The 72089-nt window shown below is 34.0% G+C and overlaps 6 protein-coding genes across 9 annotated transcripts; 3 read left to right on the top strand and 3 right to left on the bottom strand.

Annotated features, from left to right (window-relative positions):
* Positions 1–3227: 3227 nt before the first annotated feature.
* Positions 3228–4905, bottom strand: LOC110689835 (small nuclear ribonucleoprotein Sm D2-like). Its single transcript, XM_021866669.1, has 3 exons — positions 4791–4905; positions 3714–3788; positions 3228–3392 (listed from the first exon to the last, which is right to left on the bottom strand). The coding sequence occupies exons 1-3, from the start codon at positions 4806–4808 to the stop codon at positions 3243–3245; spliced, it is 243 nt and encodes an 80-aa protein (XP_021722361.1). The 5' UTR covers positions 4809–4905; the 3' UTR covers positions 3228–3242.
* Positions 4906–15774: 10869 nt separating this feature from the next.
* On the top strand, positions 15775–25107 carry LOC110689834. Of its 2 annotated transcripts, XM_021866667.1 has the most exons (12): positions 15780–16014; positions 16359–16629; positions 17877–17963; positions 18977–19066; positions 19211–19297; positions 20222–20577; positions 22165–22376; positions 22467–22723; positions 22990–23168; positions 24034–24136; positions 24627–24686; positions 24778–25107. In XM_021866667.1, exons 2-10 carry the CDS (start codon positions 16422–16424, stop codon positions 24103–24105), a joined length of 1548 nt encoding a protein of 515 aa, XP_021722359.1. In that variant the 5' UTR covers positions 15780–16014; positions 16359–16421; the 3' UTR covers positions 24106–24136; positions 24627–24686; positions 24778–25107. The 2 variants fall into 2 exon arrangements, with proteins under 2 accessions (XP_021722360.1, XP_021722359.1); XM_021866668.1 differs by lacking the exons at positions 24034–24136; positions 24627–24686; positions 24778–25107 and having other exon boundaries at positions 15775–16014; positions 22467–22553; positions 22990–23082.
* Positions 25108–30510: 5403 nt separating this feature from the next.
* On the top strand, positions 30511–32485 carry LOC110689911. The gene is made up of 4 exons (XM_021866738.1): positions 30511–31104; positions 31286–31351; positions 31457–31637; positions 31719–32485. Exons 1-4 carry the CDS (start codon positions 30511–30513, stop codon positions 32483–32485), a joined length of 1608 nt encoding a protein of 535 aa, XP_021722430.1.
* A 1456-nt stretch (positions 32486–33941) lies between these two features.
* LOC110689833 lies at positions 33942–35202 on the top strand. Its single transcript, XM_021866666.1, has one exon. The coding sequence runs from the start codon at positions 34347–34349 to the stop codon at positions 34947–34949; it is 603 nt and encodes a 200-aa protein (XP_021722358.1). The 5' UTR covers positions 33942–34346; the 3' UTR covers positions 34950–35202.
* Positions 35203–36845: 1643 nt separating this feature from the next.
* Positions 36846–44115, bottom strand: LOC110689832 (protein OBERON 1-like). Of its 3 annotated transcripts, none has more exons than XM_021866664.1 (5): positions 43963–44115; positions 42682–43137; positions 38026–38582; positions 37756–37873; positions 36846–37674 (listed from the first exon to the last, which is right to left on the bottom strand). In XM_021866664.1, exons 2-5 carry the CDS (start codon positions 43094–43096, stop codon positions 37262–37264), a joined length of 1503 nt encoding a protein of 500 aa, XP_021722356.1. In that variant the 5' UTR covers positions 43097–43137; positions 43963–44115; the 3' UTR covers positions 36846–37261. The 3 variants fall into 3 exon arrangements, with proteins under 3 accessions (XP_021722356.1, XP_021722355.1, XP_021722357.1); XM_021866663.1 differs by having other exon boundaries at positions 42682–43127; XM_021866665.1 differs by having other exon boundaries at positions 37807–37873; positions 42682–43127.
* Positions 44116–60020: 15905 nt separating this feature from the next.
* Positions 60021–68404, bottom strand: LOC110689831 (poly [ADP-ribose] polymerase 2-like). Its single transcript, XM_021866662.1, is given in 19 exon segments — positions 60021–60655; positions 60760–60865; positions 61335–61408; positions 61716–61858; positions 61962–62037; positions 62156–62266; positions 62601–62681; positions 62867–62929; positions 63120–63169; positions 63347–63393; positions 63541–63614; positions 64242–64297; positions 64616–64742; positions 65008–65234; positions 65588–65669; positions 65764–65819; positions 65822–65917; positions 67228–67504; positions 67622–68404. Coding segments are annotated over 19 exon segments (1923 nt in total). The 5' UTR covers positions 67706–68404; the 3' UTR covers positions 60021–60562.
* Positions 68405–72089: the final 3685 nt, after the last annotated feature.

Genomic DNA, 72089 nt, shown 5'->3' with positions numbered 1-72089 from the left:
AATGTTTGCTCCGCTGCCACCGTCAACAAGGACCTTACTGACGTCGTGGTTGGCCACCGTGGCGATGATAACCAACGGATCCTCGTGAGGGAACCTTATCCCCCGGCAGTCGGCGGCTGTGAACGTCATGTTCGGCACCGGCGATTGGGGAGACTGAATGTCAGCGTTGTTCACCTGGTGAGTCAAAGCCCTAAGGTGTCGCTTGTGCTCCCTCCGAGAGCATATTCCTCCCGAGATAACATTGATCGGAGAGAATTTCCCCTCCGGCTTTTTACTGTTCTTCCGGGGGAAGTCGAGGTCTTGCCGAGAGTCCTTTGCTGACTTCTCGGACTCTTTTTTCTCGCGGTGATCCGCGATGTATTTTTTCAAGTATCCCTTCCGGACCATGTCCTCTATCTGGTCCTTCAGTTGGATACACTCCTCAGTGTTGTGTCCCGGAGACTCGTGGAACTCGCACCACTGATTTTTATTTTTTCGCTGATACCACTCTGGGAGTGGTCTCGGCTTTCGGTAACTCTGCTCCTCCTTCGTCACGCTGTAAATTTTGGCGCGTGGAAGAGAGAGCGGAGTGTAGGACTCGTATCTGCCTGTGTATGAGGCAGATTTTCCCTTCTTTGGGTCGCTGGCCGAAGATTGCTCCGAGGCCTTTGACTTTCCCTTTGCCTTATGGCCTTGGCCTTCAGACAAGGGTATTTGTCTTTGTTTCCCTCCCCCGAATTGAGGTTGGGTTTTCGCTTTGTTCCATTCTTTGGCTCGGATGAACTTATCCGAGGCATTCAGAGCTTCCTCCAAGGTCTGCGGGGTATGCATGACCATGAAGTCTAGGAACTTCCCGGGCTTAAGGCCATTCTGCATTGCAAAAACGGCTAGCCCCTGGTCCAGCTGACAGATGCTGGATGACTCGTTACTGAAACGGGTCAGATAGTCTCGGAGGCTTTCGGTTTCCCCCTGTTGCAGACTCATGAGTTCTGCAGTAGTCTTCTCTCGGCGGTTTGCCGTGGAAAACTTGCTCCTAAACTTGGAGGACACATCATCCCACCCTGCTATGGAGCCTTGCTTTACTCCCTTGGAGATCCACGCTTGCGCGACCCCCTTGAGAGTGGTTGGGAAATATTTGCACCAAGTCGCTTCGGATCTGGGGCAAAGATGCATATGAGTCTCATACGAGGCCACGTGGTCCTTCGGATCCGAGGTCCCGTCATATGTGATGTGCGACGGTATTTTAACCGTGGGCACGTGCTCTTCCAGTATCCATTGCTCGAATGGCGAACTGGCGGGTAGCATAACGGCCTTGCCCTTGTTCCTGGCCGAAGGGACCGCGCTCCGCCCTCTTAGAGAGGTAGGAGTGGTTTTCGTCCCTGGCTGGGAAGTCTGGGCCTCGGCCGCAGGGAACGAGAGGCGACTGTGCACGCTCGGTTCCTTGCCGCCGAGTCGGTCGAGGACGCTTCGGCGAACAGTCTCAGGTTGTTCTCGGTGAGTAGATTCTGGCCGAGAAGCTGAGCTGCTGCTCTTATGCATTTCTGGTCGGGAGGATGAGGATCCTTTGAAAAATTGAGGGTTCTTTTTCCTCTCTTTTTCATTTTTCCAGGTATCCTCTTCCCATTCTTCCAGTTCCCGGAAGGAAGGAAGCTTCCCACCATCATGGTCTAGCTTCCTCCGCTGATGCCGGGTATGCGGAGGAGTTCGATCACGAGGTGGTGGCATATTTTTTGCCCTCATTGCCTCCATGAGCACTGCCAGCGCTCTTGCCACCTCCTCCGAGCTGGGCCCCGTCAAAGGGGTCCTCGGCCGAGTATGGGAATGAGGGCGCACAGTCGATGGTTGGCTTTGGGGCACTGAATGTGTCCTATGATCGGACTCACCCCTGCTAGACCGAGAGTGACTCGGCCTATGATGAGAGTTATGAATTACGGTAGAAAGAGAATCCTCCCTGTATGATCCTCCCCCCGAGCTGGCACCCTTGGGAGAGTTCCGGTCCGGCGAGGGTGATGGTGTAGGGGTTTTAGGCTTTTCGCCTGCTCCTTGACGGAGGCCTTTGCTCTTGTGGTTCTTAGCCATTGCTACTAAGATAATTGCAAGATGATCTTGGTTAGAAATTTGGCTTAAAGATTTTTGAAAGTAATCCCCGCAGACGGCGCCAAATTGTTTCGGGTGAAAACAACGAGACCTTGTCGAAGGTCCGATGAAGTGGAGAAGACTAGATTCGATCCAAGTAATGTTGGGCCGAAGGTTTCCTGCACAGTAAACACACGTAAACTAGCCTCGGGGGTGTTGTCGAGGAAGGCCCCTCCGATGCTAAAGTCAGTACAGTGCGTAGAAAGAGAACACTATGCAAGAGAATTAATTGCTTGAGGCTTTGCTTGAATGAATGTACAAATGTAATATTGATGGCTTTTATACCTCTGCATACATGGAGAAGTTGGGCCTTAGCCCAATTGGCTTGCCTTGAGGACTGATCTTTGACTTTAGCACAATTGGAGAGATGAACCTTGACCTTGGGCTTTTAATTGGATCATTTAATGCCTAAGCCCAATTGGACTAAATTGGACCCAAACAGAATTATTTAGATAATTGACATAAGTTCCACATTTCAAATTATTAACAGTTAACTATGAATCTGATACTGCAAATCACGATAAAGAGACAATATGTATGTGACCAAAGCAAAGATAATTCGGGAGACAATCAGATTGCTATCCTTGAGTCTAACTAAAGCAACTCAGACAAACTACTTGGCCATACTTCAATGTAATCCTGGCACAGTTGACACCATTATCCAGCGACCAAGCTCACAAGAATAAAGGCTACAGCTATTCAGAACATATTTCTGTCCAACATATTTTCCACACTTCCACTAAGCTAATACTACTCTCGGATTACATTGGCATAAAAGGGGCCATCCGCAGAATCAGGCCATCAGCAGCTCACGCGAGTCAGGTGACTGCAAAATTACTTTGGATTCCTTAAGACAATGATAACTGAGTCTCCTCGAAGGAACATCTTGCTAATGAACCTGTCCTTGTTCACTGGCTGTGCCTTTTTCTTCCCTTTCCCAGTCTTTGGAGTCTGCGACATGCCAACAAGAAATTACATTAATATCACAGCATGTGAAAAGCCATGAAATAGATAACTTTGCTCCCTCCAACTTCAAAAAATGACAGTTCTGTTTTTCCTTTCAAGTGTTAAACTGCATAAACAATTATATGTTCCATTCTCAGGACCTGATACTAAGTAATATTTAATCATGGGGCAAAGAGGGAAGGGGATTGTAGATAGTTAAGACAAACCTCAGTCCACATCTCCCTGACATTTTCAAGAACCATATTGCAGTGACGATCAAAAGCTCTCACACGTCCAAACAATTTTCTGTTGTTTCGGCAATTGATAAGGACCTGAAGAGGTAAATCAGAAGATTTAAATACCAACAGAGCAAATTGCGATATAAAGGGATGTGTAAACATGCTCCTCTTGCTAGGTAATATTTTGGAATATGAAAGCAAATACAGAAGGGAGTGTATATCAATATATTGTGGAAATACCAACAGAGCAAATTGCGATATAAAGGGATGTGTAAACATGCTCCTCTTGCTAGGTAATATTTTGGAATATGAAAGCAAATCAAAAGGGAGTGTATATCAATATATTGTGGAAATCGTAAATAATGATAAATTCAACTTAAATGAGAAAATGTGAATAAAGTAGTTATCTGGTACCTGCGTGTTATTCTTGACACTCATCATAAGTACAGATAGTGGGCCAGTATTAAACTCCTCTTCCTCATTCTTTCCCTTCAAAAGTTATCAAACAGTACAGTTGTTCATCAGCTTGAGTGTAGAAGCAACATAATCAGTTAACACGCTTAACAGAAGACGAATTAGATAGGCCATCTAAAGCATAGTTCATGCAGAAGCCATTTTAATATAGTCCAAAATATTCCAGGTGCACCTTATTATAACACCTTAGCACAGAAGAGTGAGCACATTACCTTACAAAACTAATATGCAAAGCACCTTCTAAGTCACAACAATATTGATACTGATTTAACAAATTTACAGTGATATAGATTTCATTTCCAACTTGAACCAACATTTATCTACTCCGCAAATTCCTCTTGCAGTCCAACTAATATACAGTTTATGTCCCCTATTACTATTTTAGAAATGCTAGATTGCAAGAAGCTTTCAAGAGTTTATACAACAAAATGCCACTGTGGTGATTAATCAATCAATCAAAGCCTTAATCCCATAAGTGGAGTTGCTACATAAACCAAAAGTGATTATTCCGTAGTCATCCTGAAAAATCTTCCTCTTCCATCCCTTACGATCAAATACCTCATTCTCATGCAAATCCATATATTTCATATCCTTCCTAACCCCTTCCAACCAAGTCATTTTCGGTCTCCCTCTACCTTGTTTAACCTCTCCATGATCCACTCTTCATATTGACAAAAAAAAACAATGAGCTATTAGGTAACACTCTCTTTACCGGAACGGAATTAATCTTACGGACTTATAAGCCCTAAAAGCGCTAATTCGACCTTAAAAGCCTTAAGCTTATCATTATCTGGAGTTATCGGACCTAAATCTATCTTTTCATTTTCATATTCAACATCAAATTATATTATCTTATCAGCCTGGAACTTAATAGACCTTAATTAACTTATTTCAAAACTAACTTAACCCAAAACGACCAAAACCACTTCTACAATTTGGAAAGAATAACACGGAACAATTAATTACTAGTCACAGAGCACTTAGGAATTAATATATGCAGAAGTATTTAGAACTTACTGGAACATCTTCCTCCATTGTTAGGCTGAAAATGAAACCCAAAAAAAAAAAAAAAAAGTATTAGTAAAACAGGATACATTATTAGTTGAATCCAAACATTAAAGGGTTGTGCGCAATCAAATTTGATTCAATTATCAGATCATCAAATAAAGCTGATAATTTTAGGGATATGTGATTCAATTATCAAATTTCTAGCAACACAATCGCTGGTTATAATCTTAGTATGTAGTTCAGATTTTCGAACCCTACACTTGACAATTAAATTAAATTAAATTAAACCCTAGATTATGAAATTCATATGATAATTACTAAAAGAAACCAACAACTTACCTCGAACAAATAATTTGTAATGTAGAACGTCAAGTGCGATGTCGAAGTGCGATGTCGAGTGCGCTTCAATGGAGAATTGAGAGAGAGAGTGGAGCAATTCAAAATAAAACCCTAACCTGCCCAGTAATATATGACATATGGGTCAGTTTCGTCCAATAAACAAATGGGCCGGGTTTCGATACGATTACAAAGTGTTGTCAAGTGTCTACACCCCGGAGTAGGCAGATTTGCCTGCACCCCCACTGGCCACATGTTCATTTTTTTGGAATAAATTATTAAATACTTAATTTAATTATGCTAGTAAGACGTGAAATGTTTAAAATATTACTATTATATTTTTGTATTTGTGTTTCTTGATGACTAATTTGTTATTAATAAGTATAGTTATTTAATGAATTTACAAAAGATTTTGTTTAAAAAATACCTTTCGATATTATACAAAATTAATTCAATCAACTATAATATCATTGGTGCTTTATCATTCGAAATTGGCAAAAGCTAACAAACGTTCCAGGGGCGTTAGATAAGATAGCTAAAAGTCGAAAAATTAGATCAAAATGAACATTAATAACACCGATCAACGTGTGATTTTGACATGCATTCCCAAATTAATACCACTTTAGGAAATATTTTCAATGCTTAACAACGCCCCGGGGGTGCTCGTTAGCAAAATCTTTTGAAATTATTACACACCCATTGTTTCTTAGGCGTAAAGGGGAACATCTTTAACTTCTCAAATGTACATTTACTATTTAAAAAGTACACGTCTAGTAATGTAGAGTTATCATCCGTGTTTACCCAAAATCCAATGTTGTTGCGTGTTTACCTTACAATCAAAATCTCGACACCATTATATATAACACCTTCAACTTCCTTAGTTGATATTTTGTAAAATAAGATATCAAAATTGGAAAAAAAAAAATGTAATAATTGTGAACACACTAAAAACAAAAATAAACATTTAAGAATATAGTAATGAACATTCATGCAAATAAAAAATGACAGACTATAAAAGAATGATCATCTTCCAATATAAGAATGTACAAGTTTTAAAATTCATATGAACATAATTTTCAATGAGAGAACGAATGTGAGTTAAATACTCCGTATAAACCAACAACTTGTCAAAAAAATAAAAAATAAATATAAACCAACATCTATCTATGTGAAAATGAACATTAATCAAATTATAAACGAACATCTATTAATATATGAATGATCATATATTAATATTTCAACAAAAATCCATCAAAGTGATGTTGAACATTGTAAAACAATATTTGAAACTAGAAAACTCTTATTTTAGAATTATGCTAGATAAACAATACAAGTTTATTATTACAACAAAAATGATAATGAACAAGATATGATATATTAATCTTGTAGTTCTTTAACATAATGGAATGAATTTACTTTATCGAATAAATATATATATAATTAACAAAACAATGAGGACACACTTAAGATGATAATTTATTTATTTATTTATTTAATGGGGAAAAAAATCATCTTAAGTGTAAAAAGCGGGAAGAGAGAATGAGGTGAGGGGAGGATGGGAGAGAGTAACCTTTCATTTTTCTTTAAAATCTCTTCAACTTATTTAAGGGGAAGGAAAATAGATCATTTCATTTCCTTTTTCACACCTTGTCCTATGTCTTATCCAAATAAGGAATAATATATCCCTCACTTTCCCTCCAAATATTCCTTTGCAAACATAGTGTAACACAAATCGTTAACAATTTTGTTAAGTAATTAAATCGTGAATAAATGAGCTAACAATTTTTCTTTCATAACACGATTACACTTTTAAACTGTTAAATTCTATATATCTACTAATCATAAGTAGTATTTTATAACTTTATAAATATAATCGATATAAGCCAATCACGGTCTTAACTATGTAGGCCATAGGTAAAGTCGTAAAGAATACAAAATAAGTTATAGACTTATAGATGATTGACATGAGGGCATGGACTGACCAATAAAAGGAGAGGATTTCTGAGGGTATAGTACCTTTAGTCCTTATGGACTCAAGGGAAGGACTGGGCCCCACTTGTACAACAGTCAACAATTAAATAGCATTTAAAAAAGCAAATGTTAAAAAAAAAAAAAAAAAAAAAAAAAAAGCAAGATAGTATTGTGGGTCCTTTTTGTCATAATTTGTCCCAAATTAATTGTTATTTCTGCCAAACTTCATTCATTCTTTATTTCTTTATTTCCCCCATTCACAAAATTCTTTATTCTCAAACTTATCTCCAATCTTTATTTTTTATTGTATTTTTTGCAACAATAAATTACAAGAATCAATTTAATCATTTCCCATTCAATTTCTTGTAATTCATGTTTTTGAGTTTTGTAAAATAATCTTGCGATATTCGTTGGGCCTTTGATTTGTTGTGTAGTTGGGTAATTATTGTTTCAGCCTTTTGTCGTTAATGACATAATACACATGGGCATGCATAACAGCGGCTAACGTAGACAGTTCCATAACATGGATAGTATCAGTGAATGAACCGACAAAGATAGGGCTTATCTTTGTTGGTATAGCATATACAAGAATCTGCTCTAGTTGGTATGCTAGCTTGGGGTCGAATATGGGTAATAGATTTTCTGGAATAACTCTAACAATGTCGATATTCTCATTATAGTGTGGTAGTTAGATTTAGAAGTGGGACAATTATATTTGAGTTAGTATGGATACACTAGTTATTTAATAATGAATGTCATTTCATATTTCTCCTCTTCAACGACATATTATTAACTCATGTTGCAGGGGTCATGTTACATTAGAGTTAATATGATATATATATATATATATATATAGTTGAATGATAATATGATATATACCATCAACCAAGTTAATGGTATGTAAATATATACCAACAAAGGTCATTCTTGTTTCCTACTCTTTAGAAAACTCTAATGTAACATGACCCCTGCAACATGAGTTACAATAAATATATATATATATATATATATATATATATATATATATATATATATATATATATATATATACCAGCAACTCATTCAAGCATATATACCAGCAAAGTTTTCCATGGTAAAAAATGATCTTTGTAGTACTACCAACACATTAAAAAAATCATACCAGGGTGAACTAACATAAGCACAATTGAACACAGCTGTCAAACGCTGCTAATGGTTTTGGATTGTGGCTAAATAGAATAAAGGGGATTGTATCAACTTATGACATTGCTTTTGTAGTTGTCAATGAGGTGTGTGATGAAATAGAAATAGTTCGTTGTCAATGAGGTGTCACTACTAGAAATAGGCCAAATTCCGACGGACATGTTTTTTCGTCAGAAATCCAGTAAATTCCGACGGAATAAAATTCCGTCGGACATTTACGACGGATTTCCTACGGAATAAAAATCCGCCGGAATTTATGGGCTTCCCGACGGAATATTCCGTCGGAAATATAATGTTTCGACGGAAATAAAATCCGTGGGAAATTTCCTACGGATAATTCCGTCGAAACAATAAATTCCCTGCGGAAATTTAATTTCCGACGAAATATTCCATTGGAAAATAATAAAATAAAATAAAAAAACTAACCCTAAAAACCCTAAAAAAAACCGGTTCCCCACCCCCTTTTATTTCTCTTTTCTCTCTCCCCTCCTCTTCTCTCCGCCTCCAGCTCTTCTCCTCTCTTTCTCTCTCCTCATTTCTCTTCTCCTTTCTCTTCTCCTCTCGCCTCTTCTCCTTTCACGTTCTCCTTCTCCCTCATCTTCTCCTCTTTGGTTCTTCCTCTCTTCTCCCCTTTCACTTTCATAGCCACCAACACCGCCGAACACCCTCAACGCAACACCAAGTACGAACACCGCCGTCAACGAACACCTTCAACGACGCCGCCAACACCAAGTTCACCAACAACGACCTTTTTTTATTGATGTCAACACCAAGTTCGCCAACACCAAGTTCACCAACACCAAGTAGATCTAGCCTTTTTTTCATTTTAAATTTCGATTTTAGTTAATTATTGATGTCATTGTAATGTTAATGTATAATTTTTGTTAAATTTATGTATATTTATATATTTCTGTGAATTGATTTGGGTAATTTTTGTTGATTTTTTATGATAATTTTCGGTTATTTTTTTTGGAATTGATTTGTGGTGTTTTGGTTTGGTATGGGTGGGGTTTTAGGTTTGGTGTGGGTGGGGTATGTGTTGGGGTGGTTTCGGTTTTGTTGGGTGGGATGTTGGTGGTGTTTTGGTTGTGTACGGTAGTGGGTTTGGGTGTGTGTTGATGGTGGTGTGTGAAGGTGGGATAGGTGGTGGTGTACGGTGGTGGGCTAGTGGGTTTGGGTGTGGGTTGGTGGTGGTGTGTGGGTGGTTTCGATGGTGTTGCGTGGTTGGAGCTGGTAGGGGTGGTGCGTGAGGGTGGTTGGGGCTGGTAGGGGTGGTGCGTGAGGGTGGTTAGGGCTGGTAAGGGGCAGGGGGTGGGCTGGTGGTGTTTGTGGGGTGGGCTGGTGGTGGTGTGGGTGGGTAGGGGGGTAGGGGCAGGGGGTGGGCTGGTGGTGTGTGGGGATGTAGGCTGGTGGCGCTGGGTGTGGGTGGGGTGAGGCTGGTCTTTTTTTTTTTATTATTATTATTGACCTTTCCAAAGGAATTTTCCGTCGGAATGTACCTCTTTCGACGGAAAATTCCGTCGGAAACCTACCCACCTCCGACGGAAATTTCCATCAGAAATTTGCGACGGAATTTCAAATAAAGTCAAAAACAGCGCCGACAGAATTAGATCCGTCGGAAAACCCGTCGGAATAACGATATCCGACGGAATTTCCGCCGGAAAAGGTCGAATTTCCGACAAAGGCTGTTACGACAGACTAACTCCGACGGAATTCCGTCGGAAAGCCTGATTCCGACGGAATTTCCTATGTTTCCGACGGAATTTTTCCGTCGGAATCCAACTGTTTTCTTGTAGTGTGTAATTAGTAATAAGTATGATAGGTTTTGGGGAAATACTACTTGCCACGATAGATGTCAACCTAGTAGGACGTCAATGTATGTTTCATATAAAAGCCAAATGCCTTGTCGATCCTACAGATGGAGCCTCAACATCCTTATGACAAATAGTTTGCATCCTAATATAATGATGCAATTGTTGTAATGTATGAACATGCATATAATAATAATTCCTTAATAGGAGACTTAATACCCCGTATTTTTATACGTATTTTAATTTAAATAAGTATTTCTTAAAGTTTTTAAATAATTCGAAATGAATTATTTATGGTTTTTATTAATTTAAAAAGAATTATTTTAATTAAAAAGTTTATTTTTAATTATTTAATAATCTTGAAAATATTTGATGTCATGATTTGGAAAATATTGGGGCATATTATTTTATAAAAAAAGATAATTTTTAAAGTATGGTATTTAAGGAAAGTCAAAATAATAGTTTGACTAGGAAAGGGATCATTAAAGGTAGTAAAGGAATTTTAAGTAGGAGGGATATTTAGAGGGGGTATAAATACCCATCATATGCCTTAGGTGGAATGTACCTAAAAGTAAACTCTCTCTCTCCTCTTATTTTCTTTTTCCCTTAATTTTTCCCCTTCCCTTTCCCCTTTATTTTATTTTATTTTATTTTATTTTCAATCACCACCACACGGCCGGCGCCACCACCACACGCCACCACCGGCCGGCAGCAACCACCATCGACGCACGCTAGTAGCGGCGGCCACCAGGCGGTCGCGCGACAGCCGCCCAGCCATGGTGGTTCGTGCGCCCTTTTCAAAAAAAAAAAAAAATTTATTTATTCTTTTTGTTTATAATTCAATCTACCCTAAATCTAATTATTGTTTTTGGGTTTTGGGATGATTTTATGATGTTTGATAATAAGTATTTTGTATATAAATTTTCAGATTTGGTTTTGAAATAAAAAGCCCCAAATTAAAAACCCTAGGTTTCTAAATTAATGTTTATTGATGGAATTTGATTGTGGTTGATTAAAACTATGGAAATAAGTGTTTTTAAACTAAATTACAGCAAGTTTATACGTTTTAATAATGCTGGAATTTTATATATAAGTTATAATTATGTTTCTTGAAAGGATTTTTAATTACCCATTAATTGGGAATAAAAGTAAGGGTTTTAAATTAAATTTCAGCTTATTTTGGAGGGTTTATGAGTGATCTAAAGAGTGTATATATTGCTGGAAATTTGTGTGGAAGAAGTATTAATACTTCTTTGTATTTTGGTTTGTAGGAGACTTCCAAGTGAGTGAATTTATTTAGTTGTGGCGAATTTGAGATCATATTCAAGGTACGTTCGCGTACTTAGTAATTATTTGAATATGTAGAAGCATGCTAGGCTTTGCTTAATTAATTCCAAGTAGTGTCATGATAGGTGATGGTTGGAATTTGTTGATTAGATCGATGTTGGTGAATGATTTGTGATGTATGAATTATTATGGTGAATTGGTGATTGGAATTAATTATGTTGGCATGTTGGTTATGAACCACACTTTTATTATTGGCATGTTAGAGAGCATGTTTAATTAAACTAATGCTTAATTTGGTTTGGAATATGAAAAAAGGGAATTTTATTATGGTTCATAAATTTTTAGTGATGCTTTAAGCATGGGAATTGAGCTATTTAAGTATTTTAGTACATAGGAATAAATTATACTGCGGTGCTTATATGTACTTAAGGTGTTTCTAACACCAAGGGATAGGATTTGCGATGCATTATGCGTTTAAGGTGTCTTTGACACTGAGGTAGATTAAAGAGGGTTCAACTATTAAATTTATGTGGTCACTAATTATTCAAGAATTAAATTGGTATGTTTGATTGCTTGAATGGTTTATAATGTTTGATTGTGCTATGGTTTGAGAGTCATCACCAAGTATAATAATATGTAAACAACGTAAAGTGAAAGAGATTACACACCAAAACTCTTGGAACGTATATACCTTGAGTATGAACATATGGGGGGAGTTATGGGGTTTTATATTTAACCATGACTTCTACTGGGAGTACAGGACGCTGTATTTTCCTTTTTATTTATCTTATGCGTAGGACGTCCAGTCCCTTCATGTGACATTTGCCTACCCGGTTATCTCCCGGTGTAGTTTACCTCAATTTATTTGAGGCAGGGATTTGGTTGGAAACCCGTTCGATGTGTAATCAAAATTAAATGAACATTGGTATTGGTCTAGTTAGGTGTTGAATGTTTTGTATGCTTGTAAACGGGTACAGCACGGTAAGTTATCTTGATGGTAGGATGAAAGCATGTTAGTGTGTTCTATTACGCTTATGTACTCAGCATTGCTGATTGTGTGTTTGTATGTTTGTTTGGCCTTGTCTTTACCTTGGCCCTACGACGATTCATTTATAATGGCGAGTAGTGGGGACAAGTAGAGAGAAGCTTTTCAGGTGATGAAGCATTTTCATGAAGGGCATGAGTGAAGAGCGAATCATGTTTAGTTCTCATAGGAATATGATGTGTTTTATTTGCTTTGAATATTATTTATTTTATTCTGCTCATGAGACTAACGCAAAGGGTTTTAATATCGTTTGTTTTTAAGGGCCTACAATGCTTCTGAGTTGTAGGTTGACTTTGTTTGACTTAGTTTGACTTTTACTTTCGTTTGGTTTGACTTTTAAAGTAGACTTGTTTTAAATGGTTTTAAAGGTAGTCTTCCGCTGTGTGAGTCTTTGATATTTGCCTTAGCCGTTTTCACTGTGGCGGTAATGTCTTAGATTTTCCTATTTCGTATTTTAAAAAGGGCAAAATAGGTATTTTACAGGAAATGAATTTCTAGGGTGTTACAGAAAATATAGTTTACTTTGTACGATAATATAGTTTACAAAAGGGTGGTATACCTATAGTCAAAGTGCAAACCAATAGCCACTCTATTGGTATGTACCCTTGACATACATACTAACAAAATCATCAAACCATATTATGGTATACCAACATGATCTGAATTTGTACCACCAAAATAGCAAAAGGTAGTGCCTAAACGTAAAGTACTAGCATCACGTACTAGCAGCATTTAACTACTACCATCATCACCTACACATATTTTTTCAACCACAAAAAATATTTACAAATTGCATTGTATTGAGGTAAATCATTTCCCTTGCCCTTTATCCCATGCCTCCACTAACTTGTGAACGTCCCCCCAGCGTCAGTTGGACGAGCATAGTAGGTCACCCAAAACAGCGGGACTACTCTTCGAAATCGCCGGAGCTCAAATCGCAAACTGGTGGTGTAACCTTCAAATCACCACCTTCGAATCGCCACCTTCAAATTCGCAATTTTCGTCGACATTTTACTCTACAAAACCCTTATGTTTTCTCTCTCCTCTAGAAATCCTATTTTTTTTTTTTTACTTTTCAATTGCTTTTTCTTTTACCCTTTTCTTTTATTTATTAAAATTCATTTTTAACACTACCTGACAATGTGCAGGAAGGGGGGGGGGCACTGCTTTTCTCTTTCTCTTCAATCAACAAGAAAGTTACCAAAAAAACCCTTCTCTTGAGTCCATAAGGACTAAAGGTACTAGACCCTGAGAATTGCTCATAAAAGGGTTGGTTAAGCATGACATAAAGGCATAATGTGACACAACCCACCTTGCTTGGTATGGAACGAGAGACATGTCAGTGGGTCAAGAATCATACATGTACATCGTTTTCAAATTTTTGGCTCAAGTTATATAGGAGCACGATGGGCTGACTTGCTTAGTTTTGACCACTTTACTTAAAATTGAAGTAAATTATTTGGAGGGGGGGGTTTGGTACGATGGTCGATGGTATGTAGGCTGATCATGAACTTTGTTTACGTAAAATCAGGACAACCAACATGACTTTTTAGTCCGCTCTAAACTTGACTCGCTTAATCACAAGAAATGGGGGTATGACATGCCCGACCGTGCTTAGCTTTAGTTATAAGTTTCATGTCCGGAACATTGATTTGTTTTAGCAATACAACAAGCTTAGGTTTATTTTCTTTGATGAACATTTAACATTTATCTAATGACAAAGTCGATGATTGTTGTTACAAGTACTCCCTCCGTCCCAAAATATCTGGGATGTTAGACTTTATTCACTATTCATATATTAGCTTTGACCATGATTTTTTACTAAAAAACATATTTTATCACAAAATATGTTGTTAGATAGGTATTAATATAAAGTTTCATAATATAATTTTTAAAATAATTTTCATTTATATTTAATTATATAAAAATAAAGTCAGACTAGTGTATTGACATATATGCAAAGTTGACTGTGTAAAATATTCTAGAACAGAGGAAGTATCATTTACCCAAATTCCCATTAAAATACCCTTTCAACCCTTGATATAAGCGTGAAGTAGGGGGTTCAAAAATTGGTCCGGATCGACCCGGACCGGTCTCCGGGTCGAGAAATTTATTTTTCCGATCTTCGGTCCGGTCCAAAATCCTATAAAAACCGGTCTTGGACCAGACCAGTTTTTTGCTTAAAATTATACGTAAAACCTTTAATAATGATTAAGATTATCCTTAACAAGCTTGAAAAACTTTAGTCGTATGAGTTTTTTTGTACTAAACATACAAAAAAAGAAGTTAAAATATTGTTTTTCCTTAATTTTTTTTTCGAGTTTTTCTATAAATTATTTAAAATTTAGAATTTTTTTTTTTATTAAAATTCTAAAATCGGTAACCGATTCGGTCCGGGTTTGGTCCTAGCTTAATCGGTGCGGTCTTTCGGTGTTTGGTCCGGTCCGGGTTGATACGGTCCGATCTTGGATCAATGAACAGCCCTAGCGTGAAGTTTATCCAGTCTAGGAGACAAAACTTGGAATTTGTCTCTTTTTATTTATCATAAATTTTTAGTCAGGCTACGAGGCAGCGACACTTGACGTTTCAACTTTTTGCCAAGTGTCGTGCCACGTAGGCAACAATTAAATATTAGTATGACACATAGGGTTTATGTGGATATATTTTTTATGACTAAAAAAGTTGTATTTTTTAATAGGATAAACTTGGATAGATTTTGTAAGATAAAAAAGTTAGTTTAGAGTTTTATTTTCAACAATATTTGGATAGATTTATAGGATAAAATTGTTGGTTTAGAGTTTTATTTCCAATAAAATACCAATATTTCACCGGTACAAAATAAATTATAAGTTTAGCCATAGCACGAGACAGTTGATGTTTCGGCAAATGTCACGCAGATTAAATAATTTATCATATAATTTTTTTTTACATCATAAAATTTTTTTGGAGCGAAGGAATTAGTTCAAAACGTACAACGTTCATTTATAATATATTCTAATCGATTGAAATAAAATACTTCAATTCACAATCTAATATGATTTTATTACTGTATGTAAACCTGTCAATCGAGTCGGGTCATGGGTCATTTTGGGTCGGGTCACTTCAGGTCACGGGTCAAAAAAATTCAACGCTAGCCCAAAGTTTCGGGTTCGGGTCAACCCAACGGGTTAGAATAATATTTTTTAATTTTTAGAAATTTCTAATATTTCAAGTTTACTTTGTTATATTTACTATGTATAATTTTTTAAATTGAATATTTTCACCAATATTATTATTAGTCACTACTACATAATTTAAATAGTCACAGACATGAGCACATCAATTCCTAACTAATTTTGTATCAATGACATATTTTAAACTTGATACGTTATAAAAAGTTTATCTTAAAATTCAATAAAAAAAAAATCGGACATAGCACGGGTTACCAAACTAGTTTATTATAAAGCAAACTCTCTAAGCAGTAGAAAATCGTTCAAGTTTTTTGGTATCTACACTCGATTTCCAAGTTCCAACATCATCGACTCGTCTGTTCCCTCGAACTTGAAAAAGTGCCCGCTTTCATCCTCCTTTTACCCCCACTTTCTCAGATCTTCTACTACAGGTATATTTTCTTCTTGATTGATTTCCTACTTCCATCAGAATTTACAGATTAATGCAATTTGATTAATGGGTTCTTAAAAATTCAATCTTTTATTTTCCCCTTTTCTCTAATTTGAATTGGGTAGTACTATTTGATGATTTTGTTCAATTTTTAATCCAATTACGCTCATTTATAGATTTAATAATCCTCAAATATTGTTTATGAGTAGTGATTGTCACCTGCATTAATGAAGGTGGTAATTTCATTGAGCTAAAAATGATAGCATAAATTATAGGTTAGTCAGTTAGCGTAATGGGGATTTCTTGGTTTTTGATTTTACCCACATTTGCAATGATATATTGCAGATATGAGGGTGGTTTTATGTCAAGATGAATGTGCCCTGTGAGAATGCATCCTTATAGGGTAAAATGGCAAGTATACACCAAAGAGGAGATGTTATTGTTAGTGTGGGTTCCAAGGCTAATGAAAAAGGTGATGGTGTCCCTGTTCGAGTTGCTCGTAGGCCTAGGAGGTTCGGTTCGATTAGTCGACAAAGACTCTCGGTTTGGTTGTTGTTTATTGGAGCTGTGTTCTTCATGTACATGACATTTTTCAGTGTTAAAGTGCACTTTCATGGTGAGAATTTGTGTTCCTGATACATATCATGCATTTTTTTTTTTAATAAATAAAGTCATTTAAGTATAAGAATTTATTAGCATCCAGCATGACATCGTAGATATGTATATATATGTTAATAGTTCAATTCCTTTGATTTGGTTGTTTGTTCTTTTGAATTTGGCTTGATTTATGTATTTCTAAGCATATATGGAAGAATAGTGGAAAGTGTTGGGGGTTGGGGGGAGGGGGGAATTAAAGAGTTAAGTGTTTGTGAACTTTGGCTCGGAATGGAAAATAGATCATAAATGAACTAGGTAGATACCAGTCCTGTCATCTTCTTCAGAAAAATGGATTCCAGTTTCTTATTTCGCTGTACACAAACACATCGAATTCTTTATTTTGAAATTTAAGGCATAAATGTTCTTCCTTACCCACCTACCCACCCAATTGTCCTAGCTCTTACCTTCTATTGGGTTTATCTGTCTATCTTCCTTTGGAGTTTATAAGAATGTAAGAAATGGTGGAATCATAAATGGCATAAATGGTCCAATCTGGTTTGTAGTGAACCAACCTTTCCCCTCTTGTTGGTCTGAAAGAGTTCTTTCTTCTTTCTTTGATTCCTGAATTGGTTCTGGTCCAAATGAGTTCCACTTTTTGTCCGAACCGATTTTGATTTGCCCCTTTCAAATTCGTTTTATATGGATCAATGAGGTTCTGGTTGTGAGTATTCAGCAGGCATTTAGTAGACAAGCTAAAGGAATGCTCTCCTTGGAGGTTGTCAATAGTACCATATTAGGAGATGAATAGGGGAATGAATTGGATAAGAGCATTGTAATTGTCTATCTGTTAGTGAGATGCCAATTTCTATATTATTTTCGAAAACCAATGTACCATAAATGGAGGCATTCATGGTAGGAAGTAAACATCTCTTTTTTTAATGGTCTTAAAATTACTAAAAATGATTTGTAGTCATTTAATGCTTTGATCTCCTTCGCATATCCATCTTTCTAATCTAATGGAGTTGAAGTCTTTTAATGCTAGCCATTAGTATGTGTGTGATCAATTAATATCCTTGCCGCTTGTCTCTTAATTGCATTTTGCTCAATCTATATCCTTGCTTCAAGCTTGATGGCTTATGGGCAGGATAAGAAGTTCTTATGCATAGGTAGTTAGGATATCCATTGTATTCTTGAGCACTTTGTAAGTCATCTTAAAAGTTATGTAGGTAACATTAAGATATCTTAATGATGGTTTATAATTTGTAGGTGAGAAGGAAAATGACATGTCGTCTTTATTCAGTGTGCCAAAAAGAGGCCTCGAGGGTTATATTGCCCAAATAAGTTCTGCAACGCGTAAGTATTTTTTGCTTTTGGTTTGTTGTTAGAGGATGGAATAAGAATTCTTATGCACAGATGGTTAATATATTTATTATATTCTAGGAAGCAATTTGTATGTCCGTTGTATGGTTTTGTAGTTAAACTTAAAGTGCACTTTCATGGTGGGAATTTGTGTTTCTGATCCATATAATGCATCATTTTTAAGAATGAAGTCATTTAAGTATAAGAATTCATTTGTTTCCGGCATGACATAGTAGATATGTATATACAAGTATATGTTTTTTAGACAGTTAAATCCTATATATATGTTCTTAAGACACAGTTCAATTCCTTTGATTTGGTTGTTTGTTCTTTTGAAGTTGGCTTGATTAATGTATTTCTAAGCTTAGTATGAACAAGGTCCACTTTTTTTGCCTGAATCGGTTTGATTTACTCCTAATTTTGTATTCTATGGATCAATGAGGTTCTGGTTGTGAGTATTCAGCAGGCATTATGTAGATGAGTCAAAGAAATTCTCTTCTTGGAGGATGTCAATAGTAGTATATAAGGAGATGACTAGGGGAAGGAATCGGATAAGAGCATTGTAATTGTCTATCTGTTAATTAGATGCCAATTTCTATTTTATTTTTCGTTGACAAACATATCATAAATGTAGGCATCCATGGTAGGAAGTATACATTTTTTTTAGTGATCTTAAAGTTAATAAAATGGTGTAGTCATTAAATGCTCTGATTGCCTTTGCATATTCATCTCTCTAATCTAACGGTGTTGAAGTATTGAATCTTTAAATGCTAGCCATCAGTATGTCTGGGATCAACCAATATCCTTGCCACTTGTTTCTTTATTGCCCTTTGCTCAATCTATATCCTTGCTTTAATTTTGATGGCTTATGGGCAGAATAAGAAATTCTTATGCATAGGTAGTTAGGAATCTTAGGATTTCCGTTGTATTCTTGAGCACCTTGTAAGTCATCTTTAAAGTTTTGTGGGTAAAACTAAAAGATCTTAATGATGGTATATAATTTGTAGGTGAGAAGGAAAATGGCATGTCGTCTTTAGTCAGTGTGCCAAAAAGAGGCCTTGAGGGTTATATTAACCAAAGAACAAGTTCTCCAACAAGTAAGTGATTTTCTCTATTGATTTATTGTTTGAGGATGGAATAAGAATCCTTATGTATAGATGGTTAATATGTTTACTGTATTCTAGGAAGCACTTTGTATGTCCTCTGGAAGGTTTAATCTTCATGAGGTATTTCATTTGTAGGTGGGAAGAAAGATGTCATATCTGTCTTCAGTGTGCCAAAAAGAGGCATTGAGAGCAATATAACTCCTAGAAGAAGGTCTCCTAAGCGTAAGTATAATTTTGTGTTTCTATATTGATTTGTTATGTAAAGGTTCAAGACAGGTTCATTTATAAATATTCAAGTGAACAACTGAACATAAATTGAGGTAGATTTTGAGACTGATTAGTATGTCAGCCTAGCTTAAGCAAAGGGTGTACTTAACTAATATATCTTCACGGGCTCATTAATTGTCTTGTTTATTTATGTTCATTAAAATGTTTCCGCTCATACTTTTCAGTATCCCACCTTGTCACCATTAATTATATTGGTTTTCAAGTTAGCAGTTAGCCAATGTATTTGTTAGTCATTTGCTGGTCTTCCCTTTCTATTATTCCTTTAAATTTTGCTTAGATATTGAAATAGATTGACAGAGATGGCACTAAAACTGGATGGAAGTAGTACATTATATAAATTTGTATGATGTGATAGTTCATCCAGGGATAAGCATATATGTCAGCCAAGATTTATGTGTGCTGTTGTCTTTTATTCAACTGTTGTTGGGACTTGGGAGATATAGTAATGTCCTTTAGGATGACTAACCTGGTTGTGCTGTACGTTAAGCATTTCTTTTTTATGTAACTCTATCTTTCTCTGGCTTAAGATTTTTGAAAAATGTGTGGAGTATGTTGTCCCTCTAGGATGAGCAATCAATAAGCTAACGATTTGGTGTTTAAGAAGTCATTCTTTTAGGAGACAATTTAGTCTTAACTTGTCACAATTTAATTCAAATTTTCAATATATGATTGACATATCTGTGTATATTAATCCCAAATAAACGGTAAGCCTATGTTCTACGATGGGTCAAAAAACAGGGGTGTCCCAAGGTCTGTCAAGAACTTTGGACATCATATTTAATGGATCAGATATTAGGTCACCATAATGAGAACCTTTTTTTTTTCTTTGCCTTTTCTCAATTTGCCAAAAACTTTCAGATTATCCTTGTGACATTGAATTGGCAAAGTCTGTTGAGTATATTCTGGAGCCCAAGGACTATCTAAACCTCACACATTTTGAACTGGACTATGTTGAAAAAGAAGAGGAATCTTTGATGGTGAGCCCGTACAAACTCAGATTTGCTGGTCATCAGACTCTGGAAGCACGGGAAAGGTCGTTTCATGCGATAAATCAATCTCTGCACTGTGGTTTTGTAAAGGGGCCTAATGGGATGGGAAGTACTGGATTTGATTTGGATGAGAAGGACCAGAAGTTTATGAAGTCATGTGTTGTTGTTGTGTCATCTTGCATTTTTGGGAGTTCTGATTTTCTAAGACGACCAACAAGTAAATTGGTGAGTTATTTTTTTCAGAATTTCTTGTGCTATCATATGTTATTTCCCTCTTAATTTTATGCTGGCTCTATTTTATTACTAGTGAGGCTCTTTCAAAGAGTAAGGGGAGTCATAAATCTCATAATGTCCTTTTATGAAACCCTGGAAGTGAGTCATATCCCTTGAATTTCTATAGAAGTCAAGCATTTGGTTTGGAATTTCAGAACCACATAGTGATAAGGTTCCTACTATTGGAGAAGAAGCTGGATTAAGACGGACAAGTTTCGAATACTAAATTAGTCATTAATTGCAGTTAATTAGCTGTACCCTGTAGGCTAATTTGGAATTCTGGATTGCTTAGCCTGCATTTATCTTGTAAACAGACTTCATAGGAGATTATAGGCACACTTATTATGTAGCAGTGTAGCACTAGTGTTAGATTCCAACCTTCCTTTCCATGTTAGATGCTTTCTAGGCTCTTTCTTGTACTATTGGCTATTTTTTTTCTTTTCTAGTAATGCTGTTTCCCCCCTACCTACCCCTAAGGTTATGTATTTCCCCATTCATATGTTATCAAAAATGGGGATAGTCAAGCCTTTGGGGATGGTAGGGGGAAGAAATGGAGAGGAATTGGGAAAGCCCACTTTGAGGAAAAATTCATTAAGGGAAAGGTTGGAAAGGAAACTAAAAATTAAATGGAACAAGCAGTCAATCACTTTCAAAGAGTAAGGGGAGTCATAAATCTCATAATGTCCTTTTATGAAACCCTGGAAGTGAGTCATATCCCTTGAATTTCTATAGAAGTCAAGCATTTGGTTTGGAATTTCAGAACCACATAGTGATAAGGTTCCTACTATTGGAGAAGAAGCTGGATTAAGACGGACAAGTTTCGAATACTAAATTAGTCATTAATTGCAGTTAATTAGCTGTACCCTGTAGGCTAATTTGGAATTCTGGATTGCTTAGCCTGCATTTATCTTGTAAACAGACTTCATAGGAGATTATAGGCACACTTATTATGTAGCAGTGTAGCACTAGTGTTAGATTCCAACCTTCCTTTCCATGTTAGATGCTTTCTAGGACTTTTCTTTAAGAATTTTATGTTTTAGAGGAAATTATTATGTTCAATCCATGGAAAATATTGTAATTCCAAAATAATGCTCATTAGGAAGTGATGATTAATGAATGAGAAATTGAGAATCATAACTTCTTTTCCCGTGTTTTTATATTTTAATACTTGTATTGCGTTGTTAGGCCATTATAATTATTGTGCTGCCACTCATTTTAAAGCATTCCAACTCAATAAAGTACTGCAACTCAATGTTCTCGACATCTGCTTGTGTTGTTATGTGCTCACTTTTCTGCATAGAGTTTGTAGTCTTGCACCCTTGCTGACAGCTAGGCAAGAGTGTGCCACACGATCTGATGTCAAAACACTTGCACCATGACAACCATGTTGATGTGTCGAGCTTCTTAGCTATGCATGCGTATTGGAGTAATAGAGGATATCCCCCATGTACTGTGGTTTTTTGTTAGGCTCTCTTAAAGATACTATGATTTCTTAAATTGATGCTGTAGATGTAACGTGTGGAAATATGCTTGTTACAGATCAGTGAATATTCAAAGACACATGTCTGTTTTGTTATGTTCTTGGATGAGGAAACACTACAGAAACTGTTATCAGAAGGAAATGTTCCTGACGACAGAGGACTCATAGGCTTATGGAGAATAGTAGTAGTTAGAAATTTGCCATATGAAGACATGCGGAGAACTGGTAAGGTGCCAAAGCTCCTAGCACATCGTCTATTCCCATCTTCTAGGTAGGTTACCTCATGTCAGTTGTTAAATTGACTAGTTTATGTCGTTTCATCATTGGAGTCTGGTAACAAATTTTTTTTGCTGCTGTGTAGATATTCTATTTGGCTTGATAGCAAGATGCGCCTTAATGCTGATCCTTTGTTGATTCTGGAGTACTTCCTATGGCGAACAAAATCAGAGTATGCCATCTCGAAACATTATGATCGCCAATGTGTTTGGGAGGAGGTGCTCCAAAATAAGCGTCTTAATAAGTATAATCACACTGCCATTGATGAGCAGTTTCAGTTTTACCAGTCTGATGGGCTAACCAAGTTTAATTCATCTGATCCACATATTCCTCTTCCAAGTTGTGGGTGCTAATATCTTTATTTAGTACATTAATGCTTTACTCCCTTTGTCCCTTAATATTTTCACATTTTCCTTTTATCGGATGTACCAAAATAGACTTCATACTCCTATTTCAAGTAACTTTTTCCTATACATCACATCAATCCTTTTTTTCTGTCTCTGTTGCAACATTTCTTTCAACCCTTTTTTTTTCTTTTCATATTTCTTCTCTTTATCCACTACTTAATTCTTCATTAAATTTAACAACTATCCTTACTGTCTGTGCAGATGTGCCTGAAGGTTCCTTAATTATCAGAGCCCACACACCTATGTCAAATCTCTTCTCGTGCCTCTGGTTTAATGAAGTTGATCGTTTCACTTCCCGTGATCAACTGAGTTTTGCATATACCTTTTTGAAATTGAAGCAATCGAGTCCTGATAAACCATTTTTTCTTAATATGTTCAAGGTCAGTAGTTATTATTAAATCAGATTGAAGTCTTTCAGCATGCTTGCATAATACTTTGTCACTCTACTGTGATGAAAAATTATATGTAGATATTTTTAGGCTGTAACTGAATGGAACAGAATATGAAAGTTCAAAATAAATCTTCTTTGATGCTAGTCCGTCTATTTCTGTCTATCCACCCCTCTGGTCTTTAAGTTAGGTTCTCATATACTCCGTCTGCAGCTGGAAGCTGTTAGGCTAACAGTGTTACCCTGTATTTCATCGCTGTAAGGGTGGTTATGCCAAACTGCCAATTTTACTTTTGGTGGTATTAACGATGAACTTTCTCCTTGACATGATCTGCATCCCCAAAATATCCTTGCTGGAGTTGCTACTGCCTTAGTCCTTTTGCTTGCCAGTGACTGTATTGTTACCTTTCTCACCTAATCAGGAAACCTCATGATCAATGAACTTTTAGATCAAAGCAATTATCCACTCTTGTGATGGTTTGGCTCCAACAAATCTCTTAGTAATGAACTTTTCGGCAGTCCTTCCTTCTCTCTCTCTTCTTTCTCTTTGGTGTTAGCTTGTTTTGTTTCCCCTAAATCGACTTATTAGTTATGGGATTGTGTTTGCCAGCTTCATTTGGTTGTTTCTCACAACATCATATGAATACATGACAGATTTTCTTAGTATTTTGTTGTAGTATTATTTTGTATCTTTATTTTGGTGGCGATGCATTTTGATCCTGTTAAAACAACTTTTATTGCAAGATTCTTTTTGACTTGTGCTATTTAGTCTTACCAATCATGCGGATTTATCGCTTATGAGATGCAGAAGATTTCTAACCTAGCTTTTGTTTTTGGATTTTTTTTTTTTTTTTTAGGATTGTGAGCGTAGAGCATTGGTAAAATTATTTCGCCATAGGGAAGTTCCATCTCCTCCAACTCTGCCTTGATTGATGCTTGGTTCGTGCATTTTTTGTCATGGTATGTATATTTCAGAATATCATTCTTGTTTTTGATGTAGTAAAAAGAAAAAGAAGAGGGGGGGGGGGGGGATGGGGGAGTCTGTTATGCCTTTCTTTGTATGACAAGATTAGCAAGTTGTATGTCCAGGTCTTTGAAATTGAATATGAAATTAACTTGTAACTTGGGGCACTGAGAATCAAAACCGGTGTTTGACTTTCCTCCAGAAACAAGAAATATATCCCATTAGGTCCCTCTAGAAATGATTTTTTTTTTCTTCATAATTTTAGGCTGGCCAAGTGGCCAGCAATGTTACTGAACTTCTAATGTTTACCAACTTGATTTTTTCTGGATTTTGCTCTTATTCATTGGATATTGAGATACTTGTTGCCTTTTCTCGTTTATGTTGCACTTCGTTCATTGACCTATGTGCAACACTAATTTCTGGAGAAAAAATATATATGTTTAGATTACTTCATGATTATTTGTGATTCTGTTTTGGTTAATGCAGAAAATCATATACGATAGATCTGAACCTTGTGGAGAATTATGCACATGTTGATCCTCCCAGGTTCGTTATACATGTGCTTTGTACTGTGTATTTTCATACTGATATTTCTCCAGTATATTTCATGATCTTCAATGGATGTTTTTTTTTTCAGAAGCTATATCCTACAACACCTATTTTATGGATCTCTACTCGAGGAAGTTGAAATTATCGAATTTTGGGTGAGATTAATATGATGTTGGAGCTATTTGTTAATAGGTAATTAGTGATTTTAGAGATTTTTTTTTTATTCATTTTTACCCTTGTATCTATGTTAAATTAATAAATATGATACTCGATATAGATGGATCCGTAGTTTTAGTTATTCATTGTAATGGCCTATATACTGAAACCTAATTATATTTGAAAAGAATGAATAAAGTTTATAGTAATTGCACAAAAAAATGAATCGTGCTTGAGTTTGGAGAGACATTGTTGTATTACTAGGTTAGCCTCGTGCGATGCACGGTTTAAAATATGAAATGAATTATAGACTCTTTAGCATATATTGAGAGAAGACGACTACTTCCTCCGTTTTCCTGATTACTTTCTAATTAAATAAGAAAATAAAATTCTTAAAAATCCATTATTTTCATATTTAAATAGGAAAAATCAATTAAATTATATTATTAACTATTTTTAACTACTCGTAAATAACTAAGTAGCATAATATGCGTAGAATACCCAAAATTTAAAATTCAAATTGAATATAATTTTCAAAACAATGTTAAATAGGGTAGCTCAAAAAGAAAAAAAAAAATGACATTATCTTTGTATTTTCGCAGGTTTTAAAGTAAATCAACTTTATTTTTTTTTAGGAAAAAAGCAGATATAGAGATAAGTAACTTACAACTAGCAAACTACAAAGGTTCATGTTACAGAAATTAAGTCTAGAACATACGAAGTACAGGAGTAGTTAAAAATCACTGGAAATGGATGGACATGTGACATTTTTGAGGATAACTTAGGTTTTTGTCTATAATAAGAGACCAAGAGTCCATAGGCGTGAGTTTTACTATGGTCATCCGATCCTAAAAGATAACCGCCAAAGTTGATAGTGTCATAATTATTTATTAATTTAAACTAAATATTTTTGAAGAAAAGTAAAAATTTAAAACATATTTAATTTGGTTCATATTAAAAAAAAGTGTTAAATTCATCAAGAAACAATGAGGTTTAGGTACGTCTTCTCTCAAGACTGTGAAGTTTAAAATGTTATTGTAACCGAGATAATATGAACCTTTTCCAGCCTAAAAAAGGCCAATTTGGAAACTTAATTGTGTCTTTACAATGCGTGTATTAGTTGCGAAACATCATAGCACCTTCGTTAGTGCCCAAACTCTTGCGTTATTGTGTTTCTTTGTGTGCAATAAGTTTGCAATAATTAACAAACGTAGACTCCTTTGCTTCAACTTACCACAGCACAAAAGCGACGGAAAGTTATATTAAATAGAAAGGTCCAAACAATTTCGTCCCTTTCATTCGCATAATGTTATTTTTGGAAAATTCCTAGGAAGCCAACATTTTAATTAGAGGAAGTCTCAGTTTATCTCCTTGATAAACAAAATTTATTTATCAAATGACAAAAATGTAAATAAATCAACAATTTTGCCTAGTGATCATGACATATTTGTAAATAAATCAACAATTTTGCCTAGTGATCATGACATATTTGTAAATAAATCAACTATTGTGGGTCCATTTTTATTAAAAAGTTGTTGATTTAATTACAATTTTGCCATAAGGAGATAAACTTGTATTTTCTCTTTTAATTTTTTTTAATGTAGTAAAAGCAATGGAGCCATGGAGAAGGATTCAAGTAATAACTTTTTATTTTTTATTTTTTTTATTATCATGTGTTTGTAATTTTGGACATATACCTTTAAATGTGTAAATTAGATCATGGACATGAGTGCATGATGCTACTCGTAAATATAAAAATATTTAATGACATGTGTAAAGGAGCACTTGCATATACGGAGTAAAAGGATTAAAATTTATAGCAAATCTTATGTGATTGAAACTTTGAAATTCGTGATTACTAGTGGCCAAAAATTATTCCCAATTTTACTCCAACATGTTCAATCGGAGATTATATTTGAACGTGAAAAATTAAAAATGAAGAGAACTTATGGTGATTATATTGTTACAAAATTTGTATGATAATGATAAGTTTTTCAAGTATTGTAAGCGATTAAAATCTATAGAGTTTAATTAGAGAAAGAGAGTGGAGACAAGCAGTAATGGTAATATTTTGATGATCGTTCTAAAACTTTAAGTTTGAAAATCTGTAGCGAATTAATTTTACGTTACTTTTACATAAACCTTACTGTATGTTCTTTCAAGCTTATCTTTAAATGTTGATGAAAGTCTTATTTGGCAATTAGTCATCTTAATACTAATAAAATACTAAGTGATAATCGGGACATAACGTACAACATGCCCCTTATATAGTTGTGTGTATAATGTATCAGATTGATTACAAAATGTTTAATAAGGAATCACAAGTTGGTCAATCGATAGAATAACCCAAAACGATACTTCTAACAACTTGTTTAGCAAACGATTGCAATTATTATATGATAAATTATAGTTGTGTGCACTTTTTTTTATTATTAAAAAAAAAAAAAAAAAGAATAAAGTAATTCAATTTCAACATTGATTTCTTTCACAAGTTTGATATATGTATCTATTTACATTTTATCAAGTCCAGTGAGAAAGTTTGCATCTTATAACCAAGAAGTTGTGTTCAATTTCACTAAAGGTACTTTGGGGTGGGAATTTCCTTATCCATTCCCCTCACTTCTATAGTCTAACCTGCTAAGCCCGGTAGAGAGGACCTGTGAGAGGTTCCAGCTCGGTAGGACCCAGACACTTGGGAGTAGAAGGGAGGGTAAGTGAATCCCTCCTACCCCCAAGTAGGCAAGCACCCTTACTTGGTAGGATTTGAACCCCAAACCTCTAGGATTTGAGGTAAGAACCGTACCAAGAGAGCCAACACTTTGTTGGTAAATATAATACTTCTTCCATTTTTTTAAATGCACCATTTGTCATTTCACGCTTACCGATGTAGTACTTTGGCTATTAAAATCTTTAATTATAATTAGGTAAAAATTATAAAAAGTTGATTTTTGAAAAGCAGACGTCGAGACGAATTAATGAGATACCACTTGACTATGTTTTTCCTTACGGATAAATAACAAAAGGTGGTCAAAGATGGTTGTGTGAATAATGTAAAATCCCAAATGGTGCAATTAAAAAAAAAAGGAAGAAGCATGTGTTTATGATATGTATTCTCTGTAATGCGTGAAGTGTATCATCTTTCACAATGTATCTATTATACTACTTTTGTTAAGTATTAGTTGCAACTTTAAAATATTTTAATCTCACAAATAATATCCCAAATTTGCAACTAATACTTAACAGAGTTAGTATATCCAATCATTTCACTTGATTTTGTGGATTATTTACATGGTTTTAATTGTCTTCCCCCACCCTCTGCCTAAATTCTCAATTCTTATAGGGAAATTCTCATTGGTAACCCCCTATTATTGCTATACCCCAATGGTGACCCAACTTTTTTTGAATTATACAAAATGACACCAATTTACTGATTTATCCTAATTATAACATTAATGATGATTTTTTAACTTTAAGTTAAACCAGGGTTAAGCAAAATAGGGAAATGACAAAAATGCCCTCTTTTATTTCACACAAGCGTCTGATTTGTATTCCCTCCATTTAATGTTCTCTCTCCTGCTTTCTCCCTCGTCATAACTCATCATCTTCTTCCTCTGAAATCTTTCCCATCAAAGGTTCATCGAGACACAAAAAAACACAGAGTCTTGAATGCCAGTGTAAAAAGGCGGTGTTATTCATTTTTCTTCTGGGTTAAAGTGAAGGGGGATTACAATATTTTTGATTTCAACAATTGCAAGTAGGGTATTCAAATTTGTGCTAAGAATCGGGGGTACCTGGTGAAAGATCGAATCTTTGTGCATCTCCTTTTCAAATAGAAGTTCAGGTATGCATGAAAAACCCTATTTTTTATATAATGTTTGCGTTGTGCATTTTATGTACTCTGTTTTGGCATGATCGTTTTGTTGCGTGTGTACTGTGGTTGTATGCAAGTATTATGCCCTAAATTTAAATAATTTTTTTGTTGTCTTGTTTACTGATTTTGTGTTATGGACCTGCTTGTCTGTGTTTGTGCTTGGAATATGGTATGGCGTTGGAATGAGTGATGTTGTGGTGTTGAGGTTGATGTGGTAGTTGAAGATATTGATACAGTCAACCTAGTTGACCTAGTGATTGAGTATTGGGATAAGGCTGTTGAGAGTAAAAAACCTATGGACTTGATAACTGATAAAGACCTGATGAAAATGTTTACTAACTTAAATGGAAGAGACCTTATACATATATGGATGGGTGAGGCTAATTCACCAAATGATTTACTGAAAGCTGCTAGGAGTTTGAGGGCAAGTAGAATAGCAGCTGATTTGAAAGAAAGTGTGGGACAATTGGGTCAGACAGAATGTGATCCTTCCAAGGGAATCCCTAGGAGAAGTCTAAGGCACCTAGAGGGTAGTTCAAGTCAACCTGTGATAGAGGATAAGAGACCTAAGAAACTAACCCCTAGGAGAAACACTTCATCTAATGTGACAGAACCTGTAGACCCTGTTCCTGAACATGTTAATGAAGGAGATGAGAAAGATGATGATGAAAGTGATGGTGAACCTGTTGAAAACCCTATAGTTGAAATATATAATGCAATGCCTAGTGATGATACATGGGCTGATTTGATGAGGGAAATGGAAGAAGAAAAAGAATACATGAGTAGGGGGAGAGGAAGAGGGAGGGGGAGACCTAGAGGGAGAGGTAGGGGGAGAGGTAGAGGGAGAGGTAGGGTTGGAACTGAGGGGGAAGAAGCACCTGTCAGGCTTGTAGGAGGTAGGATATGGCATAGTGGACCTGGAAGGGACTTGAAGGCATGGTATAGGAAGCAAATAGAGGATGCAGTAGAGACTGAGGTTGAGAGGTTGGCTAGGGAAAAGTATGAGAAGAGAGAAGAGGAGTTGAGGAATGAAGAGCTGAGGAAAGAATTAGATTTACCACATATAGAACAAGCCAAACCAGTGCAGGTACTCAGAAGAAGTCCTAGAAAAAGGTTCCAAAGTCAGACAGGAACTAGGATGGATGTGATTGCACCACCTCTGTCTGAGATGAATGTTATCACAAAGCAAGCTTCAGGGCCTTCTGGGGAGATAGTGACATCTTCTAAATCTTCAACAACATTTGGTAAGAGAATTCTAAGGACTACAGCAAGGAGGAAGGGATTGATTATTAGAACAAGTTCTGATGAAGCAACTGAACCCTCAAACCAACTTACTGTGAGTTTGGGTGGAGATGGAGCTATGCTGAGTGATGAAGGGGATGTAGGGGATGGAGCTATGCTGAGTGATGAAGGGGATGAAGGGGATGTGGGGCATGGAGGTGATGGTGAATTTGGTTCTGAAGAAGGAGATGATCAGGAAGATCTGAATGTAGATCAGGAAAATGAAGATGAAGATGATATGGATACTTTTGATGATATAGGGGCAATTGTTGACAACTTTGATCCTTGGGAAGGCCCTATGTGGGATAATGACAATGACTATGAAGATTACTTTGCAAATTTGTATAAAAATGGAGAGTTGTACAATGAGGAGGAGTTTGGCAAAATTGTCATCAAACCATGGCAATTATTTACAGATAAACAACACTTGAGGGATGTTGTGAGGGATTATTTCATACAAAGTGGGTTTTCAATAGTTATGATAAAGGCATCAAATATGAGGTGGACAGTTACATGATATGTTCTGATATTAACTGTGAGTGGAGGCTGCATGCATCTAGGCTTCCTGATGGTGTCACATGGGCAATCAAGTCCATTAAGAACATGGAGCACACTTGTTCTGGTTTGGAGGTGAAGAATCCAATGGTGTCTACCAATTGGGCTGCCAGAGTGTTGCTTGAGGATATAAGAGCCAATAATGATATATCTTCCAAGACATTGAACCAATTACTTTGGCAAAGATATGGAGTACAAATGTCTGCAAGTACTCTGTACAGAATGAGGTCAAAGGCTCTGAGAGACATTAATAGTGGCCATGACATCTCATATGCCCAGCTTCCTGACTACTGTGAAATGGTCAGATCAACAAACCCAGGTTCTGCTGCATTCTGTGCTTGGACACCCCAAGATTATATTGACAGGCCTTTACAGTTCCTAAATATCTTCATATCATTCAAAGGCTGCATAGATGGGTTACTAAGTGGGTGTAGGAGCTTCATAAGTGTTGATGGGGCTCACTTAAAGGGGAATTATGGTGGTGTCCTGTTATCTGCAGTGGCACTAGATGCAAACAATGAGCTATTCCCCTTTGCTTGGGCAATTGTCTCGGTTGAGGATACATAGAATTGGAAGTTCTTTGTGTGGCATTTGAAGAACTTGCTGAAAGATAGTGGGAGAGGGGATGAGTGGTGCATTATCTCTGACAGACAGAAGGTATAAAAGTTAACCTTTGTAGTTATTATCTTCCTTCACCGTGTCTTTGTCTTACATAAAACTTGTGTTTTTTTAGGGTATTGATGCTGCATTGACTGAGTTGTGGCCAAAGGCTGGAAGGAGATATTGCTGTAAGCACTTGGTAAAGAATTGGAAGAAACCATTCCCTGGCCCTTTGATGTTTAGCCTTTTCTAGATGGCTTGAAGGGCCTATTCTGAGTTCACATTCAGAAAGTCCATGGAGTAGTTGCAGAAGGTCAATCCAGCTGCTTTGATATGGTTGTCTAAAGTTGGCCCACAGTCAACATGGACCAAGCACAAATTCAATGAGGCTATCAAATGTGATGTAAACAAAAGCAACTTTGTGGAAAGTTTTAATGCCACATTGGGTACAGACAGAGCAAAACCTGTTCTGACTTTGTTGGAAGGTAACAATTTTCTTAGTTATGTACATGTAATATGCCTATATTTCAGAATGTAGCATTAACACATTTGCTTATGAATGTTAGGAATTAGGAGAACAACAATGGTGAGGATGTGCACAAGGAACCAAGCTTCTGCAAACTGGGTAGATGATGATATATGTCCAAATATTAAGGCCAGACTTAAAGTGATCACTAGAGACTCCAGGGGTTGTAGAGCATACCCCAGTGCTGATGGGTATGAGGTGACTGATGGCAAATCAGTGCTACCTGTAAACTTTGCTGAAAAAAGGTGTCTTTGTGGGGTGTGGCAGATTTCTGGAATTCCTTGCAGGCATGGAATGAGAGCCATCTTGCATGCAAGGCTTGATCCAAAACAATTTGTCCATGAATGGTACTCTGTGAGAAGGTACAAAGCTGCATATGCTGGTGGAATCAACTCCATCCCTGACAGTGATCAATGGCCTGACTTTGACATGCCTAAAATTGACCCTCCTACCATGAAAAGAGGTGTTGGCAGGCCTTGTAGAGAGAGAAGAAGGGAAGAAGATGAAGAAAGGAAGGGTAAGAGAAGCAAAACCATTAAGTGCAGCAATTGTCAATGCTTTGGGCATAACTCAGCTACATGTAAAGGAGGCCCCACTGCAAAACAAGCTGTTGCTGCTTCTGCTTCTACTAAGGGTAAAGGGAAGCAAGCAAATGTTGCTCCTGCCTCTGCAAAGGATAAAGGGAAGCAAGCTAAAGTTGGTCCTGCATCAGCAAAGGATAAAGGCAAAGGACCCATGTCCTATTTACAGCCTGGTCCAACACTGAGGCCACTTAGGGGAATTAGGTTCTTAACCCAGCCTCAGTAGATGAATGTCTTGGTTGTAATTAGTATAAGTAAATAACTGGAAACTGATTCTTTTGGGTACTTGAATCAGTCTATTTTGGGTATTTAGGGGGGGTACAAGGCATCTTAATATTTTGGATTGTGTACATTTGCTTAAGTTTGGTTTGTGAACAATTGCTTAAGTTTTAATCTGCAAGTATTTCCTTTATGTTCATATTGTATCCAGCTATATTGTATACTTCATTGGTACAGTTGCATAACATATTCACAAAACATAAGAAATTCAATTTCAACAAACATTCTGATTTTTATTTAGGTAGGATGATCAGTACATCATTCAACTACATAGATTGCCCTAAAATGAAACCCTAATTTGAACCCCTAGCCAATTTCCAATTGCCCTAAAATGAAACCCTAACTTGAACTAATTTCCCCCAAATTACCAATCTAGGGTTTACAACCTACTTAATCAAAGTACAGAAAAACCAAATTACAAAAATCCCAATTGCAATCTTCATCATCTTCTTCCCAAAGCCATCGAAATAACCTTCATCATTCACCTCATCAACAATCCTCATAATATTTGCTTCAGGAACCCATGCAAAAAAGTGACAAGTACTGCATTTGTAGTAGGGCTTGTCTGGATTGGAACGTGTATCAGAAAAACGTACATCGAGATACCTCTTAAATGAACAGTCGCAACAGCGAAGCTTGATTACTCGACCTCTTCCCATGGTGGCTGCGTAATATTGGATGGCGAAGAAGACAACAATGGCGGAAGTTGAGGGAATTAAGGGAGAAAGGGTTTTTAAACCCTGTTTTCTAACTTTTTGGGGGGAAAGGTTAACCATGGTTAACTTTATTAATGAATTTAAAGTTAAAAAATCATCATTAATGATATAATTAGGATAAATCAGTAAAGTGGTGTCATTTTGTATAATCCAAAAAAAGTTGGGTCACCATTGGGGTGTAGCAATAATAGGGGGTTACCAATGAGAATTTCCCATTCTTATAATTTACCAATATTGCAATTCTTTTAAACAGAAAAAGTATAGAATGTATTATCTTTAGATTTATTGTTTTCAAGACAATGTAATAGTTTGGCAAAATAAAGAGTTTTAACACTTGAGGAAAAAAAAAAATACCAATGAAGACAAGTGTAACACTTCTCAAAAAAAAAAAAAAAAAAAGTACTCTTATATAAAAGTTGAGAGACTTCAGATGCTAAATATCCTCACTGATAAATAAAATTTAAGGGTAATTTAAATTAAATTTCATTTATATCATTGTTTTATATAATTCTCTACACCTCAAATATAGTAATAAAAAACAATCAAATATTTGACATATTATTATGGATTCATAGGATGTAAAAAAAACCAATCTCTTGTGTTTTACTACCTCTATTACATATTTGTTGCAATTTTAGAGTATTATTTATGAGATATAAAATATTCAAAAATTGTAAAAAATATAAAACGGAGATAGTAATAATAGAAAACTATGGAGTAGAAATTACACCATAACTTCACAAACAACAAATTGACAATCGACGCGCAATAGTACAAAAATAATTAATTAATACAACAAAACAATCTTGTAACGCTACACGTTACATTCATGTCGGTCCCCCAATCCCCCTTTAAATACACTCCAAATCCCTAACCCTTTCAAATCACCTATTCTTCTCTTTCCGAATCCTTCCTTTTCCCTTTTCCCTTTTCCCTTTTCCCATCACTTTGATTCCTCCAACATCATATCCTCCAATTTTTGTTCCATTTTCTCCATAAACGTTAACAACATTTATCATCTCCGATTCCCCATTATTTTATAATCGCAACGTATTCCTTTTAAAAATTATCGTTTACACCCGCCGTTAGTTGATGATTCTATTTCACTACTTTACTCTAATTTTATTCCTCTTGGCCACTCAATTTATTACCCCCATCTTCACCATGCCTGAAAAACGCAACTTCTCTTCATTTTCTCTCTCCTCAAATCGATCACAACAACAACAACAACAATCTCCATTAATGGGTGTTTCATCAAATTCCAAGAAATTGCGAAGACTTCCTCATGTGTTCAGCAAAGTGTTGGAGTTACCATTTGATTCTGATGCCGATGTTGTCGTTGAAGAACGACATGATTGTTTTAAGTTTACGGTTGAAGATGATGCCGGTTTTGCTGGAGTTGGGTATAGTAGTGGCGTTAAAGCTCATGTTGTTGAGGTTCATCCTGGCATTACCAAAGTTGTTATTAGGAGTAGAGAGAATTTGTCTCGGCCGATCGTTGATGAGCTTGAGCTTGATGTGTGGCGGTTTCGGCTTCCGTCGTCTGCGCGCCCGGAGCTTGCCACCGCGGTTTATACTCGTGGGGAGCTTGTTGTGATTGTGCCCAAGAATGGTTGGGGTGAGATGGATAGGAGGGGCGGTGATTGTAAAGGTGGGTTTAAGGGTAATATGGGTAATCTTATTATTGTTCAATAATAGGCTCGTTACGGAGCACGGATTCTACCATGTACTCGGGTGCGCCTAGAGCAGGTGTAAGCTAATTGCTCTCACTTGTAAATGAAATATCTAATTTTTTTTATGAGGTAGAACTACTAAGTTTAAATTCCTTCATTTTATTGGGTGTGCCTTAAATGAAGTTGAATATGGGTAAATTCAAGTTTTTCTATGAGATAAACTTATAAATATATCTCCTGGACTCCCTCGTCGAGTATAGGACAACATTTTCTTACTGTTTGCCCTTTATATTTTTTTTTGAGGGAAAGATACAAATACTAAGGTTTAAATTTTAGTGGCAAATTATATTTGGTTAGTAAATTAATTTATACCGTAGTACATTAAGATAACGAGTAGAACCTCCAACTTTATTAATATTATCATTGACTAAGTTTCATGCTTAACTATAGATTAGGAGTTTCCTTCCTAAAGAGGATCTCCTAATGTTTAAACAAGTTCCAAGGAGACTAAGAATATAGGATAGTATAGTTCTAGATAATTTATGCAGTACATAATTAGCTATTTGAATGGATTTGTAAATCACACTTTCTGTCATACGCTTTGCTCATAGCCTACCTTCCCAAGGCCCTAATTTCATCCAAACACACTGACGTTTTCGCAACAATGTCAAGGAGAATACGTGTTTCGGTGTTTGCTACAACTTCAAAATAAAAATTCTGTAACACATTGTATAACCTAATCGGTCTATAGTCCTTGGCCAAAAGACACAGTTGATTACCTAATTGTTCATTTTCCCACATAATCAACGACATTTACACTAACAGTATTATCAAATCCTGTGATGGAAATATGGAATGCATACAGTTGCCTGAAAAATTGCATCAGCCCTAATCTCAATCTAAAAAACGAAAAATTCTACCATTATTATTATCAGGAAGAAGGTAAAGCAATTTGACCAGTTCAAAGTTATATCTCCGTATATAATCTATTAACTAATACTAAAATAAAACATTGCTGACATTATCAACTATTAAACTATCTTATATGTCATTCTCAATTCCCTCCAATTCTTGATGTCATCAATTATAAATGATTTTTTTTTTATTTTTTTATTTTAATCTACGCTTTTGACTTCAATGCATAAGTGTCTATAAATAATTCAATTAACCAATTTTCCCTCCTAAATTATAGTTTCGCATACCTAATTTATTTGATGTTTGATCATGGTTTCAATTTTTTTTTTTTTTATTTTACTTTTCTTACATGTAAATTATTTTTAAATCTAATTCTAATCTTCATATACAACGTAATGCAATAGACAAGAAAGATAATTCTAATCGATCGCACGGGAATAACTTAGTTAAACAAATAAAGAAGAAATAAGAAGGCTGTGCTTAATTAGCTCTTAATTACACTCAACGCTAAAGCCTTTTTTTTTTAAAAAAAAAAACACAGAATAGATAAAAGATAATTATATAAAATATTGAGTACAAAAATGTACTAAAAGGTAGGTATATTAGGCCTTGTTTGGTTCACATTATAAAATGGAGGAACTAGAAATTCATGGGAATTGATAAAATGGATAGTTGTTTGGTTGATATAAAAATGCAGAAATGATGGAAGTGGAATTCATGGGAATTTCAATTTCCCACAAAACATGGGAGTAAATTTCCAAGCTCCCCCCAGGTAAACCAAAATTCATGGGAATTTCAATATCCCTTATTGCAAACCAAACACATTAAAGAAATTCCTAGGGATTTCATTAAGGAATTAACTTCCCATGAAGTATAAATTCCTATGGGAATTAAATTCCCACATCAACCTAACAACACCTAAAAGTAAAATGAGGATAAAGTGGAATAGTCGATAAATTTCCTACAGTTTTACAACATACAGGTCCTAGGCAAAGACAGCCTATTGACAAGAAATAATTATACCTTCCATTAAAAAAAAGAAAAAAAAAAAAAAAAAAAACTCAGACCATCCCAAAGATTACCTACTGTGACATGTTACTCATTATGAGCCATTAATGCAAGTCATTTGACTACATAAGTGGCTAATCTTTTCAATAGGGAGGGAGTAGTAATGATGAAAAATAATCAAGAAACAAGCACATAAGTACATGCGAGTACACAAACACGAAAGAAGGGTATAAAAGAAGAGAGGGTAGATTCAAAGGCAGATGTGAAGTTTGTTAATCATCCAAAAAAATTTCAACAGCAATATGAACAGTCCTTCGATTAGGAGCTCATTGGTGGAATCTCACCTTCTTCCTGGGGTTGAAGAACAGAAAAGCAGAGATGACAGAGTTGAAGTTGGTGTGAATTCAGATGTCAGTCTTTGCGATCCAGATCAAAGTGTTCCTTTAGAATTTCTTTGGGAGTCTTTCCAAATCCATTGGCAACCTTTTCCATATCTCTGAGTTTGCCGAGCTCATGTTTAATATGCTCTTCTCTGGCTGCAATAGATCTGAGCAAGGCATCACGATCCTTTGATGGTGAAGGCCGTAATAGTTCTAACTTATCCTTGTAAACTTGTTGATAGAGGCTAAAAAGGTGATCTTTTTGAGCATGAAGCCTATCATGAGCAATACTAAATTCATACTCTTGCGACCTTTTAAGTTCCTGAAGAACTTGAGTAATTTCCTCCTCCAATTTCAGATACCCATTTTGATACAAAAGATCATCTTCACCTAGGTCTGTGCATGCAGAGTTAGAATGATCCAGACCATCCAGTTGTCCTGCTCCTGCAAATGGAAAAGGAAAGATATCTCTATTTAACAGAAAAGGTAACTCACTGTCAACTTTTTTGAGCTCTAACAACTCACCATTCTCGTCATAGGAGCTGAAATGATAATGAATTTGAGATATAGATTCACCTGTGGGAATAGGTAAAATGTCCACTTCCACTTTCCAGACATCTTCCATATCATTCCCAACTTTTAGCTGTTGTCGGAACAGTATAGTCAGCTAAAGCAGCAACTTGCAAGTCAAAAGAGAAACGAAAACCTTACCACACCCCCCTCACACCCCCCCCCCCCCAAAAAAAAAAAAATTAAAAATAAAAAATAAAAAGTTTCCCAACAAATAATACTCGCCTTTTGCAAAATGGATTCGATACGATTCAGCAGTTTTTGTGAACCTTTTTTCTGTGATCCTCGCAAAACACAGGCACCAACACTTAACATCTTGTCAATCTCATCCTGAGATTCAATAGATTCACACGTCTTCAAAAGCCTTGTGATATGCTTAGTCAAATCAGTCCGTGTATCACAACGTCGACAATAGTATTCAGTGTCTAGCCCGACACTTCCTCCAACTGTCCCAGCCATATACGATCTGAGAGCACAGTTAATATGAGCCGCATGACCACATATTAAACCATCACTTACTGTTGCGTCACATCTGATAAAACTGTAGCCACCAGAGGCTATATCTATGGTTTTGCAACATAGTATACAACAACACTCGCGACAAAAACTAGGTTCGCTGCAGCAAACTTCACAAGATTGGGTAGCTGCAGGAGACATCTGATCTTCCAGAAGACTAGAACAAAAACTGTTACCAGCCTTACAACCCACAGCACCAGGAGGCAAATTAGAGGGAGACTGCGCTGCCATCTCTTCAGATGATATGCGGAAAGAACCATGTTCATCTTCAAAACCAAAATCAACACAATGTTAAACAATGAACAGAAATTAACTTTTACAGCCCAAAAGTTAAAATGGTTCCACCAGAGATAGTCAGAAATTCAGAATGTGTACCATCTACAAAACCAAGCCAAAGTACAGAATCCTTAATTTAAAAAAGTACCATAACAAGTTTCATATCTACATCATAAGTCAAACATCAAATCAACTACCTTTTTTTTTTTTTTTTTTGGAAAGAACATCAAATCAACTACCTAGAATACCATAAATGGGGTATATGGATCATAAATCAAATCTTGAACTCAAATCAGACAATTTAAGAAACTTTAGGAGTTGAAATGAAGATATCTCGAAAGGCTCTCCATCTGTTTCAAGATGCAAGAAGTTGATGTTTATATTGTGTTTTAGAGTTTCTACAGAAAGGAGTCTTATCTTTCGAAATCCTTCTATGATTGAACTTTGGCATTAAGTCTTTAGTTGATTTAAATGTACTCGATATGTTTATATATTTTGGTGAGCAAAGATACTTCTCTTTATCTCCCTTGTTGGGAAGTTGCATATTAGTTGCAACAACAATACTTTTGGCAATGGTTTCTCTTTATCTCCCTCTTTATCAGAGTTATCACATGGGACTAGCTTTTTATCTCTCTCTTCTCTCCAAAAAGAAAATTTGCAACCCTGTATGTTTCAATTATAAAACATGAAGTTTCAGTTTTGAAGAATCCCAAAATCTAATGTTAAGAGTCATGTGTGGGCACGAGGAAATCAAATTAAACGCTACCATTCCAAAATCGGGAAAATCATTGATGCAAAGGTAGCGTTAGCATAAGGTGAGTGTGCAGTAAAAATGGAGTGACATTAAATAGATATGAATATAATACGATAATGAGTGAGCTGCATATTGATGGTGACTTATAATGGAGATGGGGAGACTTTTACAGAATATGGAGTACCTGATCCATTTTATTTTATATCCCATTCTTACAAGCCTATATTCAAATATCAAGATAAGTTATCATAATGTTTTAATGTTCTCTTCTTCAACGCTGAAGATATATGTCCTTATAAGGCACACTAATGAGTAACGATATATAACACCTTTATCGAAACAGTAAATAACTCTAAACTGGAGCTCCAGAAGCTCCGTTAAACTCTCATACTGCATGAGATCTGAATATGTATGATCACTCTTCTTACCGTTAAAGACACTGGCAGAATTCAGCCTCCATCACAAAATGTTCAGCTATGAAAGTGAATCTATTGCTGGCTCTTAATTAATTTGCGTACTATTATGAAAGATACACATTTGGTCATTGAAAACAATTTGAACATGCAATAACCACATTAATGCCAGCCACAGTTTAAACCAGCCTATATCTCAAAATTATGAAGTTAAAGAGGAATCCGGTTATGTCAAATTTATTTCAAGAACATGTACAGACTAAAGCTCAAAACATTATCCTATCAACTAGCATATTGATGACTGAATCAAGCTTAACATGATAGCACTGAAAGATCAGTGCAAAAGACAGAACACAATTGAAGATTCTGAATTTGGATAGAAGAGAGAGAGGAGATAAACTATATATTTGACCATTTTACTTCGTATATAGTAGTTTTGTAACATCATCAACACTCCTCTCCAACACATTCGATCAACCCTCCAATTTTCTTTATGGGGTATCCACTTATTCAAACCAAGAATATCTTAAATAATAAAATTTTAGAGCAGATTGTAAGATTTTTTTTTTTTTTTTTTGGCAAGTAATAGAAATAAGAAAAGTAGCATGGCAATACAGAACAGCCTACAGAACTCAAGGCAAAATAAGTTCTGATATGTTTAAAATGCTACTCAATTCAATTCAAAAAAGTTCAAACTGAATTATTCAAATAAGTAGACAAAACAAGTCCTGATAAATTCAAATAAGTCAACATAAGTTGAACAAAACACACCTTAAAAGATAGGGGCATGTTCTATTCAACTTATTTTGACTTATTTAGACTTATCTGAGCTTCTTTTGACTTATTTAGACTTAGCTAAACTCCTTTTTGAATTGGAAGAACTAATTTTAACTTTCTGAATTCAATTAGAGCTTATTTTGACAATTCAGAACTCATTGGAATCCGTTGTAGTTGTGAATTACGTAGTAGCTTATAACTTCCTCTTTTTTTTTGGCTGTTCCATTTTGACTAGGCAAATTTACACACACACAACTTTGACCCTCAATATCTTTGATTGTGTAATTATAAAAATTATATATATTGAAAATATATATATTAATACGAATTTAACAAGACCCAACATAGCTATGTTTTACATTATGTATAATTAGCAAATGATGGCCAAAGTGAAGCAGGTGAATAGTGTCGGAAGCCAAAATGGAACAACTAATTAAGGAATATAGCTTATCACATCGTATAAGAACTTAATTTCTTATCCGAATTTATTTGATCTTTAACCAATCTAAATTATTTGAACTCATTTAATTTTATTCAAGATATTATAGTCTCTCCCCTTTAAATTAATTGCCAAGTTTTTCTAAAATTATGAGGACCGTGTTCACATGGATGCGTTCCAACTTCCAACTCAGGGCTTAGGATCGATCTAGTACAAATTTACAATTACCCGTCAGATTTCCGTAGCAATGCTAATAGGCTTCTAACTAGAATGCAATAGTGGGGGTCAGAGCCGTCTGACCACTTCCACAAAGATAAAGACCTAACCTACTTCACAATAGATAAGAAGTATAAAGTAAGAATAGTAAGACATTTAATACAGCCTATTGTACTCTTTCGACATTATTAAAATGGAACATAGTTGAAATACTGATATCAACAACAAGAAATCAGTAGGTGTCGCATATAGTTAAATATCTATATAATTAGGCATCAAGGGAGATAATTGTTTCTAACTGTAGACCTAGGAAAATTTCACTACTTCATCAAAAAGTAGTAGTATATGATCAAATTTACACTTTAAAAGAAGCTTGTAAGTTTTAAAATACCCCTTTTGGACTTCAATGAATAAACACTGAAAATTCACTTATTTACCCCTAATCTCCATGGTACCTTGTTAGTCAATATTTTTGATGTATAATACAAGTGAAGACCCAACATAAAATCATAGCCCAAACAAACATAGGAAGCTAAAGTACTTCCTCCATTCCAATAATATTGAAACAATTACCATTTAAGAAAGTTTCACAAATATTGCAAAATTACCATATATGCACATGCTTTCTCTCTACCTCTCTCCTCATCACATGGGTCCTTATCTTTATTTCTCTCTATCTCTCTACTTATCTTAAATTCCGTGTCTTCCCCTTATTGCAATATTGGGGGAATGGAGTAAGTAATTGTTTAAAATTCTAAAGAGTAACTCAAATATTCAATAAACAAATAATTGCTTAAAAAGCAAGTATAACAATAAAAAACTCAAACAAGTGTCTTCTTATAATTTCTTTTCAAAACTTTACTAGGGAGTATATAATAACAAGAACTAATGCTTTCATCACATCAGCCATACCGAGTTATATTAATGAGACAACGAGTAAAAATGTACCACGAAATACAGCATAGATGAATCCTATCAAGCTAGCATTTAGTACACAACATCCTTGGATGAAGATTGACTTATTGCTTGTTTGATTGACATAAAAAGGTCTGGGAAGTGGAAAGCTATGGGAAGTTTGGTTGACAAAAAATATAGGAAGTGCGCTAGAAGTTCAGTATACCACAAAGTAGAGGAAGTTGTTCCCCTAGACCTCCCTTAGGTAAGTAGAAGTTCCTATTTACTTCCCATGATCAACCAAACAATTTTGGCACTTGCTAAGAAATGGAACTACTTGGACACGCTTTTACTACTTCCTACATTCAACCAAATGACCACCTAGTATTTGCTACCGAAACCAAGTAGCAATAATCTGAAATTATTATTCGCATGCTCACCAAAGAAATAGGTTAAAAATTAAACCCAAAGAGACCCACAGAAAAGAGCATATAACAAAAAAAGGTGCACCTCTAGGTAATAGAACATATATGTGATTGGCTAAAAGAATATTAATATCAATTCCAAGTGCCCATTTACTAAGATTAAATGCTCACCTTTCAACAAGTATGCCTGCTTTGAAGGAATCTTCCAACTAAAAGACGAAAAGAAAGCATTGACATTAGTACCGGGGAACCTTGCTCGAACATATTGTTCTATTGAAAGCTTGCTTGCGAAACCATCCCTCTTGCGCCTAGATTTCTGGAAACGCAAAGGAAGATACAAGTATCTGTCAAGATAATATCCAGAAGCAGCTACTCTTCTGCCAACCCTCCAACCCCATATATCACCAGGGCTTGGCCAATTTACAGGGGCATATGGAAGACCCTCTCCCCCTTCTTGTGGCAATACCGGCCAAAGAAGCAAACCATTTTCCCTTATCTCAGTAATACACCCATTGCTAGCATCAGCAATATCAACTTCCATCAACTCCTCTCCATGTCCCGAGGCATCTTCTTTTTCACAAGTCATCTTGACACTGTGAATGATACTTCACCTAATTCTGCAAGAATCTAAGTTAATTTTAAAGCATCAAATAATATGTTCACAGGAGCATAACTTATATATGAAAGTGTATAGTGAGAGACAAAGTACATAACCCTGTTAAAATGACAGGGACAAGTGACTTAAAGAGGATTTATCATGAAGTGAAGAGTAAAGAAAAAATTATCTTTGCTCACTTTCTCATTCAATTCCATATCATAACAAAAAATCGATGAATGATATTCTCAGTTCAACCAATAGGAGCTTAAATAAGTATACTAATTTATGTTACTTGAACTCTTCATTACACCTCGAGTATCCTGTTAGACTCTCGACACTTGGACGTGAATAGGACAATTAGAGACTTTATTTTAGTTCAAGATCATGGAAAGGTTTTACAAAATAGACATAGTCGAGTTAGACACTTGGACATGTACCCGTGTCAGATACTAATTCAGTGCTTATTTTTACTTCAAAGATCAAACTTAAAATCATAAACCAACGAGGATGCAAATAACAAATTAAAAATAAAAAAAAAACAAAAAAACCATTAAACCATTCAAATCAGTCATTATTCATCCAGGCCCGTCCCTGAGGCAGGGCAGGAGGGGCGGCAGCCCTGGGCCCAGGGAAAAGAGATCTGTTTTGATAGTTGAATCATAACATTAAAGTGTTGTGCAATACATTAGCAACCAAATTTGATTTAATTATCTCATAATTTTAGGAATATTTGATTCAATTATCTCATAATAATTTTAGGGATATTTGATTCAATAGTTCAGATTTTGGAACCCTACACTAGATTAACTTAGATTGTGAAATTGAAATGATGATAACAAATACAAACAACTTACCTCAGAAGCTGCTTCAATGGGGGATACAAGAACTAGATACAATGGAGAACGTCGACTGCGCCTCAATGGAGAACGTTGAGTGCGCTTCAACGGAGGGAGTTCTGAGAGAGAGCAATTCAATGGGTTGGACGCTTGGAGCCCTATTAAAACCCATGACCCGCCCATTTATTAATGGGTTAGATTCGTCTAATAAATAAATGGGCTGAGTCTTTATATGATCGTCCAATTATGGGACAGGGTAGACCTTTTAAGGGTTGAGAGTAAACCTGTTTTAAAAAGTACGGAGTATTAGTTTATATTTACACTTCCATTTCTCAAATACTATCTTCACATACCAAAACTAGTATAATTTGTTTGTAAATTATTTTTTATTTTTTCTTTAAATTTTGAAAACGACTGAAATAACATTAATTAAACTGAGTTTACAACAAACGAAAGGAAAGTATGGTAGCATAAGTCAATTACAAGTTATCATGTGTTAAATGTGGTTAGGATGAGTTTCCCTAAAAAAAATGTGGTTAGGATGACTCTTTTGTCGTGGTCATTATGGAAAATTAATTGTGTCATGTGAAGTGTGAACTATGCAATTGTAAGGTAATGTTACCTTTGAGGTTTTGACATCAGCTGACGATCACCTACATTTTATTATAAATGCAGTTGCAGACTAGTAAGTGTAGAATTGTATGAGTTGGTTAGTGATCTGTGTAAAACAGAAAATTATTAGTAAATAACTTTGGAAGTGACAACTTTAATACTTTTTTTTTTTTTTGAAAAAAAAACCATCTAGATCAACCGAAGAAATTTTCAAAGTGCGAGGAGGGATTACATCACTCCACACCCGTTGGCCAAACTCCCATGGTTGAAAGTGAGTCAATTTTTGTGCTACATTATTACCCCCTCGCTTTACAAAAGACCATGAAACACTAGTAAAATTAGAAGGATAAAAAAATCTAGAATATCCTTTATAATCAGATGAAAGGAATTAGATCCATACAAACGCTTCCTCATTGCCTCAATCACCACCAGACTATCATTCTCGATCCCAATGCAGCTCATACCCTTGTGTCTCGCAATCTTCATGCCCCAAAATACCGTTTTCACCTCTGCAATCTTAGTCTTTCATTTTTTACTCCACTACACCATAGCTCCCCAAGCACCACCCCCTCACTATTCCTACATACTGCACCCAGCCCCGTCCCCACCTCCTCTAAAACACCAGCATCAACAATAATTTTAACCACACTAGATGCGAAGGAGACCCGCCAAAGAGACATTGTTTCCACCCCTCCATTCCTCATGTTATTCAACTTTCCCACCTCACGCCCCTTCGAATTAATCTTCAAAGCATAGGCAACAATTTGCTCAATATTCGGATTTTCACCCTCAATCATCCATTTGTTCCTTGTGCCCCACATAGCCCAACACGTGGTAATTAAACTCACCATATCCTCCCTAAAATTACCAAAATAGTGCTTCCACCAATCACCCATACTACAAAGAGAGTGAGACAAAACCATAGAATAATTGCACTTACTCCAAATTGCTCGAGCTAAACTGCAATCTTTTAATGCATGCATGACAAACTCTTCATCTCTCTGGCAAACACCACAAGCTAGTAGCCATGGCACAAACTAGCTACAAAAAAAATTAGCTTTAAAATCTTATGTGGCCTAAAAAGCTAATTTGCTAATTAGCTTACCATTGGAATTGCTCTAATACTCCATCTGCTCCTTTTATTGGATACATTTTGACTTTACACCCTAGTGTCCCAACCAGTCCAGCGAACACCCACCCAAACCCTAACTCTAACTCTCGAACCCCACTTATGTGGCGAACTCTCACCTAAACCCCAATCCTTACTCTCAAACCACACTTATGCGGCGAACTCCCACCTAGCCCTAACCTAGCCGATCGATCGAACCCACACAACTCTCACCAGCCTAGTCAACACGAACCTATGACCGCCCAGCCCCCACACCAAACCCGACACCCCAATCTTTTTAAAAAATTATTTATTATAATTAAAATTAAAATTAATTTTTTGTATTTAAAGTTAATATTAAGCTATATTTTGTTTTTAATTAAGTCAACTAGTGTGTACCTCGGGCAATGCCCCGAGTTGGTAGTTTGTGTACTTCTTGCTTTAATTTAACATTTATGTTCAACTATTTGTATTGTTAGTGTGCGTAATGATTCGGGCGTTGCCTCGAATGTCACTTTTTGTTTCACATCATATGTATTTATATTCTAATCTTGGGAAAAATAAATGAATTATATTACCTCTAATTTACTTAATAAATGAAAGGAATATACAATATTATGTGAAACTTGAAACATTAATAATAGTTGGCTGAGATGGTAAATGTATTATTGGAGGTAATGAGTTCGAATCTTGTTCAAAGCATATTTTATTTTGTTAAGTAAAGTGGCTTTAGATGATGACGTGGCATTGTGACATAGCACACATACTTTGACCGTTCCTTTAAAAGGAACGCAAATTGGAAGATCACCTAAAGTTCAATTAATTATTATTTATTGATGATTACTAATTATTTATTTAAGTAAATTATAAAAATATGATACTTAATTTTTTTTTAACAGATAAATCACAAAAGAAGGTCAAAAAAGAAGTGTGAATAGTGAAAATGTGCAAATGGGGCAATTAAAAAAAGGGAGAAATTATTTAACAAATTATATAAAATTATTTACGAATTAACAAATTACATAACTATTTAACAATTATAAAAATAAATTGGGTTTTTCACCATATACCTCTGAGTTTTTTGTTTATTCACCATATACCCTTGAAATTTTTCAAATTCACCATATACCCCTGAATTGTTACAAAAATTCACCATATACCCCTTATGACAACAAGATGAGTGGAATTTGATTAATTATGCATCGAAACTACTTTAGATCTCTCCCCTCATCCCCGAAACCACTCCTCTCCTTTTTCTAACCCCCAAAACCACTCTAGATCTCCATAACCATATCCGTATGATTGATTTTGAGGATGAGAAATGGAAATTTGTGATTGTTTTAGGGGTTAGAAAAAGGGAACATGGGTGATTTCGGAGGTAGGAGAATGTATTTAGGGGTGGTTTTAGGTCATAATTAACCCTAATGACTGACGAAGTTAACAATCATTAGTCATCAAGGGTATATGATGTATATTTGTGAAAACTCGGGGGTATATGATGAATCTAAAAAAGTTTAGGGGTATTTGGTGAATAAACAAAAAACTCAGGGGTATATTTTTTAATTATCATTTTGCCCTAGGCCTCCAAAATGTCAAAACCGTTTATGTATTCATCTTCTAAATCCTAGCACATAACTCACATTATCTTAATATTACCATTTACAATAATGGTCACTTATTAAATAAAATGATAGAAAATCTGTTTTGATGAAATGACTGTAAATCAAGGAAATTAATACTTCGTAAGACATTTTACATTAACAACCAAATGTGACTCAATTATCAAATAAGCTTAAATAAATCACATAACACTCTTCTAGATTGAGAATATCAACGTAATTGCACATAGATAACAACAAAATCGCAGTTTATAAGCGTTCACAACTTCAGTAATTATAATCAATAGTTCAATAGTCCATCTTAGAAGAACCCTAGATTGACAGTAGAATTAGTGTGAAACTTATAAACTCTAGATTGATAAATTGGTATTCAATGAATAAACAAAGAATTTTTTTTACCGTTGTTTTGATGGAGAGAAAGCTCAGAAGGTGCTTCAATTGTAATACCCTGGAAATTTTATTCTTTTAAAAATACTCATTTTACTCTAAATAAAACCCTTTTTGGAAATAACCAAAATATTACCGCCACGTAATAACGGCTAAGGCTAATTTTCAAAGTCATACAGCGACAACTTTTAAAATAAAAGTTGATTTCACAACCTCAAAACAAAAGTAAAATAAAACATTCACAAGTTGGAACCAATTCAAACATGACCCTTCTTAAATACTAATTAAAAATAAACACAATATTGTTAGTCTATAAACAATAACCAATAATTCAAAAATATCAAAAGAAACATAACAAGTAACTCTCTGCACTCTATCCCATCATGCTCTTCATGCTTCAAGTACCTGTTACTTCTTCTTTATTTCAACCCTCTACTCACCATATAAAGGGGTCATAGTAGGGCCAATCTAAAGGAAAGCCAAACACAAAAGTACGAATCAGCAAAGCTGGGTACATATGCACCACACTAACATGAATATCCTAGCATCAAAATAAAAATAATTGAAAACTGCTCGCCATACAATCACAAGTCAACTTACCTTTGACTCATAACTAGCAATATTAATTATTAATAATTATTTTGAATTACGCATCGAACGAGTTTCCTTCCTTGAAAATAGGCCATTAAATATTGAGCTTCCAATCAGGGAGCTACCCCAATTTGCACCTACTATGTCACACTTGTGACAGAATTCCTAGGCATAAATAATAAAAGAAAGTACAGCGTCCTGTACTCCTGTAGAATCTATGGTTAAAATTAAAACCCCATAACTCCCCCCATATGTTCATACTCAAGGTATATACGTTCCAAGAGTTTTAGTGCGTATCCTCTTACACTTTACGTGATTTACCAATTTAACATGTGATGACTCCAACCAATCAATCAAGAATAAACATAGCAACAATCAACACATACTTTCAATTCATTCTTAAATTAATTAGTGAGCACATACTATTTATTTTAATTAGGGTTCCTTGCCTAGTTTTGTGCACAAAATTGCACGATTACTACCTTGGTGCATAAAATGCACTACTAAACTTCCTTGACTCGAACTCAACTTACATAAGCGAGTAAATAAATAAATTAACTTCTTGACTCAACACCAATAATAAATGGGTGAGAAATAAATTCATGAATCAGTCTCAATAATTCTAACTTTAACTCTTTAATTCATATATAAGCCTTGCTTATTAAATACATGCCTTCTTGATACTTGAAAATAAAACATACTTCCACGATTCATACATACTCAACTTGTATCATGCCTCAAATAACATATTCACATGCTTGTATAACAATTCATGCTCAACCAACATCAATTCCAAGCATATAACCAACCACACATGCTACTAATTCATCACTTAAATCATACTTTACAATCCTAGCATGATACTACACATACACAAATATTCTTGTGCACATACGTACCTTGAAAAATGCCTAAACTCGGCCACATTCACTAGAAATCACCTAGCTCGAAGCTTCCTACAAATAAGAATACATAACTATAATTAATCCACTATTCCCACAAATTTCCAGCAATTATAATACACTTTAAACCCTACTAATCAACCCAATTTAATGATATAAAAGCCATAAAACCTTTTTTTTAAGTGAGTACTTCAAATCCTTTCAAAAAGACTTAATTTTTACGACTTAAATAAAATTCCAGCATACTTATATAATATAAAACATCACTAATAGACTAAGAAATCATATTTGAATCATTAAAACCTTTTTTCCCTTTTATGGATAATCAAACCCTACCTCAATAATTACAAAGTAGTGTGCATAAATAAATTCCAGCATTAATTTGAGGGCTTTAAACTCATTAAAAACATGTTTAAACCATTAATTAAACAACAACAACCTAGAATCAAACCTTAACCATAAACCATAAACTCCCAATTTCTAGGGTTTGTAAATTGGGGTTTTGATTGAATAAAAATCTGAAAATTATATGAATAATTTAACAACATCAAATACCTAAAATTAATACCAAAACACAATCAAAATCATGCTTTGAAAATAACAAAACAATAGAATTAAATTAGGAAGAGAAAAGATTTTTTTTTTCTTTTTGTACCAAACCGCAAAAGAAGAGGGAAGGAGGAGAGCTAGAGGGCGGTGGCGCACGGCTGCTGCCGGTGCTGCCACTGCTCGCCTGTGGCTTGCTGGTGGTGGTGGTGGCGCCGGTGGTCAACGTGCGTGAGGGGGAAGAGGAGAGAGAGAGGCGTGGGAAAGAGATAGGAAAAGGAGACGAAAAAGAAAGAGAAAAAGGAGAGAGAAAATAAAGAGAAAACTTTTGGAGTTTTTGTGAAATTTGACAATAATGATTTTAGAGTGAAAAATCTTGATGTTTTGAAGTATTTATACTCTCCTTTTAAAACAAAAACTTAAATACAAAAGTGTCATTACTAAATCCTATTTCCCCGTAACTCCTTCTTTTGGGGCCAACTTGTTGGGCTCTTAAGTGTCCTTAATTTCCCAACAAGTTAATCCAACTATTTAAATAAAGATGACCTAATTCAAAACACTTTTATTCTTTCAATTAATGACTCAAATTATTTTATACGCACTTACATAATATTTAAATAATTAATTTCTTTTAAAATGAAATGAATCATTTTAATTTATAAAATAAATAATTTATATATATATAAATATTATAGAAATACAGGGTATTACATCAATGGAGGAGATAGAGATCGACAGAAAGGATTGCAAAGTTAAAGTCGAAAGCTTCCATTAGGAAAAAAATATATATATAATTGATGACACGTATATAAAGTTAATGCCAAATGGCACATATTTTGTACTACTCCGTACTTAAATAATATCAATGGTCAGTATTTATTTTCATTTTCAGTTTTATTTTAGTGACAAACAAATTTACAAGATAAAAATGAAATGAGAAAAAAAAAATGTATTTTACCACCTTGAAAAACACAACCTTTTGATTTATGGAGAAACCTTTTATTTTTTTTTTAAAAAAAACCTAGAGTTAATTACACAAAGGGTCATATGGAGTACCTATTTGGTTTTTTCATCATTTGGGTAGGATTTTTATTTTATATTATTGAGTATGTGTGTGTGTGTAAGGTTAACTGTGAGTTTAAGCGTATATAGTTGTGAAAATCGGGTTGAGTACCCAAAAGGTGAAAAAACTAAAAATAAATTAGGGTCCTTTAACTTAACTCTTATATTTCAAGACCCATCCGACCATTTTCCGACTTAGGGCCCCACCTTCTCTCCTTTATTTCCACGATTTATTCTACTACACTAATGTATCCCTACTCTAACCTTATTCATTGAATTCTTTCGTTTAAACTCCCCATCATTAAATCCCCTTGTCAATTCGTTTAACCTCCCTTACATTGAGCTTAATTATTAGGGTGTCAATTCATTGAACTTATCTCTCTTGCCTCCTCTCTCATCTTAACCTCAGTTTTGATTTTTCAACAATTGAAAATCCAGGTCTTAAAATCTGGATATTATCACAAATTAATACCAATTTCAACCATTGATGTACACATTATGTGAAAGTAAGTATATCTTTAATTTTGCACAAATACCCAGATGATTACACTAGCTGATCCATAACAATCAGAAGTAAATAGTGTTATAGACTTTGGAAAAACAACCAATTAAATCTAGAGAGAAAAAGAAAAGCTTAACCAAAAAAATTAGAAGTGCAAGAGATAGTAAAGGAGAGAGATCGAAAAGAGAAAAAAATAGGGCTACTGGAAAAAAGCTCGAGGAAGGGGGTATAAGAGAGAAGGAAAAGGGCCCCTAACATTGTCAATTAAACAATGATTAACTAATCATATAAAAACCTAACATATAAGATTAAGTTGCAATTATTGTTCAACTTTAAGAAATTTTCAATTTCATTTACATGAATTCTAATTTCCCTTACCACTCAAATTAACTACCTCATACAACAATTTAAGCATTAAATGAACAATTCACTACACATTAAATAGCAAATAACATGCTAATTGGTTGGATTGCAATTCACAATATATACAATGTGATTTGGGCATGAAATGAAAAAAATAGGTTGTTCTTCAAATGCATTTTATTAATCTTCAATCTCTTCGAATTACCTTTTTGAACGAATTATTGAAAGGAATTTTCTAACCATTTCATTGAATTGTTGCATATTTATGGAGAATTTGGAAGAACGTTGCTTTATAAAATGAAGGAAGAAAAAAAAATCGAGGGGACAGTTTTATAAAAGGAGCAAATTAGCCGTCATGTGGCCCCAAGTCAAAAATATGGTCGGACTCGGACAATTGGTACTTGAATCTAATTCCTTTAAAAAAAAAAAGTTTAAGGAATGATAGTTATAATAAATAAAAAAATAAAAAATAAAAAAGGTGGTCAAATAGATGTTTTTAGGGGTGGTAAAACACAAATTTTCCTAAAAACAATCATGGCGTGTTGAATAAAGATTAGTGTATATAACATGATATTTTATGTAATTATGTACTTTGTAAAAAAACTGAGTTCTGATTTTTTATTTTTTTTCGTGAATCCCCGTCATAACTTTTACATTTCCCAAATTTATAAAAAACGTTATATTACGGTCATTCTATATTAATAGAAAAGTTGTAATTTTACACTATTCACCTCCTTAGGAAAATATAGTCATGTGAGATATTCATATCCATCCTGATATATGCTTTGCAATAAATATAAAAAAAAATTTAAATTTTTTTACAAGGAGATAATTAAAGATATTTTTTTAAAGATAATTAAAGATATTAATGGTGTTATAATAAAAAAAAATCAAGTAATAATCAATTAATAAGATAATAGGATTTTACAAAAATAAAAATTTAAAAACTTAGAGTCACATAAGTAATATTTAAAGGATCGTTAGATTGTCTCTCCAACAAGACTATATTTTCCAGTGATAGAAGCGGAAGATGTTCCACATTGCAAGATTTGCTTGACGATCGTAATTTATGAAGGAAATTTTTATTTGATTCAAATTATGTATTTGTTAAATTCGATTATCGTTGTAAATGTCATATGACTTTTTATTAATGGATTAATTTTATTTTAAAAAAAAGTAATAAAATAATGGTGTACAAAAATATTTTTATTTTTCCAAGTTTATATATAACTAGATGAAATCCCGTGCGATATTTCATACAAATATCTCAAGAAAAAATATTTCCTATATACTCTAAGTTTTTTTTTTAATAATTATTTGATTTATTTTACAATTTAATAATTTCAGACAAAAAATAAACAAATAATAATTTAATTAAAATGATATTGCCGATTACAAAAGTATACTTTTTTTAATGTAATTTATAATGCGACTTAATTTATTTTTGTTTTGTACTTTATTCGTTGTTGTTAGTTATATGACAATAATATGATATCTTTCAAAAAAAAATTGTAAATATGATATTTCATTGATTACGTATTAGGATAGAATCTTTAATGTGAAAAGATAATAATTTTTTATTTTGAAAATAATTTAAATCCTAAATCATTATTCGTTGCTTTTTACACTTGAAATTAAACTCTCAAATCTATATTGTGATCTCTTGATCTCTAACAAATTATCTGTCTTTTTAAATTTTTAGGCATAAAATTTTAAAGAAGGTAAAGTTTTTTATTGCGTTATAAGTTTTAAATTTATTTTATGAAAAAAAATCTTATTAATTTGGTATTTAAATAAAACCATTAATTTCATAAGATAATTTTATTTATTTTAATCATTTAAATCCTAATATCCCACGGTTTTTTATCATAAAATCTCATAAAAATAATTTTTGTAATTAGATCATACTCATAATATTTTTGAACATTAAAAATAATAGTTATTAGATGTAATATTTCGATGTAAAAAAAATTGTATTAAAAAAAAATTCAATAGGATCACCAACTTTGTTCACACCGATATCTCTTCCATCTAATAAAAGTGGATAAATAGAACATGTTATCAAAAATAAAATTTATATAAAATTAATCTTTATAGTCTTATAAAATAAATTAAAATATTTACCAGTTAGTGAATAATTGTTGTGAAATTAATCTAAAAATTGTAATTATACAAAATTAAATCTATGCATTGGAATTTTTTCATCATCCCCAATTTCCCAAACAATAGTATTTTGGAAAATTGAATCATTATTTTATTGTCGCTTACAATGCCTGCGATATTGCTTCTTATTTGTAACGACTGAAAAGTATCTAATAGAGTAAATTTTTTCCTTCAAACAATTTTGAACAAAATTGTAGAACAAAGTTGACTTTAATTAAGGCATGAACATAATCACCCTATAATTAAAAATAAAAAATTAAGTTAATTTTATGACTTAATTAAGCTACCTAAATCACAAAAAAATTGTTTTAATCATAAAATTAATTGATAAAAACTAAAAGGTTCATTAAAATATTAAATAAATGTAAACGATTTTTAAAGATATAATACCTCCTCATCCAATAGGATCATCAGGCGAGAAACTCGTACTTTAATATTTTAAAGATTTTTGCTCGAATATAATTCTCTAATTAAATTAAATCTGCATTTAAAAACAAAATTCAATAAACAAAACATAAACATATAGTCATTAAGTATCCCAAATAATCACAATTTAAGCAATAATCACAAATATACATTTAAACATGGGTTTTAAAAATTAGGCTAAGAATTACCCAGCCATTGGTGACCTAATAAAACTGACACAAAATTAATGACACAAAATTTGCTTGGTTTGGTTTTGTATTGATACGAAATTTTGTTGGTGTCGTATGATGTGTCAATTTATAATGGTAGGTATCATAAATTTTAATTAATTATAATTAAGGAATAATTTTTATTTCTTATCATAAACACTATCATAATTTATCTTATAATAGTAGGTATATAAAATTCTTAAATCTCATTCGTCACTTTTGTTTAGGTGGCAAAAGAATTTTTTAATTCCAAAATAAAATAGAAATCTAATTTTGAATTGGTCGAAAATATACCTTTGCTTATGTGGCACGCCGAATGCTCTCCAAAACTGCCTACTTTATATATATATATAATTTTTCTTATTTTCTAGATAAAAAAATTAATTTTTTTGAGAAATTAAAAATAATTTGATTATAAAGAATAGAATAAAAATCCATATACAATTGTTTAATTATAAACAAAAAGAAAAAAAAAAAAACAAATAAAAGAAAAAAAAAACCTCAAGGCAGGTTTACTACAAGACGCACTAGGATTAACACTTGCTATCTCCTACCTATAATTATTATATAATAAAAGAAATCGGTAACGGAATATTTATTTTTTTCTCAAAAAAAATAAATATAATAAAAGATAAATTAAGTATAACACGTCTAACTTATCTTCCGTGAAAAAAAAAATCTTATCTATACATATTCTTTCCTCTCATCTTCACAAAACAAAAATCAAATTATTAAAATGTATTCCCCATATATTCAACTAAGATAACGTTTTCACAATTTACACATGCTTTATATTAGTTATTTTGAAAAATTGATGAACTTAAATGAAGAACTATTATTCAAGGTGATCCTCATAATAATACAAAAATACCTTTAATTATTATTTGAATCCTTTAAGCCCAATGAAGATCTTAAATTTCAAGTATACTAACATTAAAAATCAATACCTTATGCAAAAAATATAGTAATAATTATGATTAATTATCATTGCTTAACAATAATGATGAAAGGGGATTAAAACTTTATCAATATTAATTAACATTAAAAAATTAAAAAAAACATAGAAAAAAAAAAGGCTCTTAAGAGATGTGAGCTTACCAAAAGGAGACGAATGTCAACAACAGTGGGATGATGGGGAGAGACAGATATGAGAAGTAATTCGTCTCCTCATATCTGTCTTTCCCCATTATCCCATTGTTGTTGCCATTCGTCTCCTTTTGGTAAGCTCACATCTTTTAAGAACCTTTTTTTTTTTTTTTTTGTTGTTGTTGTTGTAAGTGTGAGGAAAACTATTTGTATGGGAAGGGTAATGTATTCTATAGGAGCGGTTAGACTAAAAACTCTTAACATATAAGAGGATAGATTTTAAGGGTGGATAAGTGTGTTTTACTTTATTCCATGTAGTGAGATATATACTAGAGCTAGGGTTTGCTTGGAGAACAATAAACCCTAAATCTAGAATATTTTAATAAAATATAAGGGGTAAAATTGACATTCTCATAATATATCATAACAAGATATTTTCAGTAGAATATTTGCATTTAATATAATTGGTTACCAATAAATTTTAAAATATATTTTCCCTTCCTAATATCTACAAATCTATAACTAATACTAAAGCAGCAACCGCTGATGTCATCTTTTTCTAAAGCTGCACACGTAGCGCTACCTCATGAAAAAATTTATCGCTCAAATGTTAAGCCCATCTACCTATATCTATTAACTATTACTAAAACAGAGTATGCTGACATCACTACTGCCCACGTATCACTCTCTTAATAAATTTTTTCCCGCCTAAATGCAATGATGATGTCATCTTTTTTTTTTTTGGAGCTATCATTTTAATTTTTTGAAATTTAAATATTAGAACCTTCTACTTTACAGCTAAAACCTACCAATTTATCCTAGGAAATTGAAATAATTTTTAAGTTACAAATATTTTTTGTACGCAATTATTGTTTATATTCATGTATAATAGCCATTTTTATTAAAATAAAATATAAATAGGTTTCTATAAACCGTGCATCGCACGGGTTCTAACCTAGTAAAAACTATATTCTTATCCTATCCTTCCTTTTTACTTAATTAATTAGAATATTTTATCAAATATTTCTTATAATATTTTTTTTTCTTTTTTTAAATCGAGATATGTTGTATTACTTTATTTTTCTACTTATAATCTAATATATATAAATAAAGTAGGCATTTTTGGAAAGCATTCGGAGCGCCACGTAAGAAATATACTTATTTCGATCAATAAGAAGAAATATTTGTATTTTATTTTTGAATTAAAAAATTGTGTCGCCACCTAGATAAAAGTAATGAATTAGATTTGATATATATAAAATTTTAATGCCACGTAGATTATAATCCACGACTTAAATTATTTTAATGAAAAAAAACAAAGTAAAAATATAGGAAAAGATAAATTTTTAAAAATATAGGTCATCAATGTCCCGGTAATTTTTAAAATCTTATGTTTAAATTTATATTTGTAATTGTTAATTACATTGTATTTATTTAGGATACTTAACGATTATTTGTTTATGTAATGCATACGGTTAGATATTGTATACTTAATATATGGACGGCTTTGGTTATTTTTTGAGATGATGAAAAAATTCCAATGCATAGATTTGATTTTATATCGCAACAATTTTTCATTTATTGGTAAATATATTGATTTATTTTTATAATAAAAAAATATTAAACGTCTGTAATTTTGTCAGAAATTATTAAATACAGTAAATCAAATAATTAAAAATCTTAGATGAAAAAATTGTGCATCGCACGGGCTTCCATCTAGTATCTTATAATTTGGACGTTTAAAAATAGAAGATTCTTCTTGAATATATATATATATATATATATTGACGGAGGATTCTTCTTGAATAAACAGTGAGCTTTAGTATAATTATATGGAGTATGATTTTATTAAATACACTTTCATTTTATGAAATGTTACGCCAATTTACATTGGAATTATATTTTGTTTAAGTTAATTTTTCCTTAGGCTAAAAAGAAATAAGGAGTTGATAGTTATATACTCCCTCTGTTTCATTTTGTTAATCCCATATAATATTTTGAGCGTTTCAAAATTATATACCCGTATGGAATTTATTCCTAACATTATTATAGGGTGAATAATTTTCATAATCTGTGAATAATTAATGTAATTGGATGTTTAAAGAGTCAAATGATTCTGATTGGTTAATATATGTGTTAATGGATCGCTGACATGGCTAATTCTTCTAATCAATATTTATTATAGATGATTTAATTACAACCAATTCCCATAAATAAAACAAATAAAATAGAAAAAGATAAAATATTAATTACAAAGATGCAATCAAATTCCAAATTACTAGGGTTCCTCCTTTTCTTTTTTTTTTTTTTTTTTGAGGAAAGGGTTCCTCCTTTTCTTATTTTAAGTGATTAATTATAAAGGGGACTAACAATATAAAATGTAGGGAGTAATAATTTAAAAAATGTTTCTCAAAATATAAATGCTTAACTTAATCTTTGTTTCCTATTGACTAATACAATTAAAGTATCATTATGAATGATTCCTTAAGAATGTTTTTTTTTTCTCTCATTTTTCTATATTGGGACAATAGAATGATTTGTTTCTTAAATTAATGGATATTAGTTTTAAGAGTGTTATAACGGATGCAAGAAAGAACAAATATTAAATGTAAAATTAACAAGAAAAATACACGTGGTTCACCAACAACACATATGCTACGTTCACAGGCAGGCGAGAGTAATAGTTATATTGCTCTTCGGGAAAACAGAATACAAATTCAAAATAGATTTGAGACCAATCTCTTAAAACAGGTTGATTTTCTCTCATATTTCTATTGTTGTATACTCCCTCCGTGTTTAAATAAATGAAACATTTTGACTTTTTTACACTATTCATCTATTCACTTTGACTAACGCTTGTGATTTATACATGGGAATAAATATAGTCTTGTGTGGAACTCAATGAATAGTTTATTAATATTCAATTGATATAATTTTTACTTTATGATAATTAAAGATATTATTAGTCAAAGTATTGCATTGGCATATGTGTACAAGGGAAAAATTTCATTTATTTAAACACGGAAGGAGTATCTCATAATTCACAGATGAGAAATACACAAAAGACTCTCAGATTACTGAATAATCACTCAACTAATTTATAATAGCGGCTAGGAAATAACTTAAGGGTATTTTTAATAACCCTTAGACTAGGAAAGATAGCCTTTAATTAAGGAAATAAAGCCTATGAACAAATCAACTAAAATTGGTCAAAAACCCCCAGACATAGGCGTGCTGCACAAGGCATGTGCATGCCCCCTAATTAGACTAGCATGGCACCTGACACGGGTATGCCAGATTTTACACATGCATGTTAGGGCGAGTGTTGCGTCTTCTCCGTTGAAGCACGCCCATGTCTCCAAAAGTATGGCGTGTCTTACTACATTTTCCCAGCTTTGCGACACAGACTTCCTAGCTCCAATTCAAGGCACCATTTCTTATAAGCAGGAATTCTAGTTATAGCATTTAATGTGATTTTAGGGATTGGCTAATCTCTCATTCATTATCCTACTTCCCGCAAGCCACCCAACCCCTCCCCGTCCCACTTCCCGCAACAACGATTGGTTTTCGTGGTGGGTTTTTTAGAATGGTGGGGTAAGGGTTGGTGGTGGAAGGATTTCGAGGGCAAAGTTCCGAGCTCGTACAGGGTTGGGGTGGGGGTTTTAGCCAAGCTGGTTTGTGCTAGATTGGGGATGTGGTCGGCGGGGGTGAAGGCTGGTCATGGTGGATGTCAGGGTTGGTGGCCGATGGGGGTAAGGGTTGGGGTTTCAGCCGGGCTGGTGGCCGTGGTTGGTGCTTGGATGGGGTTTGTTTAGCCTAGTGATGATGGATGGAGTGAGGGATGGTGGTAGATGACCGACGGTGGGGCGGCGATGGGGTGAGGTCGGTGGGTTTTCTTTAAAAAAAATCATTTTTTTTTAAGAAAATTGCCAAAAAATAAGTGACCATTCACAATACAACATGTGTCAAAATTAACTTATTATACAGGTTACCAACCGATCAAAAGGTCGTTTTATTTGTGGAAGACCAATCGACCAGGTCATTTTATTCTTGATAATTTTTCCAAAAAATTCATGTATGATATATGATAATTTTATTTTATATAATTAAATACTCAATTAATTATTAAACAAATACAAGTTTATATCCTATATAAACAAAGGGGTTTTTTTTTTGTAAATTTTAAGCAAAAACCCCCTTTCTCTCTCCTCTATCACCATTAAACCACCACCAGCACCACCTTTTGACTAGCACGACCACTAACACCATCATCCAACCATCGCACGGCCACTAGCAAGACCATCCGACCACCGTACAACCAATACCACCACCAATCGACCACAACACAGCCATTAGTACCACTAGACGACCGTCACACCTCCGCAAACACCACTCTTTTCCTAATGGATTATTATGAGCCCACTTTACATATGTCCTACTAGGGAGCCTTTTGTTTGGCCGGCCGGTTAGGCTCGGGATGGTGGTCGAGTGGTCAGCAAGGCCATGGGAGGGGAGGAGAGAAAAAGAAATAGTGGCCATGGGAGGGAAGGAGAGAAAAATGAGTGGGCTCGAGAGGGAAGGAGAGAAAAATGAGTGGCCATGGGAGGGGATGGTCGGCAAAGCCATGAGAGGGAGGGAGATAGAAGTGCTTTTATTTTCCAAAATGTCATTAAAATTAACAAGAGATAATAATATAGGATATTAGTGGGACCTAGCTCATAATTAAATACTTCGTACTAAGTAATTATTGAACATCTTTGGAGCATAATACACAATACATTGGACATGCATGGTTTCCCAAAAACATTATATAACAAAATTCCTTAATTACATATGATTTACCCATCATTAAGACCTGAAAAATTAAATGTAGGCAATTTGGATTCAAAATACATACATTTCCGATCAACTAGACACAATATAAGCGATTGCGTCTACACAACTTAGCAGCTCTCTCAACCTTCATCCTCCTTTGGACAGTACTCTAGCATTTAGCGATATTAGCTCCGCTTTAGATTAAGGTATCACATTAACACAACATCTCATCGATTATGGTTGAATTTGACTTGAATAACATAGCGCATTCTTATCTGATCTACATTGTAAACTATGTACTCGTTGTACCGTAGACTACCCTGAAGTAAATTATAAATGAGAGTATGAGACATCATGTGTGAAACCAGAAGTGACACTCTCCGGAGTAGAATTGTTGTTCAGCTAATATGTATAAGTTGCTTACCTTGACATCTTTCTTCTCTACTGGCTTTCCAAAGGGAACAACGACACCATCATCGAGCACCTGGGACTCCAACATATTTGGTTCTGTTGAACCAATTCCTTTCGTGCTGCCATGCAAAAAATTAATTTGAGAGCAATGTGAAAGGGCAGGTACAACATTGGATTACATTAGGTTCCTAGATATAAAATAAATGAGTTTCAGGATTTTGATCTTAGATCTCAGAGACATTTTACCATTAATTAAAGCTCAAGACAAATTCAGGCATAAAGTAACTTGATACATGTCATTCAGAATCAGAAAACAATATTAGTCTTTCAGTTTCTAGGTTTTTGGTCTTCAAGTCCTACATATGCATTTCTACAAATAAGAGATAACTGTACCAAATGCAAAGAGGAAAGCAGATAAATAAGAATTTGTATGCACTAGCACCATGACATGTTATACATAGCAACGGAACTTTTGTGTGTGTAGAAGAGGCAAGGAATGCTGGGAGCAGGTCTTTAAATTAAGCACTTTCAGCTGTCAATCAGATTGAACATGACAAAGAACTCATACAAGCAATATATTGGCCTCACCTTAGCTTTCCTGCCGGTAATTTATCTGCATCGTACTTTGAATGTAGAAGCTCCTCCATCTCACCCAATGCCACCTGAAGGAAGAGGAAGAAACAGTACCATAACCATACAGATGCAAGATGAAGTTAGTTAACCACCAAAGTACAGGAGTAGTAGTTTTAATTAGTTTCTCCACAGAAACAGGTCATTAAAGGCCTTAAAACAAACCCTTTCTGGGTGTGAACCTATCTAAATAATGTTTAAGAAATACAAAAACCATTATACACATGTGAAGTCACAGCTAAATATATCAGTAACATGTGATTGATAGCAGAAGGATTACAATTTAATTAAACTCTCATCATTAAAACTTTTAAAAGTGATAAAGCTACTAATAGGTACCTCACACAAAAGTAGAACGCCAGTAGGAGCACTACGGCTGGAAAAGCAGTAATTTGCACTCTTGGAGAACATGTCAGCGAAATAAACTCCTTTGCCAAACATATATCCTGTCACAGGTGCTTCAGGCGGAGCAATGCGCAATCCTGGATATAATGAAGTAGGGGCATTCAAAAGGAACATCAATAGTAACTTCGTGAGTAGCAAAAAACGATAAACTTGCTCGTCTTTTATAGGATTTAGTATTACCTTGAGATAAAATTCCAGTCCAGTTTGTAAGCCGAGAACCATGCCACAACAACATCCTATTTCTTGAGCTAGCAAACTGGTCAGAAACCAAAGCGAGTATATAAGAGTAAATAGGCACTGACATCGATCCTATACACAAGACATCTGGTGTAGAGATAATGCATTTATATTAATAGAAGCTTTGAGAAATTTACCTTTTTAAACTGCTCCTCTTCTCTCTGTCTAGACACTCTAAAAACTTGAACGATATCTACATTATAGTCTGAATGTGTTTTGGCATGAGTATTCTTTGTATACTTCTGGATCTGAACAGAGAGAAAGTCAATCCATAAATCTAAAATTTCTGGAATAATATCTTTTACTAGAACTACAATATACCAACAGAGTTCACTAGTGTGATAGTGAGCAGGAACATTCACATCAGACACATTTCAAGCCAAATGCTTGAGAGATTCTCAAAACATCAGCCACACATCAAGGGATGAAGGGCAACAGTGTAGACAACAGCATTGAAAGTAATTTTTTTCAGGGACTTTTACATGATGTATAGGAAATAAAACCATGATTTCCCACACAAAGAATGCCACACACACACAAAGGTATTTTTGAACATCTGAAAATATGGTACCAATGTCATACCATGGAGAATTCTTCTGAATCAACTTCTACAGGTATCAATTGACAATGAAGTCGTTCATACTGAGCATACAAGGGATCATCCTGCAACAATTTTCAAAGTCAATAAGATACTCGAGAGGACAAAATGTGATGATCAAGAAATTAAATATGTAGTACTTATTCTGACAGGAAGATCACCTGAACCCATTTACACCAATTGAATTGGCCCAGAGAACAGGCTATCATAAGTATTCTAACATACAAAAGGCATAAAGGCAAGTGTGTACCTGCATTCCCACATCATCACTCAACAATTTTGTCGCAAGCTCAATTTCACCCAATGCCTCAACCTAACAAATCAAAGCAGCAGCAGAGCCATTCAGTAACAATGAGCAACAAGCATCTCTTGTTAAACAATAATAAGACTGGAACTCAAAATTTGCAGGAAGATTCATACAATGAAAAGTTAATACCAACAAAGGTAACCAGATAATAAGAAAGCACTATTTGAAGTCAAAGGTTGCAACTATGAAAGCTTACCATTTCTAGTTTGTTTTTCAATTTTTGAGGCGTGTCAATGACAAACTCACCTGCCAGCATTTACAATTATATATATATTAAATGAAAGCTTAGCTATAGCCACACTCTATAAAAGTGTTATAGGGACAACTGATACACATTTGTGAAACTTCGAAAGTAAAGGAAGGGCCAAAACAATGAAATCAAACTTTAAAATAATTCCACCTAGATGAGCAAAATTAACTTACGCATCTTCTTAAACCCAAAATCATGAGGAATGACAGTATAGAATTCCCTGAAAAAGATAGCAATGCATGGGTTTTACTAGTATGGACATGAAGAGGAATTTAAAAGACAAACAATAAGTATACTCATATATAACAAGCTGACTAGATCTGCCAAGAAGTGTCCAAGGAAATAGACACGGTGAACATAAACTCACCCACTTAATTGCTCAACTAGCTTTTTATTTGATTGGCCAATGACTTCAGAAAGCCTCTTCAAAACATCATAACCCTACATCCAGGCAACAGGATCAAGAAACTGTAATCAAGTTGAGTGCATAACTGATGTAGGAAAGCAGACTATACAAATGAATATTTGATTAAACAATTGAAGAGCTGCTGAGCAATGTGCTTCACCATGAGGCCACCAACTTTTAAGTCGATTGGCAAATCAAAATGAAATTTCCTTAAATCAAACATATGAATAACCAGCATCAGAATTACTGGCATTTAAATCAAATTTTGGAAGTAGACAAGCATGAGACAAGCATAAGCTTCTATAGATAGAAATAACCAAAGGGAAGGTTGGGATTTTATAAGACTTGATCAACTATTTGTGCTAAAATTGTAAATAATAACACTAGCACATTTATTCCCGAAATTTGGACCTTGAAATGCACATCAATGTGAATATCTCAACCCTTAGTAGTCACTCTGTATTATAATCGACAAGGTAAGGGTATCATCAGTTCTTTTGGGGGGCAGAAGACAACTTCTTTGAAGCCAGTATACTATTATTACAATGACCTGATCATTAATTAGATAACAACAGATGCTACATAACCAGGACAACTTCAAGGTCTTATCAACATTTACATTTTTACAATAAGGCAAAATTTGAACAATAAATTTAAATAACCTTTAAAATTGTGGACTTGCTTAACTTTCCAAGTGGCAACTTCTCAGCATTGTATCCTGAACAATAAAAAGGAAAATACATTAAAAATATGAAACTAAAAGATAACACAAAAAAGTTAATTAAGCAGAAAACAAGAGTGCTCTGTTGCAATCAATTTCTGAGAAACCAGCATATCACAACCCCTTTTCGGCCTTCCCCCCACACAAGAAAAATTGAACATCTGATAATGAAAGAAAACAATCAATGAAGATCTATGAATAACATACACCAGAAACTACTTCTCAGCGCATATTACATTTTTTAGTAACAGTACAATCTTAAATTTTTCCAAAGAAAAGCAGGATAAGAAAAAATTAGGTAATCTAGATATTGACCTATTTCCATCATCTGCTGCCTCATCATGCTGATATTGCATATAAGAGAAATAAACTTTGCAACACGTGGCTCAAGTTTGCTTTCCTGAGGTTGAATGTTAGTACAAGCAGACGGCCTCTCATGGTCCTGAAAGTGAACATAAACATAATGTTTCAAGATCAGGAAAAATGAGCATCCAGCTACCAAAATTATATATATTGTAAACGAACAACTAAAGCTACAAATGCTGTATCCTAATCCTGACGTAATGATTAGTACACTATACTGTAACTCCCCAAGCATACCACAGATATCTGCATAAAGGAAGATGTAGTCTCCAAAACCTACTGCATCCAAATATTCAGGTAGAACAAAATATGTTCAATAAAAAGAAAATGAACTCAATTTATACCTGTTCCTTCTCACTGTAATCCATTTCCAACCATGTGTAGCACTTTGGGTAAGAAACAAAATCTTTTCGATTGGACCAATGATTTTTAGTCTTGGCCAAAAACTTCGCCTCAAATTCTTTGGTAGCACTTTCCCGACATGAATAGGGACCAAACAACTTATCTTGACCCTTCACACCTACTCTGCCCCATCTATTGTAAACCATGTATAAACCACCACCATCAACTTCTGCACTTGTACAAGAAGCAAGTAAATGGAATTTTGCTGAGCAGTGAAGGTGCAAGAAGCATAGACTAGCATTGACAGATATATAAAATCAAGAATAGAGGCACTATAAAAAAATCAAATAAATCAATAACACTATGCAGTGATGAACATCACAGTGACGATTCTAATAAATAATTTGAAGATTTTGAACAATAGAATTCCAACCCATTTCCAAGGACTGGAAAAATCTATTTATACTTATGTTTAACTTCACTAAATGAAAAAATAATATATAAATAAATTTTTCTTTAAACATAAAATCTTTAGCATACCAAATAAGAGTGTTAAGTCAGTTAACAAACTCTAAAACTCACCGAGAACTTGAATCATATAATACTTGTTGTTGTTATCCCCTACATTGGTCTGGTTCAACATGGCATCATAAATGTCATCACCCTAACATCAGAAAAGTTCATTATCAGTACCTAAAGTAAAATATATCCCTCGTAAGAACATATCTTACAAACTTAATCAAGTAAACAAAAGTTACCAGTTCCAAAACATGATATGAACTTTTTATATGGTCTGGAAGCCATTGATCAAGACAGCTGAACCTTTCTTTGTCGCTTTCACCAGCTTCTCCTTCTTAACCTCCTTTACCATCTCTTCGTCTTGTTTACCTTCTTCTCCCTCTCTTCCTTTAGCTTAACATACAACCACAATATTGAAATCATGAACAAGCAGAATATATATATATACCATTACCCCCCCCCCAGGTTTCACTTTTCAACTGTATTCTTAATTGTGTAAGTTATCATAAAGATTAAACTCCCTCTGACTTGAGATAAGTGTCATTACACTCAAGTTCTATTAATCCAAAACATTTATCAAATGCAAAATGTTATTGCAAAAGTAAATGTCACATTATAACATTAATGTAGGATTGTAGCCAATTTAATATAAACAATGCAATATTTAGAACCTTTATGATACCAATGAAATTTCAACTAGGTTTATCCAACTCTTAATATGTGACAATAGATACTCCTTATAGTTAAAAGGGACTTATATTTTGTACAAAGACTTTTGCTCCAATGTACTAATAGCAAAGTATAGAGTCCGCCTAACTTGGACAATTAAAAAGAAACTAGTTTTAAGCCCGGGCGATGCCCCGGATAGTATGTATATTGAAACTAAATTTTATTATGATAAAATTAGGTGAAATATAATTATAGATTTTTTTTTATGATTATTGTTTTTCTATATATAAATGTACTTATACAATTAATTTTTTTTGTAAAAATTATTTAACATCAAAATTCATCATAGTGAGTTTTCTTTAAAAAAAAAATAGTGAATATTCTAAGTTCTTCAATTGTTCTAAGAAATTCCCTAAAATGGACATATTTTTGGAAAAAATAAACATTAGCATAAAAAGTACAATACATATTTAAGTTACATATTCTAAAATAGTTGTAGGGTTGTATGTTTGAGCAAATGTAAGAGATGAGATTAATTTTGTTATTACATGATACACTGCTGTTAAATATATCTGTATAAAATCTATATATATTATTAAAGCTTGAAATTTATGAACATGATTAACTATTGGAGTGGTGGTAAAAGATGAATCATAATTCCATAAAGAATATGGTCATGGGATCAAACACCAATGCTAACAAAAAAACCCATTGGCCTTTTTCAGTATACAGGTCATATCACTACACATATGAAAATGTAACCTTGAGACAGATTTCCAAACAAGCCAAATGAGTCAACCATATTCTTGCGAATGTCTTAAGTCATAACAAATTAACAAGAGTTAACTTCCATCAAAACCTAATCAGTTTTACTTTTTGGGTATCCTAAAAGACTAAAATCACAATGTTGTGCTTCATAATTTCATATCATTAAATTTCCAATCAACCATATAAAATTTGTCAATTAAACATACACAAAAACAAAATGAAAATCAATAATAAAAAAATCGGCAAGAAAATAGTAAGAAATATACCATCCCCATCAACAGCAGAAGAATCACAAAGCCTTTGAATAATCTCTTTCTTAGTTCCAATACTAGAAACCCCTCTATCAGAAGCTTCTTTGCGCAATTTCTGAATATTCATCCCTTGTAACCTCTCAATTTCACTAATTTCATCAGACCCATTTCCAATTTCCTCGTTGATTCCATCTTCATCTACCCTTTCCCTCTTCTTCGCCGCCCTCGTATTCGGAGCATCATTATCCTTCACAATTGTTTGATTGCGAAGGGCTTCTTCCAGCCTCAGCACCTACAATTCAATAAAACCCCAATTCATCATCGGTAACATAATTAAGTATAAAATTATCGAAAACAATAATACTCGTGCTTCGTCTTTTAAGAATGTATGACAAAATCACGCGCTTACCAAAGTGGGTTTAGTACCGGAAGTGTCAAGGGAGCGTTTGGAGAGTTCGGCTCGAAGTTCAAGGACTTTCAAATGGGTAGCCATTTTTGTTACAGAAGAAGTAGAATGATTTGTGTGGTGAGTTATGGAGTTGAGAGACAAAGGAAGTGCGGTTGAATTTAAGGAAGTTGGAATTTGAAATGAAAATTAGGAGAAAGCTTGCCAAGGAAGGGAATCAAGGGAGGGAGGGAGAGAGTTTTCAGCGGTGTGCACAATTGATTTTTCGCTCTTTCGCTTTTTCGCGCCGGCTATACAAAAATTAAATGGGGTACTTTTGTCTTAAAAAAAAAAGAAAAATTTGTCAGAAAAAATCTTTTAAAAACACCATTTTACTTAAGAAAAGACATTTTAAAAGTTTTTTAGTTAAAAAAACCACCACAATTAATTTTTTTTTTAAGAAGAAACCTCGTTACTTAATCACCCTCTAAGTTATTTGATTACTCTCTAATATCCTCTCATTTTCACTAATTACTCTCTAACCCACCTTTTTTTTTTTTTTGAAAGGAACTCTCTAACCCACCTAATTACTTAATAATTAACTTTAATTTATATAAGAAAAAAAAACCACCACCTCCAACCACCAACCACGCCCTCCCCTTCCCCCTAACCTAGCAGCAACCCCTTTCCCCATCGGTCCCCCACCCCGGCGACCTACCTGGCCGTCGGCCGACCCTCCTTTTCCCTCTTATCCTCGTAGGCGATCACCACCTCCATTCGAACTTCTTACTCTCATTTCTCCCTCAAATACTCTCAACTCACAACCATAATTTGCAAGGATCTTCTTGGAAGCTTCAAATCAAGTTCTCCCATACAATCAATGTATTTTTGCTTCAATTTTATCTTATAATTTGCTTGAATTTTGTGATTATTTTGTCCAAAAACCTTAGAGAAAAATCAATTTTTGCAATTGATACTTATTTTGGCTTTAATTATGTATGTATGAGATGTTAGGGTGATTTACAAGCAAATTGCAATTGTTTTGACTTTCCTCTTAAGAAAGGGTGGGAGAAGAGAAGGATTTAATGGTGGTGGAGGAGAAGGGTTTGGAGGTTTGGTAATGGCAGAAATTGAGGTTGAGGAGTTTGGTGGAGGCAAAATCAGGGCATAGTTAGGTTTATTAAAATATAAACCTTAATTGGGATTATTAGAACTAAATCGGCAATAGTTGGAATTATTAAAGTGTATTTTTTCTATTTATAAACCTACCTTATCAATCAACTCTCAAGAATATAAATAATTAACAATTAGTGTGTGGCCCGGACGTTGCAATGAGTTGCTACTTTGAAACATATATAATGTTAAATTAGTAAAAAAGAGGATTTAAAAAGAATAATTCTCCACTGTCTTGGAATTGTTGAAGCTAGTTTGTGTGTTGAGTTATGGACTTGAGAGGCAAAGGAAGTAAGGTTGAACATAAGGAAGTTGGAATATGAAATGAAAATTAGAAAAAGCTTGCCACATAAGGGAATGAGGGAAGGGAGAGACAGAGTTTAGTGTAGTGCATGATTGTTTTTCTGATTTTCTATGTCGGCTTTTAAAAAGTGCAACTGCGTAAATTATGGCAATTGACAATTGGCAAATGGCAAGTGTTTTTGACAAAGGTTTCAAACAAATTACCGTACATATAACTAAGAGCCACTAAAGGTGTATCTCTTCATCTTTAAAAAAAGAGTAAGTTTCAGGTTTAATAAGTTCAGATAAGATTAGATAAATTCTGATAAGATTCGATAGATTATGATAAGTTTAATCAGGTCTAATTAAATCTAATAAGTTCAATAAGGTTTAATTTAATAATTCAATATCGTTTTTTCTTCTTATTAACTAAATAATACATTTTCTTAAAAAAGTGTATATTAAACACTATGGGGGAGGAATAATAATTGTGGTTTATATTTAGATCATCAGGTTGAAGGTAGAATTTGTTATACACACCCGGGTGTACCGTACACCCGGGGTCATTTGCTCATTAATTTTTGCTCATTTAATATATGAGCAAATATATTAATTTAATATATGAGTATTAAATGAGCAAAAACTAATGAGCGAATAACCTCAGGTGTACGGTACACCCAAGTGTACAGAACAGACTCTCGGCTGAAGGTTGTGTGTAAATAATTACTTGCTGGCAAAGTATCTAGTCATAATTTATTTTTGCTGTAATACCCCGTATTTCTGAGACGTATTTTCCAATTAATTAATTAATTAGTATTTTCTAAGGGTATTTTAGTAATTTATTTTAATATTTGAATTTTGGGCAAAAATGATATTTGAATTTTAGCGCCAACAACATTTTCAAAACTCAATTATTATTTTGGATTTTGGATAAGATTAATTATCCATTTAAATATTTAATTATAACCGAAATGGATATTTTAATAAATGTTAAAGTATATTATTTTGGACTGATTTTATAAAAGAATTTCCTAAACTAATTAACTAATTATTTTCGGATTTTCTAGTGAAGGAAAATCGGATTTTGATTAAGTTAATTAAGAATTTCCTAATTATTTATTTTAATAAAAACCGAAAATATTACATAGGTGATTTCGGATTTTTCTAGCTAAATAAATCAGGTTTTATTATTGTGTTTGGTCCGAAAATTCTAAACAATAATTAGTTTGGAATTTTCGGTTAATCAAATAATTAATTGGATTTTGTTTAGATTTTATAAAATAATTATTTTACTTTAATTCCTATATTTTCCTATTCCAATATAAATTATATTTGATCATATATATTTTGATCTCAAATCACTTATACTTATTTTCCAAGCAAGCTTTTATTTCCTTAAACTATTTTCATGATCATCATACTATTTAACACTTTTCATAATCTATTTTCTTAATTATTCTCCAAGCAAGCTCACTTGCCTTCTTTTATTTCATGACTAAACACTTACCTTATTTCTTTATTTCTTAATCACCATAAACGAAAACTTCCTTAATTCTTAAACTCTCTTTATTAAGTAATTTCTTAAACTACATTTACCATAATTCTTCCTACAAAATCTTACCTTAATTCTTGCATGCTCAAGCCTATAAATACCCCCCTCATATCTCTCATATTCTTCACACTAAAACTCAATTCTCTTATTCTCTTTTACTCTTCTTTTCCCTAAACCTTTTCCTACTTTTCTTCTCCTCTTTTCTATAAGAAAATCAGCCCGTATACCTTTGAAGCCAATTTTTGGGCACTTCTGGTCAGTTTTTGGGGTTTTGATGTTTCATGGAAAATTATTTATCTCAAAAAGCCTTGAGGTTAGGCTCAAAAATCACCAAATTCGGAGTTGTATTGAAGGAGTTATAGCCTCTTCAAGTTCTGCCTATCTTTCCAACGCAAATTCAATTCTCTTTAATCCTACTCCTTTATTTTCTTCATGGTTAGTTTTTTAAAATATAAATACTTATTTCAAAGCTATAATTTTATATTAAAGTATTATTTTTAAATAAGTTTTATAGTTCATGCACATTAGATTTGGGTTATGTCTAAAGATGTTGTGATAACCTTATGGTTATGTTAATTGCAAGGTGTATTCGTGATTGAACTTTGAAAGTGCGAAGTGTTGATTAAGATTTGAAATCCAAGTACGTTTAGGTGGCTGGATACCTTCGAAAGTGATTGGTTTGAATAACATGTTTTATATGATTTTATTGGTGACTGAATTAAATTGATTTGAATTATGATTTATGAAATAAAATGTGGTTGAAGGAATTGATTTTAATATTTGTTATAATGAATGTATTTTTGAAGGATTGATTTTAATATCATGTTTTGAATGGTTTAAAATTATTTATTATGTTTAAAGGAATTTGGTTTTTAAAAGTATGTTTGCAAATAAATTGAGTTTACTTATCTTGAACTTGTCGTACTTAGTATATTTTGCTAATCCGTATTTCCTATTTGTTTTGGTTCGCCTTGTTTACTTTAATGGTAAGCAGTGTTGACTATTTTCAAGTGGAGTCCTGAATGAGCATATGGGAGTCCCGAGATTTGCTTCACCTAGTTTAAGAATGTTGGTTTGTCTTTATTTTGAGTACTCAAACAATGTTACAATTTTTATAAGTATTAATAAAAGAAAGTTGAGTTTTTCCGCTGCAAGTTTTGCACTAGGCGAAAATTGGTAATCAGCACCGGTTCAAAACCGCCATTGATTTAAGGGATGCAAAATCCCAAGACTTTTCGCACCTGTGCGAAAAATTATTTTTCGCACTGGTTCTTACTGTGAACCGGTGTGAAAAAGTCCCCAAAAAAATTTTAAAAAAAAAACTTTTAGCACCGGTTCTTGCTGTGAACCGGTGCTAAAAAAGGCCCAAAAATAATTAAAAAAACAACTTTTAGCACCGATTCTGTTTCAAAACCGGTGCCAAATATGCCCCAAAAAATTAAAAATAAATAAATTTATTTTGCATTTTTTTCTCTTAAATTGTAC

This window comes from Chenopodium quinoa, unplaced genomic scaffold (assembly GCF_001683475.1).
Source record: "Chenopodium quinoa cultivar QQ74 unplaced genomic scaffold, ASM168347v1, whole genome shotgun sequence".
Taxonomy (NCBI): Eukaryota; Viridiplantae; Streptophyta; class Magnoliopsida; order Caryophyllales; family Amaranthaceae; genus Chenopodium; species Chenopodium quinoa.
The sequence above is the reverse complement of the archived record's forward strand: the minus strand, read 5'-3'. Positions and strand labels throughout refer to the sequence as shown.

Bases quoted from the DNA above. Each gene is read 5' to 3' on its own strand.
- LOC110689834 (XM_021866667.1), top strand. From the start codon at position 16,422: ATGGCAAGTATACACCAAAGAGGAGATGTTATTGTTAGTGTGGGTTCC. The intron at 19,067-19,210 runs GTAAGTGATTTT...TTTCATTTGTAG, and splicing joins AAGAACAAGTTCTCCAACAA to GTGGGAAGAAAGATGTCATA. The intron at 20,578-22,164 runs GTGAGTTATTTT...TGCTTGTTACAG, and splicing joins GACGACCAACAAGTAAATTG to ATCAGTGAATATTCAAAGAC.
- LOC110689911 (XM_021866738.1), top strand. From the start codon at position 30,511: ATGATATGTTCTGATATTAACTGTGAGTGGAGGCTGCATGCATCTAGG. The intron at 31,105-31,285 runs GTTGAGGATACA...GTGTTTTTTTAG, and splicing joins TTGCTTGGGCAATTGTCTCG to GGTATTGATGCTGCATTGAC. The intron at 31,352-31,456 runs GTAAAGAATTGG...TCCATGGAGTAG, and splicing joins GATATTGCTGTAAGCACTTG to TTGCAGAAGGTCAATCCAGC.
- LOC110689833 (XM_021866666.1), top strand. From the start codon at position 34,347: ATGATTCTATTTCACTACTTTACTCTAATTTTATTCCTCTTGGCCACT.
- LOC110689835 (XM_021866669.1), bottom strand. The intron at 3,393-3,713 runs GTACCAGATAAC...TTACCTCTTCAG, and splicing joins GTGTCAAGAATAACACGCAG to GTCCTTATCAATTGCCGAAA.
- LOC110689832 (XM_021866664.1), bottom strand. From the start codon at position 43,096: ATGACTTGTGAAAAAGAAGATGCCTCGGGACATGGAGAGGAGTTGATG. The intron at 38,583-42,681 runs GTGAGCATTTAA...TTGGTTTTGAAG, and splicing joins GCAGGCATACTTGTTGAAAG to ATGAACATGGTTCTTTCCGC. The intron at 37,874-38,025 runs GCGAGTATTATT...TTCCGACAACAG, and splicing joins TCGAATCCATTTTGCAAAAG to CTAAAAGTTGGGAATGATAT.